This window comes from Cryptomeria japonica, chromosome 2 (genome assembly GCF_030272615.1).
Source record: "Cryptomeria japonica chromosome 2, Sugi_1.0, whole genome shotgun sequence".
Classification (NCBI taxonomy): Eukaryota; Viridiplantae; Streptophyta; class Pinopsida; order Cupressales; family Cupressaceae; genus Cryptomeria; species Cryptomeria japonica.
Window position 1 is genome coordinate 364,441,515 of NC_081406.1, and position 72,089 is coordinate 364,513,603.

A 72,089-nucleotide genomic window follows, 5' to 3' on the forward strand; every position below is an offset into this window, starting at 1 on the left:
TGAGCCGGGTTAGAAGAACTAGCTCCCTGGAGAGTGACTTTCTTCTGAGAATGGGTCAGAGCTCTTGTATATCATGATTCATTTGGTTTATCTTGAACTATAATCACATTGCAATATTCTGATTAGGAAGGATCAATCATGTTGATAATGTTGTCTTGGCTGGTGTAAGTGTAATTTACCTTGGCACCTCCTTTGGTCTTTGAGGAATCACCTTGTTCGTAAACAAGCAAAGGATCTTTAAATGCTTTATGTTCAGCATTGGTCGGATGATTCCCAACAACAACTTTACCAGCATCTATGAGATCTTGAATCTCATGTTTTAGCTTCATGCAATTGTTTATGTTATGACCTTTATTCTGATGGAAGTCATAGTATTCATTTTCTCTCCACCATCTTGGTTTGACTTCTGGATCATATGGTCTAGAGTTATCTGGTAGCATTATCAAATTGTTTGCCAACAGAGTTTTGAAAGCGGATTCATATGATTCTTCGAGAGGAGTAAAATCATGCTTAGGTTCGGAAAGCCAAGGCTTTTCTTTGAACCATTCTTTTGTTTTCTTTGGTGGATTTTTTGCTGCAGCCTCAATAGCTTTAAGTGCTTGTGTACCACTAGCCAAGTTGAATATTGTGGGCTTTGAGTTAGTTTTAATAGTGTCTACTACTCCATCATTAACAACATTCTTGTTGTTGTCTTTGCCAAATTTCCAATACTTGTTCTTCTCTTTAGAGCTAGATCGTGGCTGTGTTTCTTTCCAAGGTGAGATATCTCCTTTCTTTATGAGCACATATTCCATTTGAATGGAATTATCTACCATTTTGTTAAATGATGGGTGTACTTTCATTTGTATACTATATTTCAGTTCTAGGACCAAGTTGTTAACAAATATATCCATTTTCTCAGAATTTGGGATAGGTCGAGAATACCTCGAGAACATCTTTCTCTAGCATTGGAGGAAGGTAAGAAAAGGTTCCCCTATTTTCTGTTTAGTATTGCAAAGCTCGATCATAGTCACAGGATGTCGAATGTTGTATGAGTATTATTGTAAAAATAGTTGGATTAGTTCTTCAAATGTTTTTGTTCCTTTGGGTAGACTCGAGAATCATTCCATTGCTTGATCCCCTAAAATCCTTGGGAAAAGGCGCATGAGGTACGTTTGATCATGCATGAACTCCATACAGGCGGCACAAAACTCTCTGACATGATCTTGAGGATCTAAGGTACCATCATATTTGTCAAATTTTGGGATCTCAACTCGTGAAGGAAATGGATGCATGTATAGATTTTTGTCAAATGGAAAGGGACATTGTTTCCAGAGAATATTGTTTTGGGGACTTATCCTTATTCTTCAGTTCTGTGACCTCCATCTGTAAGGCTTGTAAATGTTTGTGTGCCATGAGTATAGGTGAATCTTCCTTTTTAGTAATGAGTGTCTAAACATCATATCCAATAGGAAGTTTGACACCTTATTTTGCTAGTTCTAAGAAATAGTCTTCCTTCTCTTGAGTCATGATAGCTTTCATCATTTTTCTAAAGTCTTTATCCTTTTGAAAGTCAAGAATCTCTTTTTTTGGAGGTTTAGTGTCTTCTTCAGCCTCACTTGATGAGGAATCATTATCGGTTTCGTGAATACTAGTGTTGTCCTTGTTCTTGTCATTGTGTTCCATCTCATGTTTAGAGGGAGATTCAGGTGCATCAAAAATTGGTCTGCCTAATGACGAAGGTATATCAGTCCGAGGGTCCTCTTCAAAAAATGGGTTATCTTGATATGAGAAGAATTGTCCTTTGCCTTTGGCTTCTTTCTTACGAGAACTCTTAGTTTGAATAGGCATTTTTATGGATTAGTGTGACCTAAAGTTGTTTTTAATGTAGAGGTCAAGATCAATTTTAGAGCTAGTTGTTCGGTTAACGTATTGTTTAAGAGAAACAACTGATATTTTAGTCTGGTTTCAAGAAAGATCTATCCTGTATAAGACATCTATCTAAGTCGATTCTAAGAGTAGTGTAAGATTCTGTCTGGTTTCAGGAAAGATCTATCCTGTATAAGACGTTATCTAAGTGACTGAGGTTTGATAGGTAGTTGATTGAACTAGCTGAAAGATGATCGACCAAATCATGCAACGCAAATGGCAGAGGTACACTATCTTGATCTGTTTATGCTTAGGATGATGATAACCAGTATTATATTCATTGTAGACTATTTTTAGGCAAGTTTGAATGTTTTGTACTAACAAAACCAGAGATTCATGTGACAGGACTTTCTAAACCGGATGATAATTTAGCAGTTATAGGATGACAATAGTTCTATTTCGTATGAGTTGCTGCCTAGTACCTTATGACATATGTGTATGTGCAGGATGACAAAAGATTTAGTGCAATTCTATTTTGTACGACATGGGATTTAGCTCTAGATGGTAGACTTCTAGGTTTCATATGACACAGGATATGGTACAGGACGACAAATCACAAGACTCGTACGACGCAGGATGTAATGTAGGATGATAAATATTCAATTTTGTATGACTATTCACAGGACAGAGACTAAAATTCTAAGTTTTTTCGATTGTTGAGTATGACAACTGAGTATGACCAATTGTGAGATGGACTGATTTTGGACTAGGATAGACTAGTTTTGAACAAAATTTTGACTTAGGATGGACAAGTTCTGACACAGATAGAGTTTTGACTTTGGATGGACAAGTTCTGAAATGGACATAGTTTTGACTTAGGATGGACTAGTTTTGACACAAACAGAGGATAGACAAGTTCTGACACAGACAAAGTTTTGACTTAGGATGGACAAGTTCTGACATAGACAAAGTTTTGACCTAGGATGGACTAGTTTTGACATGAACAGAGTTTTGACTTAGGATGAACTAGTTCGGACATGGATAGAGTTTTGACTTAGGATGGACTAGTTCTAACACGAACAAAGTTTCTAATCATTGAGTTGTCTCTTGTCTTCTCCAATTTTGGTATTTTAGTTTTTTTTGTTTCAGGGATGAAAACACAGAAAACATGGAGTATGAATAGTAACTTCAATCACAACATGAAAGCCCTAAGGAATTTGGTGAGAGAAGAAAACCTTTGCTTGTAGACTCAGGTACACACCCAATAGCTAATCAAAATATGGTCACTGAGTCTCACGTAATGGATTCTCAATGCCATATTATCCAACTCCAAACTCTAATGGGGGCACGAAATGACAAGTATCTTGGGAGAGTTACTATCTCTCTTGCACAAAGATTATCCCCCCTTTCAGAGGTGAACTGAGTAGCCTCTAATTTTAATTAGAACTAGTAAGGGATCCATTTGGCACGTCAAGGTATAAACTCAATTAAGAGGTCTCCCAGCCTTGAAAACCAAGGTTTAATATACCCAAAGGTACATAGGAGAACTATTCCCGAGCACTGTCGTTGACTTGATTTTCATCAAATCATGTTTATTTTATAGTGGGTTGGAGTACTTGGTAGTTGTTCCCACTTAGATTGTTCCCCTCACACTAGTCGTAATGGCTTTAAAAGTTTTGTTACTACTTATCAAATTGCCATTAGTTTTATGTCAAAGTTATACTATATACTCTAGTCGGTTATCTATTACCGAAATATTCAGTCAGTATGTACAGTCTAGTTGGTTATAGAAGAAAGCAGTCACAGAACGCAGTATACACTGAGCTGTCTACCAAGTATCTTTACATGTCTACCAATCAGCAAAGATGACACACCGAGTTGATTTACACTGAGTGAAACGTGTTACCAGATTCATTGAACCTGGACATGTATATGAAAACATGTTACAAGATTGAGGCACATCTAACCATTATCACATTGGAAATTGCACTTAAAGATTGTGTATGATTTTGAGGTTATCTAGCCAATGAAATATTTTGCATGGTTATTCATTCAACAAATCATATTTGTAAGATCAAAGCAATGAATTGGATCACCGTCATAAGAGATCTATTTATACAGCATGAATTAAGAGTTAAAGTATGTGTGCATGAGTGTAAGAAGACTATTACAAAGACACAGAGGTCACCGAGAAGGTTTTCAAAGAACAGTTGAAGAATAGAGTAAACATAAGGGTTTACCGAGTTACTATATGGGTTACCGAGGTATTCTATAAGAAAGGTAATCTATTCTAAGCACATAGAATCTGCTATAACATTCTAGATGTAAAGTTGCAGATATTTGTAATGATTTTATTGTAATATTATGAAGTTGTAAGAGAAACCTTTAACAGGGTAAAAGACTCTAATCAAGTCTATAAATTGTAAAGCCTCTAACTAGGTGCAACTTTTAGATGAAGTGTTGTAAAATCCTTTAGCAAGGTAGATCTAACAGATCTTGTTACTCCTAACAGGGTAAGCTATTAGAAATAGCTAAACATGTAGCTCTAACCAAGCACTCTTTATTATTGCAGTAGTGAAGTTGTGGGTGCCATCCCCACTGCAGTTTTTCTCTCTAACCAAGAGTTTCTGCATAATCAAAATATATGTGTTATGGAGTGAATCATGTATGATTATTATTTATTAGTTTTAGTTTTATATTATATTACTGCACTATTCAGTTTATGCGTAACAGTAAAGATATTGTTGAAGAAATGTTTTGAAGTACTGATTCACCCCTCCCCTCTCAGTACATTAGCTTTCCATATTGGGCCTAACAATTGGTATCAGAGCTTGAATCTTGGAAAAGGGTTTAACTGCCTAAAGAGAAAGATCTTATCAATGGAAGGCTATAAACAATCTCAGAGGATTGTGTATCTACAAGAAGAGTTGGATCATGCTAATCAAGTGATTGCAGACATGCAAAGGCAAATGCAAAAATCTCTGAAAGTGAGAAGAAGATTATTTGATGATTTGTAGGACTCTCAAGAGTTAGTGGAACAAATTGAGACATCATCTGAGAATAGTATATATGAAGAAACTGAAGAAATGATTGGAGTATTGAAAGAAAAAAACAAAGCACTGGCTAATCAACTAAAAGCAATGAAAAGAGAACATGAACACTTCAGCACACAGATGACTAAAAATCTTGATGCATTGAGAACAACTGAGGATAAAGTAAGAGATCTAGAAAGAGAGAAGCAACAACTTGAAGTCTTAGTATCTGATAAGAATGATGAAATAATAAGGTTGACTAGAATTCAACAAAACCTATCAGATCAACTAGGTTATGAACATCATGAAGCAATTCTGAAAAATGATGAGAATCAAGCATTGAAACTTGAAGTATCAAAGTTGACCGATGAACTTGAAATAGAGAACAAATCCAAAGAAACACTGGAGAAGAGCTATGAAGCATCAAAGATGTTGGATGAGCAACTAAATACAAGAAGACCCAACAAAGATGCAGGACTCAGTTCCAAAGGAAAAGACTCTACCAAGAAAGGAATTCATACTACCAAGAGAGGAGAATCATCAAATTAAGTTGGAAACAAGAATAACATCAAAAGAAAGAAGCCTATTTTCAACTACTGTGGAAATCAAGGTCACACTGCTGACATATGCTAAATCAGAAAAGGTAAGCAATCGAATGCCACTAAGTCCAATGGTTATTGTTACAATGGCAATAAATATGGTCACACATCTAATCAATGTAGGACAAAGTCTGTTAACAATTATTAGAAGGCAAAATTCAAAGGGTTTTGTAAAAACTGCAATAGATATGGACATAGTACCGAGAAGTGCTCATTTAGGCAAAAGAACTATATGTGGTATGCACATTGAGAAAATGCTAGAGGTTACCGAACTCACATAGATCCTTACTGACAATATTTTGCAGTACCATGGGATTACAATACAAGGATATGGTGTGAATGTTGTGGAAGATATGGACATATAAGTGCCAACTATTTTATAAGGTTTGGGATGTACAATCGAAGATCATGGAGAAATCATGGTATGGCATGTTTTCATTGTCACAAAGCTGGACACTTAGCTAGAGATTGCAGTGATCAACCTAGAAAAGACACCTGAAGAAATAAAAGAAAAATTAAAGATGATTTGGAAAAAGAAGGAAATTGTGTCAAATGAAGAAAGTAACTTACCTACCGAGTTAGGTGCACCTATTCCAAATTAATCGATAAAGGTATGAAGGGATTGCATTCTCTGAAGGTTAAAATCTTAACAGTTCCTATTCTATTATGTACTTAATTCAAAATTTGTATAGTCTATCAAAGTCTTTTAAAGCACTGTACAGGAAACTTGTCAAGTCGGTGAATACAGGAAGCCTGTCAAGTCGGTAAATGAAGGAAGTTTGGTTACTCAGCTAAAACAAAAAAGGAGAGTAAATCTGTTAAAGAGGAACCAAGTGCATTTAATATTTTTGACCTAACCTGCACGAAGCCCGATAAGGTATTTTGTGTACTTAAAAGCATTTTCACAGTCATTTACACTTACCAAGTTTTTGAGAGAATAGAGCAAGCGATTCAAAGGCGATCAAACCTCTGACAAAGCAAATTCAAGGTATTTACATCAAATCTCAACTCAAGCACATTCATTATTTATTTCAGAAACTCTACACATTTTTTTTATTCATTAAAAACATTAAGAATAAATTAGAGGCAATTGAGAAAGAGATCACCGATCTCTCAAATAAGTTGACCATCGAGCCAAATTCAGTTCAGAATTTTTATACAAAGTTACAACAGCTTATGGCTCAACAATTGGACTTAAGAAATGGTGAACATAAGATCCGGATGGACATAATGACCCTTTAGACATTATTTCTTCCTCATCTTTCATCAGTCCAAGAACAGATCAACCGAGCCACATACTTATCTACTACTCAAGAGGGAAGCACTCTAAATGGCTTAATATCACTATTGGCTGATGTTCAAGCATAAAATTCTTTAATGGACAGTGTAAAGAATGCACTCTCTATCACTCTCACCGACGCCCAGACCAAGTACAAATCCATTTTTGACCAGTTACCGCCCCCAAATGGAAATTAAGTTTTTTATGTTTGTCAAAAAGGGGGAGTGATACTAATACTATATTTGGGGAGTAATATGTTACAGTACTAGGAGAGTGATATAGTATTAATACAGTTTTGGGAGAATGATATAGTTTTCGGAATATAGCATACAGGGGGAGTATACCGAGCAGAATAAGCAGAGTATCCAAGAGTAGTGAACCGAGAAGTATACAAGACAGTAAGCACAGAACAAGAATAGTTCACCAAGCATGCAAAATCAGAGTTATGTACAATATATTGATAAGGGGAGTATATTCAATATATTATTATTAGATATTGTATATACTGTCAGCATAGTCAAATTTTGCAAGTATATAGATTATTGAGTTCTAACTTTGAAAGTAGTTTTTGTCAAACATCTCAACTAATGTCAAAAGGAGAGATTGTTACTACTTATCAAATTGCCATTAGTTCTATGTCAGAGTTATACTATATACTCTAGTCGGTTATCTATTACCGAAATATTCAGTCGGTATGTACAGTCTAGTCGGTTATAGAAGAAAGCAGTCACAGAACACAGTATACACCGAGCTGTCTACCAAGTATCTTTACATGTCTACCAAGTAGCAAAGATGACACACCGAGTTGATTTACACTGAGTCAAATGTGTTACTAGATTCATTGAACCTGGACATGTATATGAAAACATGTTACAAGATCAAGGCACATCTAACTGTTATCACATTGGAAATTGCACTTAAAGATTATGTATGATTATGAGGTTTTCTAACCAGTGAAATATTTTGCATGGTTATTCATTCAATAAATCGTATTTGTAAGATCGAAGCAATGAATTGGATCACCGTAATAAGAGATCTATTTATACAACATGAGTTAAGAGTTAAAGTGTGTGTGCATGAGTGTAAGAAGACTATTACAAAGACACAGAGGTCACCGAGAAGGTTTTCAGAGAATAGTCAAAGAACAGAGTAAACAGAAGGGTTTACCGAGTTACTATATGGGTTACTAAGGTATGCTATAAGCAAGGTAATCTATTCTGAGCACATAGAATCTGCTATAACATTCTAGATGTAAAGTTGCAGATATTTGTAATGATTTTATTGTAATATTGTGAAGTTGTAAGAGAAACCTTTAACAGGGTAAAAGACTCTAATCAAGTCTATAAATTGTAAAGCCTCTAAGCAGGTGCAACATTTAGATGAAGTGTTGTAAAATCCTTTAGCAAGGTAGATCTAACAGATCTTGTTACTCCTAACAGGGTAAGCTATTAGAAATAGCTAAACATTTATCTTTAACCGAGCACTCTTTATTATTGCAGTAGTGAAGTTGTGGGTTCCATCCCCACCACAGTTTTTCTCTCTAACCAAGAGTTTCTACGTAATCAAAATATATGTGTTATGGAGTGAATCATGTATGATTGTTATCTATTTGTTTTAGTTTTATATTATGTTACTGCACTATTCGGTTTATGCATAACAGTAAAGATATTGTTGAAGAAATGTTTTGAAGTACCGATTCACCCCTCCCCTCTTAGTACATTAGCTTTCCATATTGGGCCTAACAAGTTTTTCAACCCCTCGAGAGGGTAGGCCTGCTAAAGATGTACAAATCTCAAACAAAGAAAAAGCCTCAAGGGTCTAGATTTCTGATTGTCTAGAAAAAGAAAAGAGCATACTCTCTTACCTCTCAGAATCTTCTAAAAAGTGAAATACATATTTTTTCTTTAACCAGATAGCAAGTCAGGTTCCTAAAAATGAATTTAAAGAATACACGATGTTTAGTCGATTCTCCTCAAGCAACCTGCAAAGACAACGAATCAGTAGTCATATTGTCTTTATGCAACAAGTGTATTCTTTAACAAGCATTCTACAAAAAACTAATTAGGCTGTGAAAATTTTTGAGATAGACAAATAAACAACCAGGGTCATTCGTCAAAATAATCAATTTGAATAGGAAACCAAAATCATGAAATTTTCTTTTTTTGTCTTTTTAACCAGAAAAATACAGAGCCGTACGATAGAGTTTTAGCTTGTACGATACCTGGAGTTTGTCATTTCAGCCTATGAAAGTTGTCATATGAGATGACACAGAGGCTGTACGACCAAAAATCTAAAAAGTCAAAAAACCTGAAAAAATAACAAAAATAAAAAATTAATCTTGGAGGCCAAAAAAAATGTAGTATCCGGCCCCACGATGGGTGCTAGAGACGTGTGTGTGAAAAAGGGTCTGTAGCTATAAGCACAACACTTCAATTAAGTCATTACATGTATGGTTAGTAAATCAATAATCAATAAGTAATAAACCATAACAAAGTGACTAATTGCCTTCTAAAAGATGCAAGTATAAGATTGCTCTTAGATTTTTATAAGCAATACTAGTGACTAGACTACACCAAGATGAAGGATTTAATCTATATGATATTTAACTAGATGGATGCAAGATGGATGAATAATTCAAGCAATAACAGATTCAAGCAATATGGATTCAAGAAATAATGGATGCAAATAATTCTAAAAAAGCACAATGTATTCAATGACTCCAAAGCAAAAATCAGTGTAATAATAATACATCTCCAAGCGTGTTCTCAAAAATCTCTGGGGTGAATTGGAATGAAAGCTGAAGGATGAATTTATAGAGAATTACAAAAAAGTTCAATTTAGGATTAATTGAAAATAATTGAGAAATTGGGTTCAATTAACCTCGAGATAGATTCCAATTATAGCTTAATTAAAATGCATTCAAATAAGAAGTTCAAGTTGCATTAGAAAATAATAATAAATTAATTCCATGCATTTGTGATAAAAATAGACAATTCTTTGATTTATTCAAGAAAAGAGTCTTTTCAATGCAACTGAACTTCTTTTTCTGAAAAGCTTTGAGTTCCAATTTTAGAGAACAATTCAATTAATTGCTTTTATGATTCAAGTTCTAAATTTAGAAAAAGAAATAATATCTCAAGTTTGATTTCTCTCTCAATCCAATTCTTTTTATTTAATTTCAATTCAACTCTTGCTTTGTGATTAAATCCCCTTTTGTAATAAATTAATTCCTTTTGCATGATTAAATAGAAAATTTATTAATTAATTAAATATGCAAGGATATTTAATAAATTAAACTAGGATAATTGATCACATGATATTCTTGGAAATGATTCAATTAATTAAATAATATTTAATTAATATTGAGTAATTGATTTGCCATGTGATATTTGATGATTAAAGAATTAATAATGTGCTCAAGATTGATTTAATTGGCTTTGGTTAGGACCTTGGTGATATTGTCGAGATTAGGGGCCCATGGTTTAGGTGACCATTTTTAGGGTATTACATAACGAGGAGGTTGTTGAAAGGTTCCATAATTATAATTCCATGTGTTATGAGTTCCACTAGGTATTATGAAATAAGTGATATGTGAACCCATGTTTGACTGAGTTGTACTCGTTGTATTAGCAGAACCTAGGTTTGTATTCTGATGATTGTATGTAGATCTTATAAAATAGGAAACCAGAGGTTGATTTGCACGTGTTGTATGAGGAACTTGTTTTTGAATAGGTGTTGAGATACTTGACATTATCGGTATAGCCTATGTTGGTGCGCTAACATTTATTCTTGAGGATGATGCACTTGATTGAGAATATGCATTTGAAGTGACATTTGTTTGTATAGATGATGTTGGTGCATCCTAAGGAAAATTTGGGGTCATCATTTGCGTTTGTGTCATATGTGGTATTTGATTGCTATTTTGACCTAGAGTATTTCCTAGTGGTAAAATTGTTGTGATATCAAAATCTTCAGGTAATTTGGCCCCATTTTGTAATAACAATGAGAGATACTTGTCCCTATCATTATATATAAGAGCGTCTAAGATCATAAGGACATGTGGGTCCTACTGAATTTATTCAATCTCTTCGTGTGTTAAAATTTTGTTGTAGTTCATGTATTTTGGGCATTGCTTGAGAATTTGACTGTTGACTAGTTGATATGTCCATGTTCCAAGTTGGATTTATAGACAGGTTGTTGTTTGGGTCCATCTTACTTTTTGCCTTTTGTGACCTTGTGATGGGCATTTAAGAATTGTATATGAGGATGTTTTAGAACCTAATGCAAGATGAAAATAATGCAAGACTCTAGACTTAAATATGTAATATGCAACACTAGACCAAACTCTCTATTGAGCATTTTGACATGAGACTTGTTGAGTATTTCAAGATTTTTGCAATGCTAGTTTTTCAAGCTCTTCTCTTAGACATTCTGCAGTAATTTCTCTATCAATTATACGGGCAATTTTATACTCTATATTTAGTTTATACTCAAATCCTATATAATGAGGTGCATTTCTCTTTAATTGCCAGGCCAAGTTACCTAAATCGTCAATGATTTCTCGTTGACCACCATTTGGCACTAGATTAGGTTGCTCAAAGGGGAGAAAACCATCACCTGTGAGACCCATTAAGATGCATGCTATGAATTTATAGGATGATTATGTGATTGATGATGGACTAAGATAGACATATATGAAATCTAATAAGGAACAAATTTAAGGATGTATATGAGGACAATAATAAGGACGTAAATGAGGACTATGCAACTTCTAAGGACAATAATGAGGACATAAATGAGGACTATGCAACTTCTAAGGATGATAATAAGGACATAAATGAGGACTATGCAACTTCTAAGGATGATAATAATGATGTAAATGAGGACTATGCAACTTCTAAGGACGATAATAAGGACGTAAATGAAGACTTATGAGGACCATGCAAGGACTACCTATAGTCACAAGTATGTAAAATTTTGAGTTTGCAAGATTGTCTGATGATTCAAGATTAACTTTATTTCTAGTAATTATGTGCGTAGGACAAGTTTGTTGTTTTCCAAATCTGAGAACATTTGTTTGAAGATAGGTATAGCTGACTGAACTATGTTATGACAAACTCTGAGAATTCAAAGATATGTAAGATAGGGCTTGAAATAGCCCAAATACTGACTCAATACTAGTTTGGTACAGTGATACATATAAAAGCACAGAAGACAATATTAGGCTAGATATTGGAAACCATTCAAATGAGGCCCTTACAATAAAATATCGAAACCAAATGAACAAATAGAGAGTATAGCAGCATTGGCTCCACTCTACAGCACACACTTGTTGGGTATGCCAGTCTCTCTTACCCCAAAGATCCAAAGATCTTATCAGTAAGGGATTTTTGTATCATAATGCAAGGTATATGAAGGGTATCTATGGGGTACGATCCGCACTCCCAGAATCACTGAATGTAGGATTTGGGCTACTAAGTTGGTTCTTATTGTAAAATTCTGAGGGGTCCCGATATAAAAATGGATTCTCAAAGCAAGGTTGAGCTTATCGATGTAGGGAAGGCCTGCACATACATCAAATTCACTCAACACTCTAGCTGCCTGACCAGTATATTTATATAGCAGCTTGAAAAACTTGTTTGAGAGTATGTTGGGAGAGATGATGTCCCCAACGCATCCCAATTCAAAGTACCTCTGTGGGGTGATGGAATCCCCAATCAAAGATACCCCTTACTACTAAAATAAAAAAAAGGGTGTTGTTATCACCTTCTCTCTTTCTCCCAAGACCCTGAAGGCGAGTGGAAAGGTAGTTGATGTAATAGTAGGTCCACCCCAAACATGATAAAAGGTTATTTCCCTTTAAAATAAAATGAAGTGTGAGTTATTCTATTGAGAAGCCTAATTCACATTCATTTTAAGACCCAAACTTAGGTGTGAGATACACATGTTTTTGTCAATTTTAGAACACCAAACTAAAATGTGAAAGCATGCATGTCAATTTTAACCAAATTTATTTTAAGCCCCAAATTGAAGTGTGAAGGCATGCATGTCCATTTTAACCAAATTTATTTTAAGCCCCAAATTGAAGTGCGAAAGCATGCATGTCCATTTTAACTAGATTTATTTTAAGCCCAAAATGGAAATGTGATAACATGCATGTCCAATTTAACCAAAGTTGTTTTAAGCACCAAATTGAAATGTGAAAGCATGCATGTCAATTTTAACTAGATTTGTTTTAAGGACCAAATTGAAGTGTGAAAGCATTCATGTCAATTTTAAACCCAAAATCTAAAAGTGATTTAACCCTAAAGGATCCTGCAATCAAATTGTTAGTGGTGTCCAAAATAATTTGGAATGATCAAGCCTTCTCTGTAATTTTGCCACACGCTACAAACAAACAATTAGTAAGAGAAATAAAAAATGACAACACTAATTTTTATTTTTTTTATTTTTAAACCCCAAAATAAAATTATAAATAAGATACCCCTGATGAATTTCTGAGAGCTTTCCAAAAATGTTAGAATTTTAGAAAAAAAACATTAATTTGCACCTTGGAGACCAAATTTATGGAAAAACATGAATTTTTAAAGATCTAGCTTTACGTTAATTATTTGACATCAAAATCAAAAGAGTAAAGAAGATACCCCCTATGAAATTTTAAGAGCTTCCCAAAAATGTAAGAAATTTAGAAAAAATCTCTTATTTGTGCCCAGAATTTAGAATTTATTAAAAAAAATAAAATGATCATATCTTGGTCAAAATATATGATACAGTTCCTAATTGTTTACTTTATCCATGTCTCAATATCCTAAACGTGTTGTAAAAGAAATCTCATAGAAATTAGTTTATTTTGTTGAAAAATTAAAGATTTATGAAAATAATTGTAACTATCATATCTCACTCACAAATGATGATCTAAAGATTTTTTTTTTATTGAAGAGTCGTGAGATGGTCATTAACCTATAGTAAAAAAATTATGGATAAATTCGCCATAGTTTAGAATATATCATAAAATCTTTGAATAGCCTACAATCTTGCCTCGAACCTGATCTGCACAATGTTAGTCTTGAGATTTTTGAATAAAACACCAATTAAGATTAGATAACCTCTTAGAATATGAATTCAAGAAAGAGTAGTTGCAAGATCCGATACCTATACGTGCAGGAATACACAAAATTCCAAATCAGAGTGTTGTTGATTCACGTCGGGTTCACCAAAATGTCGCATGTAAAAATTCATCATGTATTCAAATTAAAAACAAGGGAAATCACGAATCCCTATTCAATTAAAGAATTTAAACAAACTCAATGAAAATAGATGCATATAGAATAATTCTAAACAATGTAGAACTCCCTATTGTGCATCATGGCTTCCATTGTTCTTCTCTTCTTTGTGGTATCATGGCTCTTAGATATTGCACTGGCAACTTGCAAATGACACAAAGATTTGAAGTTTGTGATTTAGAGGAATTGTGTAGGGATTGAAAATGGAGATTGAATGCTCAATTATAGATTATTGGAGAGGATTGATTGAAAGGTGGAACAAAATGATCAATAGGTGGAACTCAGGTGAGCTCACATGTTGATTGATAGTTGAACTATTGATTTGGAGGTGGAACAAAATAGATTGAATAGATGAATTGAGTTAACTGACTGAGAAAAAGTTGACTAAAAGATGAAAAAGAATGATTGGAGGAAATAAAGAGGAGGAGATAGTTAACTAATTGAAAGCTGATTGAGAGCTTTATTTAGAAAAGGCTAACTAAAAGATAGAAATAGAGATTAGAGAGATAATGATTGAATTAATTAATTTAGCATGTACTTTAACTTTGATTTTGATTTTCAATTTAATCTTTGCATGAGATTTTAATTCAAATATTGAATTTATTTTAATTCAATTTGGTATTTGAATATATTTAGAACTTCACTTTGATTTTTCAAATCATTCACATGTATTTGAAATTGGAAGAAATTAGAAGAAATTAGAAATTAGAATTTACAAGAATTATGAAATTAAATGAAATTAGAAGAATTAATTAGTTAATTAAATTATTTAAGGAAACTATTTAATTATTTAGAAATTGAATTTACTTAAATAATAAAGATTATATAATTTAAAGGATTAAAATCACAATTAATTAAATAATAATTATTTAATTAATACTTAGAAAAGGGTTAATGATTAATTGAATAGAGATAGAAATTGAAAATGAATTTATTTAAATAATAAAGATTATTTAAATTGGGGAATTAATCAGAATTAATCAAAATTAATTAAATAATAAATATTTAATCAATATTTAGGAAATGGTTAAATGATTAAATGATGATAGAATTAGAAATTAATTAATTAGTAAGATGATGAGGAAATATGAAACTAGAAGAATAGGATTAATTAACTTAATTAAAGAATTAAATAATTATTTAATAAATTAGGGGAATAATTAGTACATGATCAATGAGACATTTTTAGGTGTCTACAGACACAACTGCAAAATTGTTGCAATGCCAAAAGAAACCTTAGGCTCACTACTACCAGTACCAAACAAAATAAAAAAAATAACAACACTAATCAACCAATTCACATCGAAGATAGATATTCCTTTTATAATCAACTTCCTTCTATGTAATCCTTCTTATGATATTACATTACAACCATACTATATATATACCAATCTCCAAGATATATTATCCAAGTCGGCCAAGGAGATAATATTCCATAATTCAAAATAGGTCTTCACTAAGAATTCTCGCAGTGGAAAGTGTTGGATGTGTGCTACAAATATGTGCTTATGAGATATCTTTGAGTGTTTGAGAGATGTGTTGTCATTGATGCCAACATATTTTCTCTATCTAGTGCAATGATGCAGTGAAGTTCAGTTAGTTGGTTTATGTTGTATATTGATGATCAATGTTTGCAGATTAAAGGGTTTGTAGAGTGATATCTCTAGTTGATTTAGTGAAAGTTTCAGAGGTCTGCATGAAGTATTGAGTGAGTTATGAGTATCTATGTTGTGGCCAGTTTCTCTATCTTTTAGTATTGCTAGTGTTAAGTATTTTGACCTGCATTACTCCATATTGTAATATCCTGATTTATGGATTTGGAATTATGTTTGGGATGTTGATGTGTGTCTTCAATTTAAGTGGTTCATGGTTGGGAGCTTCGCCAAACATTTTTCCAAGTTGACAGTCAGTTCAGTTAATGTTTTTGAAGTTTGGTATGATGATAATGACGATTCTAGTCATTTGAATTGATGCGGATGTTGTTGTGGTATTTCATGATGCTTATGGATGTTTCTAGATCATGTGTTATTCATTTTGGTGGTTTGTATTGATCGGTGAGTGCGTTATTGATTATTTTCTTTGATTTGGTGGTGTTCTTCATGTTCTTGGCCAACATGATGCTTGTAGCATGTTGCGGATGTTTGATACATAAAGCTTGGAGGTGTTTCATATTTGAGGTGGAGATTTAGGTTTATTCTATGTCTCAACCGACATTGTTTTTGTTTGAATGTGATATTGTCACGTGCATGGTTATATTTTTGTAATTAGGTGATATGTGTTGAGCTGACCTTGATGATATTGATCCAAGGGCGATGTCATGTATAAGTAAATGTAACATCTTTGTAATTGAGTGTGTCATGGATGAGTGTGTGTGTGAATAATGTATTAATCATTTGGAAGAAGAGCAGAAGTGAGAAGAAGTGCAAGAAGGGGAAGTTATATGTGCTTAACTAGAACTATAACCAGGCATTGAGGATGTTATTTCTTAGTTCATGATTTTTTGGATGTGATCAGAATCTGTTTGTAAGGTAGTGAGCTTTCCCAGGGTTGTTGCCCTTTGTTGTTTTTGAGCAGTGAGATCTAAGTAGTGTGCTTGATTGCATGTGCATTACCCATTGTAATATTTTATATACTTCTAATAGGGTATCATCATATTGTGGGTAGGTTCCCATAGTGGTTTTTCCCTTGATTGGGTTTTCCCTGCATTAAAAGTCTTGGTGTTATGTGTGTTCATGTTGTGTTCTTGATTTATGCTTTCAATGCTAATTATTAGATCTAAGATTAAAGTAAGTTGCTGCAAGTTTTGGTGACAACTAATTCACCCCCCTCTCAGTTCTCTGCCGTATTTTCATCAATTGGTATCAGAGCTAGTTCCTCCAAAGAAGTTTAATAGCTTGAGGTGATCCAAGATGGCGACTTACAAGAAGGAGAGTCTGAGATTTGATGGAACATTTTTTTCTATTTGGAAGAACCGTATGGAGTGTCACTTGAGATGCATTGGCATAGATTATAGGAAAGTTACTAAAGATAAATATATTATTCCTACAAATGGTCCTTCAACTCTAGATAATATTAAGGAAGCAAAATATAATATCAGGGCTAACAAAGTATTGTTGAGTGCTATATCTAATTTGTAAATGTCAAATGTGATGGAATTGCAAACTACTCATGAGATTTGTTACAAGAAGTTGGAAACCCTATATGAAGGAGACAACTATGTGAAGATTGCTAAATTGCAAAGCCTGAGAGGAAAGTATGAGATGTTGAGGATGGGTGAAGCTGAGAACATTACTTCTTTTATCCAAAAGGTGAATGATCTTGTGTGAAATATCAGATGTGCCAGTGGAAAGTTGGAAGGCTAAAGTGCTTAGATTCTTACCTATATCCTACAAAAATAGAGTAGTAGCTATTAAGGAGATTCAGACTGTGACAGATGTGACTAGAGACATGTTGATTGGTAAGTTATCAACCTTTGAGCTGAGTGAATTTGGTGATTCTCTTCCTAAGGTAGAATATTGCATTCAAAGCCACTATTTTCGGAAAGGACAAGCAAATATTTGTTCTGAGTGAAAATTCTTCAAGGAGGATATCTAGATATGAGAAAGAGATGAGAGAAATTGATGAAGAGGAGTGAGAGCTTGAGGAGCTTGAAGTGGTGACTACCAGGAGATTACCTAAGGGAGCTAGTAAGTATGAAGGAAAGTTACCTCTTAAATGTTTTTCATGCAATAAGATAGGATATTTTTCTTCAAGGTGTTTGGAAATAGTTCCTAACAAAACCAACAAGCCTAAATTTTAGAAGACATGTTATTATGTTGTTGATGAAGGTGTGACAAATGATGAATTTGATAAAGGAAATTCAATTGATAATGAATGGATGTTTATTGCTATCAAGGAAGATGATCCAATTACTATTGATTCTTCTAGATGCATTAATGAGGAAAGAGCTTTAGCTACACAAGTTGAAGAAAAATATGAATGGGTGATTGATAGCAGATTCTCTCATCATATGATAGGTGATAAGAAAAAGTTTATGATCTTGGAAAAGTATGATGGTGGTGTTGTTGGGTTTTGAGATGACAAATCTAGTAGAATTCATGGTAGAGGATCTATCTCTCTTGATGGTAAGAATAATATTGATGATGTCTTGTATGTAAGAGGTCTAAAGCATAATCTTCTAAGTGTTGGATAGATGGTTGACAAGGGATACAATCCTCAATTCAAGAATGGGAAGTGTAGAATTTGTAGTAGTTCCGGAAAAGAGATTGCATCAGGTACAAAGACAAAAGGTAATATCTTTAACTTGAATGTTACTGGTAAAAGTTGTTTGATTGCTCAGATTGATGAAATTTGGTTATGGCATAGAAGGATGTGTCATGTAAATCTTGATAGAATGATTAAGATAAGTTCTACTTAGGGAGTAAGAGATCTTCCTAAATTGATGAAGCCTACTAACTCTATATGCAAAGAATGTCAATTGGGGAAGAAAACCAGAGTTTCTTTCAAAAGTAAAAATAATTTCTCTAATGATCTTGTGCATATTGATTTATGTGGTCCCTCTAGAGTCAGAAGTTTACAAGGAGAAACATATTTCATTTTGTTGATTGATGATTATTCAAGGATGATGTGGGTTACTTTATTAAGGGAAAATTTTGAAGCTTTAGAGAAATTCAATATTTTCAAAGCTATGGTTGAGATAGAGACATGATTGAAGCTGAAGTGTCTAAGATCTAACAGAGTTGGTGAATTTGTCTTTGGTGAGTTTAATACATTCTATGAAGAGCATGGGATAAAGAGACAATTATTTGCTCTAAGAACCCCTCAACAAAATGAAGTAGTGGAAAGGAAGAAAATAACCATTCAGAAAGCTTCTAGAACAATGATGATTGAAGGAAATGTTTCACATTTTTATTGGAGAGAAGTTGTGACAATTGTTGTTTACACTCTTAACTAGGTGCATATAAAAGGTGATACTGGTAAGACTCCTTATGGATTATGGTTTGGTCATACTACTACTGTTAAATATTTAAAAAAATTTGGAAGTAAATGCTATATCAAAAGGGATGGAGACTTAGGAAAGTTTGATGCTAGATGTGATGAAGAATTTTTTTTTGGTTAATCTACTAAAAGAAAGGCCTACTCATGCTATAATAAGAGATTGAGGAAGATAGTTGAGAGCGCTAATGTCAAAGTTGATGAAGGTATGGAGAGACAACCCAGATCTTCCAGATATGATTCCGATGATCTGATTGATAGCTCTGATAAAGGTAAGCAAGTTCAGACCCAAAACCAAGTTCAGATTGTTCCGATGAATCTAGAAAATCAAGGTGAAGGAAATAGTGCAAGTGCAGAAGAAAGAACAAAAGACTGAAAATAAAGAAAACCCTAAGACTCCCAGGTTTTGTAAGATAAAATCATTCAGAAAATCAGATTATAGGAGATAAAAATAAAGATGTTCAGACTAGGAGAAGAATTGTAGAAGATCAAGTTGAGTACTGTTTGATTTCTAAGATTGAACCTAAAGATGTGAGTGAAGCATATAAAGATGAACATTGGGTGAAAGCTATGGAAAAAGAATTGAATCGGATTGAAAAGAATAATACATGGGTTCTGGTACCCATACTGAAAGACAAAAATGTAATTGGAACTAAATGGGTTTTCTAGAATAAATTGAATAAGGAAGGTGAAGTTGTTAGGAACAAAGCTAGACTGTTTGCAAAGGATATTCTCAAATGGAAGGAATTTATTTTGAAGAGGCTTTTTCTCTGGTGGCAAGAATTGAAGCTGTAAGATTATTTCTTGCTTATGTTTCTTATAGGGATTTTAAAGTCTATCAGATGGATGCCAAGTTAGCATTTCTAAATGGTGAATTAGAAGAGGAAGTGTACATTGAACAATTGGATGGACTTCAATTGAGTAATGAAAAACACATGGTTTTGTTCTTGAGGAAAGCTTCGTATGGATTAAAGAAAGCCTCCAAAGTTTGGTATGCTAGATTGGATAAGTATTTGCTAAATCTAGGATTCAATAGAGGTACTATTGATAGTAATTTATATTTCAAGATTGATCATGATAACATTCTGCTTGTCAAGCTTTAGGCTTAGGAAAGTTCAATTCCCTCCCAGATTGTCTTAGTGAGCTTACCAAAGCTATTGGTAATGTAGAGGAGACTATCAACGCTAATTGTAATAGCTTTCTTAGCCTGGGGAATAGAGCAGGTGCCACTGAAAAAAGACTCTATGGAGTTGAGAACACACTCAAAAAATATGTGATAAAACTCATAAGATTATTAAGGATACCTCAGCTAGTATGAAGACCCTTATCACTAAGGTGGAGAATGACCATGGGGATAAGGCTATGGCGGGCATTATTGATGTTAGGGACGACACCCTAGATGATAAGGAGATAGGGCTTGGGAGAAGAACGTGGGCGAGAACTAAAAAGATACAAAGCCACATCAAGGAAATTGATAATATCAAGCAGGCAATTGATAATATGAGACAGGTGGAGTTGGAAGTTGCAGAAATGCTTCAGAACTTAACCTAAATTTGGGCTTCTGTCGGTCCTTTTTGGTTTTTGACTTGTTTTCTCTTATTTGTTGGTGTTTTATTCTTTAGTTGTCTTTTCTTAGTTTGCTTTTTTTAGTGTTTTTTTGTGCTTTGATGTAAATCTTTTGATCTTTTGGCTATAATAGGTTTCAGGGGCCCATCAAAACCTGTTTTCCCATATTAAAAAACATCCTACTTGTTGAAGTTTTTGTTGATGATATTATTTTTAGAGTGAATGATAGTTTGTGCAAATAATTTTCTAATGAAATACATAATGATTTTGAGATTTCTATGTTTGGAGAGATGAAATTCTTTTTGGGATTGCAAATTACTTAGTTAGATAAGGGTATCTTAGTAAAAGTATGTGAAGGAATTATTGAAGAAGTTTGGATTAGAGGATTTAAAGCTAGTTGGGACTCTTATGGTGACCAGATGTAAGTTGACTAAGGATGATGATTCCCCTAAAGAAAATAAGACCAGATACAGATCTATGATTGGTGGATTGTTATATTTTACCCAGACTAGACCTATCATGAATGTTGTTTTTCTTGTTGCTATATTTCAAGTTGATCCTTAGGAATCTCATGTCATTTCTATTAAAAGAATCTTTAGATATCTGAAAGGAACTATTGATTTTGGTTTAGGGTACCCTAAAGATAATGATTTTACTTTGAGTGCCTTTACTGATGCTAATTGGGTAGGAAACATTGATGACTGGAAGAGTACACTTGTTAGACACAATGCACCACGAAGAGGGGGAGGGGGTGAATCAGTGGTTCTCAAAATTTTCCCTTTAGCTATCCTATGTGAGCATGTTGGTTATTAGATCTAACTAAGAACATACTTACCGGTTAGTGAGGAGACTAACACAAATGCAAACATACATAAGGGGACATCACATAACACCAGCATATACGAGGAAAACCCAAGGTGGGAAAAGCCTTGATGAGCAATGTTGCTAGAGTCTACTGCTCCAATCTAGCCTCACAATGAAAAATATTACAATGTTTAGGGAACCAAAACAAGGAGCACTAACCCTTGATTTAGGGAACCAACCCCTAATTTAGGGCACCAACCCAAGGAGATACAACCCCTACCTAATTTATGGGCTAAAACCCAAAGGAGCTAAAACTCAGTGATCACAAGGAAAACATCAATACATAAGTGGTTATTCAGTTACAAGTGAATCTTGCAACCATTTCAAAATACCTTACCCCCTGCCAATGAGATGCCTTCTCTCCTACACTGACTCACTCTTCTATTGCTCTCTTTTGCTGCTTAACTGCCCTTAAACTCTACCGGTACACCTCTTCCACTCTTCTTCTCTACAGTATCTTTTCCTCATTTCTCTACATTTTACTAGCATTGAACCTTACTAGTCCATGGTTTGCCTTCTCCACAACTTGCTTCCCTCTTGCTCTGTCAGTATAACAACTATCGGTTCTTCTCTTCACTCTCTCTTTTGTCTTAGATACTTTCTGAGCACTTGGCTGATTTTCTCTCACATGAAGAAGTGACATACTTCACAGTAGCATAATATTATTCTATACAAAAGTAGCATAACTATGTCTTTGGTCTTCATATTTATATTTAGGTTTTCCTGCCATAGCATAATTCAAAATCTAGGTGGTTAGGGTTTCCCCACCATCCTTGAGGAAAACCAAATCCAATCAAATCTTACTCGATCTGATCTCCTTGGCAACCAATTATTCATCTTTGCCATTGTCGTGCCTTCTAGTACACATTTTCCAAATATAGGAAACATGATCCTTTACCTTGACCTGCATCTGTCGACCCATCATTAATGCTTCTGTTGTTTCCTTCTCAAGGTCTTCTAACAATCTGATCTTCTTGATTTGATCCGGGCACCAAAAAATCCTTGATTCTTCTCTGTTGTTTGTTCTTCCTCGAGCCACACACTTCTGACTTGACCCACAAATCATGGGATTTGTATTCAATGCACATCTAGAGAAATACATAACTCTACACAACACTTCACCAACCTCTACAAGCTTTCCACCTTGACTCTATGTAGCATCCACATCAACCAATTGTTAACTTGGCTCTTCGAGTTGGTTGAGATAGGATCACTTACCAACCTCTCTGCTAGTTCCTCTTTCCTGCCAGTTTACTAACCTTGTCGACATCTCACATTCTATCAGTTACCTCCTCATGTCTATCCTTTGCTAAACTACCAATGGAAAACCTAAACTGGTCTTCAGACATGATAGACCTAAGTATGCACATTCCCATCAAGTGGGAAGACTTCTGCATCCACACCTTGTCCAAATTACCAATAAACATACATACCGGTAAGCAGTTTTGATGACACAAGTCATCAACCTTCACTAGGCTCCTTCTTCAGTCAGACCATTCTTCCTCTTTCTACATCTTCTCAATTATGCCTATTCCTTGATCAGTTGTGATCATATCTCTATTGGTTTTTCAAAGTGATAAACACATCACACTTCATCTATACTAGCATCTCAATATGCTTTCTTTATTGGTCCACTGCATAACCCTGATCTCATGCACTTAAGGCAGGTCTTCAAATTGCCTATCTTTGACTCGTCTACCTTATCTCAAGGGACTATGATGCACATAATGCATAATAGGAGATAATCTCCACTTACCGATGGAGTGACACCATCTTATTTTTGCAATGTACTCATGGACTTCCCTAGTTGTGCAACATATCTTCAAACAGGCACATTCACTGTTAGTCATCTCTTCATATGCTGACTGCATCTTCATCATAAATAGCCTCTCAAACACCTTTCTTTCTCATCACACAAGTCAGGCACTAACTTGTGTACTGGTGACTCCTGAGGCCATCTTCCTTACCTTACCAGTGTTCTATAACACAAGGTGATATCGAAGACATCACATCATGTACTCCTCCATAGCAGTGTTGCACATACATCTCTTCTACCAATAGTCATCCCATACCGATTGACATTAATGAAAACACAATGCCAACACTAGTGGTGGTGGATTTTTCTTGGATAAAAGATTGGTTTCATGGTTGAGTAAGAAGCATAATTCGATTTTTTTATCTACTGTAGAGGAAGAGTACATTGTTGTTGCTAACAATTGTACTTAGGTTATATGGATAAAGCAGATGTTGAAGGATATCAGAGTTGTGTATGATGAGCCTATTACTATTTATAGTGATAATTCAAGTGATATTAACATTTCTAAGAATCTGATGTTGTATTCAAATACTAAGCATATATCTATCAAGTTTTATTTTTTGAGAGAGAAGGTAAATGAGAAATAAATCAGATTAGAATATGTATCCACAAAGGAACATATTGCAGATATTTTCATGAAGCCTTTTTTTAAGGATACTTTTGAGTATCTCAAAGGGAAGTTAGGGGTAATTGCCCCTCTTGATAATAACTAAGGTGCATTAGTATGCATCAGTTTGGTGCATTTCACAGTCATATATTGTGATCGATATTGATGGGTTGTTTACTACTCAAGGGGAGTAGTCAAATGTTTAGACTTGTGAGATTCTGTGTTTGCAAATGTGTCTTTTTCATTGATGTCAAAGGGGGAGAGATTCATGTGAAAAATTGTGTAATAATTTCTGTGGGTGAGAATATTTGTAGTAGGAGAGAGTTATTTGAGAGAGTTCTTGATTTCTTTAACATTGATTATTTTTCACATTATATGTTTCCATCAATGCGAAATGGGTAGATTGTTGGATTTATGAGGATATTGTTGGATGTGTGATGCAAATATGTGTCTATGAGATATCTTTGAGTGTTTAAGAGATGTGTTGTCATTGATGCCAACATATTTTCTCTATCTAGTATAGTGATGCAGTGGATTTCAATTAGTTGGTTTATGTTGTATATTGATGATCGGTGTTTGCAGATTAAAGGATTTGTAGAGTGATATCTCTAGTTGATTTAGTGCAAGTGTTAGAGGTCTACATGAAGTATTGAGTGAGTTATGAGTATCTATATTGTGGCCAATTTCTCTATTGTTCATTATTTTGATTTGCATTGTACCGCATTATAATATCTTGATTTGCAGATTTGGAATTATGTTTGGGATGTTGATGTGTTTCCTCAATTCAAGTGGTTCATGGTTTTGAGCTCCAGAAGTGATTTTTCTTGGTTGACAGTTAGTTTAGTTAATGTTTTTGAAGTTCAATATGATGACAATGATGATTCTAGTAATTTGAGTTGATGCAAATATTATTGTGGTAATTCATTATGCTTATGGATGTTTCTAGATCATGTCATATTCATGTTGATGGTCCAAATTGATCGGTGAGCATGTTATTGATGATTTTCTTTGATTTGGTGGTATTCTTCATGTTCTTGGCCGACATGATGCTTGTAGCATGTTGTGGACATTTGATACATAATTCTTGGAGGTGTTTCATATTTGAGGTGGTGATTTAGGTCCATGCTATGTCCTAGTTGATATTGTTTCGGTCCACATGTGATATTCTAGTGTGTGTGGTTATATTTTTGTAATTAGGTGATATGTGTTGAGCTGACCTTGATGATATTGATCCAAGGTTGATGCCATGTATAAATAAATATAACATGTTTGTAATTGAGTGTTTCATGGATGAGTGTGTGCAAATAATGTATTAATAATTCAAAAGAAGAGCATAAGTGAGAAGAAGTGTGAGAAGAGGAAGTTATATGTGCTTAATCAGAACTGTAACTAGGCATTGAGGATGTTATTTCTTAGTTCATGATTTTTTGGAAGTGATATGAATTTGTTTGTAAGGTTGTTGGCATAAATAATTATGTTGGCACATCTGATTCATCAGTTAGCATTGTCATTGATGACTAACACTTATCAGTGAATAAGGCCAAGCTCATAGCCAAGGAGGTGTGGTAAACCCCAAGGTTTACTCATGGCTGCAAACAGTATGGAGGGTTCAGTGCTTCCCAAATATGAATTATTGACACACTTAAGTAGTATGTTGGTAGAAGACTAATCGGTTGAAGGATAAATAGAGTAGCTGACTAGTCAGTCAAGTACCTGATAGGTGTTGAGATCAGTTTCTTAAAACTAGTAGATGAAATGATGATATGGTCATAAGAGGTGACTTAGATTGTAGTTTAGTAGTCTTATGCACAACTGAAACACTCAGGATAGATAGGTGATTAGTCTGATTGATAATCAGTGACTAGAGGCAAAAGATAAAGAGTTACATCAGCGAATAGGTGATACATGTTGAAGAATGATATCCACTGAGAATCTCAAAGTAGTGGCCGATAAGATGGATGTGATGGCCAAAGGTGAGTCAGTCATCATGAGATATCATCAAACAAACAGCTAGTGAAGTCTACAATAGTTAATGACTAGTTAAGGTGATATTTGTGTGGATTTTCTAGTTTGCATTAAAAAGACAGAACACGAACCAGAGGTTGGTGAAATTATGAGTTGCTAGCGAGATTCATGGAGAGCGCACAAAGAGAGTGTGAGAAGATTTGGAAAGATTTGAATTTCAAATATACTGAGTGTTAGGTGTTAACTCATTAAGGAACTAGTGGGTATGTGTTGGCAAAATATGGTATAAAGGTTTTTGGTGAAAACCAAAAAGATCGATCATAAAAATTGCAAAGTGCAATTTTGAAGATAGGTGATTCAGTAAGGTCAGAAGAGGGCAGAACTGCTAAGTGAATAGCAAAGTGGTGAAGAGAGTGTGCAGATATTTCATAATGTGAAGAGAAGAGAAAGAATGTAGAGCACCAGTAGAGTGTAGAGCAAGTGTAACCGGTGGTCAAACCTAAGAGCTTCATTTGGATCTGATTAAGATAAGAGTAGATATTACAATAGATAATTCTCTTTGTTGTTGTCTAATAACTACAACAGTAAAATCCCTCAGCCGAGTGGACTTTAATAGGTCCCTTTGTAAAATCCCTTAACTGGGTGACATCTAAAATGATGATCCTAAGTCCTTTAACAAGGCTACCTCTAACAGGGTAAAGGTTCTAATAAGCCATAAAGAAAATCCCTTAACCGGGAGGCACCTAGAAATGTCATTGTAGTCTCCCAACAAGGATAGCTCCTCACCAGGCATACTCCAGAAGAGTGCAGATTTTGTGAGTTTCTACTCACACCATGGTTTTCTCCTATTTGGGTTTCTTATTAATGCTACTTATACTAATAAGTGTTAAGTTTGAATAGAAGTTTTGATTAAGGTTAAATATGGAACAAACCAGTATAGTGTTGATTCACCCCTCCCCTCTCAGCACCGGTTGGGACTAACAATTGGTATCGGAGTCTTGGTCCTTAGATTTAGAAGAGCTTAATAGCTTAAGGAAAGATCCAAGATGATACAAAAGGAAGGCCCCAAGTTCTCTAAGGAGAACTACACATTATGGTGTGGTAGAATGAATCTCTACCTAAGAACCCTAGGAGATCAATACTGGAATCATGTAAGTATAGAGTACAATGAACCTATAGGGGTTCTCACTACATATCAAATCAAAGAGAAACAAGATAACATCACAATTATGGAGGTGATTGCTAGTACTCTATCTGATAATGAATATGTTGAGATTCAAGATCTGAAAAAAGCCTATGAGATGTGGAATAAACTAAAGACTATTTATGGAGGAGATCGTCATGTACAAAAGGCTAAGGTGAAGAGTTGGAGAGGTAAATATGATGAGATGGCAATGCAAGAAGGAGAGAATATAGAACAATACAAAAAAAGAATAAAGTATGTGGTAAGTTTCATTAGAAATCCTAGAGGAAAACTTGAGGAAGATGACATGGTCAGCAAAATTCTGAGAACCTTGCTACCATAATATGCCATAAGGGTTTCTACAATTCAGGAACTCGGATATTTTCAAATAGTTTATGTTACACTTGACTCCCTGATTGGTAAGTTGACTACCTTTGAAGTTTTGAAATGAGCAACTATGATAACAGTATGCCTAAGATTGATGTTGCCTTCAAATCTTCCATGACACTTGCACCAACAATGAGAAGAAAAGAAAACGTAAGTAGTTTTACTACAATAACTAGTCATTCTCATGAACATTGCAAGTTGTTATTTGAAGAACAAAAACAAGATGAGATTGAAGCTATAATAGCAAGAAGGTTGCCAAGAGGAAAAGGGAAGTACATAGGTAAACTACCCCTGAAGTGTTTCTCATGTAATAAAATAGGTCATATTGCATCCAGATGTCCTAACAATTATAGGAAGGATAACTTTAGAAGATACAAAGAGAAGAGAAAGAAGGAGTTCTATCTTGCAGAAGGAGTTATCGGTGAAGAATCAAAAGGATCTGATGGAGAAGGGATTGCATTTGTAGTGGTAAAGGAAGATATCATAGACAAAAGTGATATGACATTGATTTACAGTTCAAACCAATGTGGAGACTAGGTAATTGACAGTGGTTGCACTCACCACATGATTGGTGACAAGAACAAATTCCTTAGCATGGAGGATTGTGATGGAGGACTGGTGAGATTTGGCAATGATGCTCGCTATGCAGTAAAAGGTAAAGGATCTATTGCCCTAAATGATAAAACCAATTGTGAAGATGTTTACTGGGTACAAGGGCTAAAGTATAATCTATTAAGTGTTGCACAACTTAACAATATGGGTTACCGGTTGGAGTTTAATGAAGGAATATGCAAAATAAGTGATAAATTTGGAAGTCTGATTGCTACCTGTAAACAAACTAAAGGTAATATGTTCTACCTAGACACCACTATAGGAAGTTGCATAATGGAAAAGGTAGAAGATAGTTGGTTGTGGCATAAAAGATTGTGTCATGTTAATTTTGATAGCATAGAAAAGGTTAGTAAAATGAAGTTTTCCAAAGGTATGCCTGACATTATGAAATCTAAGAATGCTATGTTAAGATAACCAGAGAAAAAATGAGAGGGGGGGTGAATCAGTTGTTAATAGATTATATCAATTAATCCACTTTACAACCTTAAACTGGAGCATATAAACATTAAGTATTGAAATAGAAAAAACATATACCGGTAAGAAATGCAACTTAATAATAAAACAGATAATCAACACAATTCAACCATACCACATAACACCATGATTTGTACATGGAAAACCTAGAAAGGGAAAAACCACTGTGGGAAGCCTGCCCATAGTCAGATGATAATTTTGTAAAAAGTATGTGATACAATGAGGGGCCTACACATGTAGGAAGGCACACTTCCTAGAGAATACTGCTCATTACAAAAGAGTCTCACTAACTATAGAGAGGTAATAACCATCTCAAGATAAATGGACAATAATCTAGAATAATGAACTACCAGAGATAGCATCTACCATGCCTGATTACAGTTCAGGTTAATCTCAATACCAGAGACCTTTAACCTCTTCATTAATCCCAATTCGATCACCTATGATAGACCAAATCTCCTTTGCATATGATATTACATTCCACACCATGAACATATTTCCCATAATCTACAATGAGATCTTAAATCATTTTATACCAGCCTTAAGGCCTAAACCAATTAGGTCGGCCACCTACAAGATATTACAATAAGACCATTACATAAATCCATATTACAATGATATGCCATGTCGGCTAAATAACAAAACAACAATAACCAATTCATAGAACATCCCAAAACATCCTGATAACATGTAGAGTACACGTTAACATGATACTGGTCCATAACCTAGATAGGTACCAGACCTAATCTGGGTCCACCACATCAAAGAAATGTCTTCAAGCAGTTGAAGCATGATCAAAGAACATCTTCAGCATCCTAAAATCCATCTAGAAGCCACACCAACACCACTTATGCATCCTGTAAGGATTCCTCAGTGAAAGCTCTTCTAGTTAAACCTTAAACCAATGTTGGTATGGTTTTACAAGAGTGTGTGATAGCATCCGATCAACAAGTCAATACCAACTAACCAAAACATGCTCTAGAAGCATGTAACACATAAAATCAAACATAATCCATTGATCCAAACATGTTGGAAGTGTCCAACAGATAGTCTCTTCTACCGGTAACACTAGATCTTCTACTGGTAACCAAAATCTATCTACTAGTAACCAACCATAACAGCTAGTGTTGACATCAATGATAAAACATCAATGCAACATATAATAAATTCCTCCATAATTCCAACAATCTCCTCCTTTGGCATTGATGGCAACACTATATGTGAAAAACATCTAAGTACCAAAAAATGCCAAACAAGTCTCCCCCTATGGAAGACAACCAACAATCTCCTAAATAACTCTCCCCCTGTGAATGATATCTCTGTAAGGTTCTGAATTTATTTTTCACATCACTATCTCTCCCTTTTGACATCAATGTTAGAAATCTGGTAAAAATATCAAAGCACGAATGTAAACCTCTGAATCTCAAAGTTGACTACTCCCCCTAAGTAATAGCACCACTCATTAGTGCTGAAATGATTAGTATATCTAAAAATGCATGTCGGAATGATGACAAACTGTATCAATCAAGTCTCTGTCGGAGGGGTAGAAACCCCTAACCTATCTCTCAAATACTCAAATCATTCCTTAGACAATGGTTTAGTGAATATATCTGCAATTTGTTCTTTGGTGTTCACATAAACCAATTTGACTTTCTTTTCTTCTACCTTGTCCTTCAGAAAGTTATACTCTATTGATGTATGCTTAGTCTTAGAGTGAAATACTTGATTCTTAGACATGTCAATAGCTGTAGAGTTATCATAGTAGATAACTACCGGTTCACTACAATTTACCTTGATATCCTTTAACATTTGCTTCATCCACAAGACTTGAGTGCAATTAGTTGCTGCTACAACATATTCAACTTCTGCGGTAGATAAAGAAATGCATGATTATTTTTTGCTGATCCATGAAACCAATTTCTTTCCAAGAAAGAAAGCTCCACCAGAAGTGCTCTTCATATCGTCAGTATCTCCTAGCTAATTTGATTTAGTATATGCACATAAAGTGAAATCATAAAATCTAGAATACCATAAGCCATATTTTGTTGTTCCTTGCAAGTACCGAAATATCCTCTTTACTGCACATTCATGATTTTCGTTAGGATTACTTTGATATCTTGAAACAATACTTACTGCATTCATAATATCAGGTCTAGTCTAAGTTAAATATAATAGACCACCAATCATAGACTTATACCTTGTCGGATTTACCGGTGTAGAAGTATCCTTGATAGATTATTTCTCACTTGTCACCATAGGAGTACTTACCGGTTTAAAATTATCCATACCAAACTTCTTCAACAATTCCCTCAGATAATGAGTTTGACAGATAAAAATGCGTTTGCCAGTTTGAGTAATTTGCAAACCTAAGAAAAATCTCATCTCACCAATCATGGACATTTCAAATTCATTTTTCATATTATTAGAAAATTCCATGCACAATTTATCTTCACCTCCAAAAATGATATCATCAACAAATACTTCAATAATTATAATATCATCATCAATGATCTTATAATATAAATTACTATAAGTACTACCTTTAGTAAAATCAAGCTTCAAAAGATATTTATCCAACCTTGAATACCAATCTCTAGGAGCTTGTTTCAGTCCATATAAAGATTTCGTCAATCTGCAAACCATATCTTTAAAATTTGTCAGTGAAAATCCGTCAGGTTGTTTAATGTATACTTCTTCCTCAAGTTCACCATTCAAAAATGTACATTTAACATCCATTTGATAAACCTTATAGTTCTTATAAGTTGCATAGGCAAGAAATAGTCTAACAGCTTCAATTCTAGCTACAGGTGCAAATGTCTCACCATAATCAATTCCTTCCATTTGAGAATATCCTTACAAACCAATCTAGCCTTGTTTCTTAAAACTTGACCATCCTCATTTACTTTATTCCTAAAAACCAATTTAGTTCCAATAACATGTCATGAACCATATTTTCAATAATATGTTATTAGGGAAATAATGTAAGCTTTTTATTGTGAATAGAAATTGGAATGAGTATGAACGTTTATTTTGATGATAATGTAGATTGTATGCAAATGATAAGAAATGATTTGTGTACTTTACTCATGCAATATGCAATAAAATAGCTAGTATTATCTTTATTGGGGATCATCATTACTGATGAATAATTGAGTGCAAGTAATGCAGGAACATGTGAACAAAAATGAAGGTGAGAACAAGACTCAGGTAGAGTTGTCTTAGCTTATGACTTTGATAGACTAGAGGAATCTCACACACCACAATAGAAAAATTTGTTTGTGCATTTGTGACTTCATCGATCCATGAATTTAAATAAAACGGTTTGAGTAATTGGTAGTTGTTACATTGATTTCATCTCTAAAAGTGAAAATTAGTTGGATATTTAGAGTTAAGAAATATATCGAATTAACGTTCTTATTAAAGATGATTTAGTGTTCTAGCATAAGAGAATGCAACTATAATTTTATTTATGATTCACATGTTTACAATTATATGGAGTTCGTATGCATGAAATTTCGATAATTGTTTTATCATTTATGTTGTATTTTAAAGTTATTAAAATAATCTTGTCAATTCGAAATGATAGATTTATTAGTGCGCATGAATATATATTATCATATTTAAACCTTTTTACAAATAGAAATTGGACATTATATATATATATAATTAATTTATTAAATATCTTAATGTTTTAATTAGGTTTTCTTTTTAAAAATTTAATAATTCAATGCAATGTATATATATTATTAAATATAAAATTGTTTGTATTAACATGATTTATGCGATTAATATTATTGTTTATGCAAAGGTGGCGGGTTGATTATCGACTGCTAGAAGTCGATAGTCGACTTATCCTATCTACAGTCAACCCCTTCCACACATTGGCACATGACCTTTGGGGGAGGCGACTTGGCACGTAGTGCTCTTCAAACCTGTAGTTAACTCCTCCATCATAGTGATAGTTGTGAAGTTGCTCCATGATCCATGGCAAGAGGAGATCGACTCAGCTCACCATGACTGTAGAGAACAATAGTCAAAGTCCTAGAAACCATAGACGTGTCAACAAGGAAGTTAGATGAGAGGTAGGAAGATTGGTGACTATCTATCATGCATAGTTGGTTAAACTTAAATCTTGCTAAGTCTAGAAAAGGAATAGACATGGAGGAGATGAGTGAGAGACTTGTCAACCATAGAAGCTAGTTTGATTGCCAAATATGCAGTAAGTTGAGCTCTAATCTAAGGGAAAATTTAGTGTATAGCTAATGTGTCAAAGTCATGAGTAGGTCTAAGCCAAAGATGTTGTAGCTAATGTAGAGGGAAAATAGTATAAGTAGTAGTAAAGGCTTGAGAGAATATAAGGAGAAAGATAGGAAGAAGATCAGAAAAGAAGAACGACAGAAGATCGACAAAAGAAATACGAGAGTAAATTTTAGAAAAGAGATAGAAAGAAGAATAGAGAGGAAATAGAAGAGAGGAACAGTGGAAGAATCGACAGAGTATTGTGAACCATCATCCAAGGGAGAAGTAGGTAGATATAGAGGAAGAAAGCGAGATCTTCACCTTAAGCCAGTATCAAAGCATAAGAAGGTAGGATCTACTTCCATTTTTGGTCTATATTCATTTAGAAATGATAGTGAGAAAGTCATAAAATAGTGCAATGGTTAAGAGAATGGGATTTGATTAAGACTTTCCATGATTAGATTAAATTTGTTTTAATATTATTTTGAATAGACATAGAGGGGAATACATTATGAGGTACATGGGATCAAATAACGATGAAATGCATGATTAATTGTTAAAGAATGGTATTTAGTTCTTATGGGTTACAATAGCTAATCAGTTAAAGAACATGTACTCAATATAACTCATTTATATGAAAAGATTCATACTTGCACTACACCTTCTTTCATTTTAAATTTAGCTGATTTACTTTTTGATTTAGAAATGAGATTATGTTTTCTTATCAAATTTGCGTGATAGTTAATCAATGAAAGATTGTTTTCAAATATGTGTGAATGTTCTTCCATGAAATAATGTTTTATTTATGAATAAAAGTGATAGGAATGTTGTTAATTCTATTAGAGAAAAAGATTGTTTTCTTTATGAAATTGTATTCTTGATTTATATGAACCCAGCTAGATAGGCTTGTGTATGGGGAATGTTACCTTCTGGGACGGGTACCAAATACGGAATCCTAGAAAGAATAGTTTTCATTTCCAAACTATCTATTTTTTCTATGCATGGCATTATACTTGGCCGAGTAATCCAATTGAAAAAATCATTGAAATAGATAAAGTTATTTTATTTATCCTCTCTACCATATCCTTGATTGATCTTGCTTGTTTCTTATTAGAATTAGAAAAATGAAAATGCATATATCATCTAGGCATGCACTAGATTCCATCTTATCTTTTGAATTATTTTTCTAAGCAATTCGTACAGGGTCAGGTATTCTTGATTGACCAAAAATTTTAGGGAAGCGTAAGCTTCAAGGTTGGGCAGAAAAAGTGCTCGATTCTTATTCTTGTCTTCATTTGAAGGACTAAATTGAAGTGATTCAGATTGGAGATCAATGAACGCTCTCTTTTTCTTTTATGTTTTGATTATACTTTTGGCAATAAAAAGCCTAAACATGATATAAAGATATGTAATGAGATATTTATACATTTCATTGTTTATGAAAATTTCCTTATCTTCTATTGAAATCTATTATTGTTATTTTGATTTAACAAGCTTGGATTAAATTTTTGAATGAAATAGACTTATTATCTAATTTATTTAGTTTATTTATGAATAAAGAGTATATTATGTCTTATTTGGATCTAGAATAATTTACGTCTTTACATTTTGGTATCAAAGCTTAGGTTGTATAACACTAGAACCTATGAGTCACTTCACAAGTTGAACATTGAGAATAATAACTTTTTGCTGAAACTTACAGAGATGGTGCGAATGAAACAAACAACTCGCAAATCAGTAGTTGGGTATGCTCAATACCTAAGGGTCAAGAAGGATCCTATATCTCTTGTCAAGCCTATTGTTGATAATCATCCAAGTGGAGGATGGATAAGTGAGGAAGAAGACGTTCCTTCCATAGAGAAACAAGTTTTTGTTGAATCAAAAGAAAAAGAAATTGTTGAGATAGGAATAGTCCCTACTAAGTCCCTTGAGGATAAAATTGTCCCTATAGAGGAGGAGGAACCCGAGTTAGAATATTCTCCCATTAGGCCAGTTGTGATTAGCTCTGACGAGTCAGTGGGATATGTGCCACTCAATGTTGATGAGTCAAAAGGTTATACCCCACTAAGTTCTAGTGAGTCTAAAGGATATACTCCTTTAACTCCACCTGAAGAGTGATATATTTATGTAATGTCACTTATATCTATAAAAAAATAAAGATTCTATTTTATAATAAATTTGGGTTGAATGCCTTTTTGTATGATTCCTATGATAGTAAAATATTTACTATGGACCTTTGTTCACTTAACCATGTCGGATATCATAAAACTTGGATGCTATAGATGTGCAAATTATCTGACTATGTCATATATTAGTATTATATTGGCTTTTTCCTTGTAATAAATATGGATATTATTCTCTATGGCTATATTTGTAATGGTAGATTTATAGGAAGTTTTGATTAAGTAGAAGCTATGGATATCATAACCCTTGCAGATATTTCTTTCTTTTGTGTTAAGAAATATTAGCATTCCCTGATGTAGGAATTTTTGAATTACAATGGGTTCAAGGACCACAAGGGCTAGGTCAAGTAATAGGAATGTAATACTCGATCAAATCATTGATCTATTGACCCAAAATATTGCAAGAATGAATGGACTCAAACAAGAGGTTCAAAGGGTTGGTGAAGTTTGTAACGAAGCTCCTAGGGTTGAGGAACAACAAGATAACCAAGCAAGGATTGAAGTAGAATTGTCTAAGGACCTAAAAACAATAGCCCCACCAAAGCTTGATGAAAAGACTTTTGTTAATGGTGCAGAGGCATGGGTGATAGAGATGGAGAATTAATTTGATCTCCACAACATGTCCAATGAAACCAAAGTAGTATGGGCTGCTTACCAGCTTACTAGAGAAGCTACTACTTGGTGGGATAATGAAAAGTCTGAAAGGAAGTTGCAACCTAGAGATGTTACTTGGGAGTTATTTTTGCAATCCTTTAGGAAGAAGTGGATTCCTCAATTATTCTTTGATAAGAAGATGACTGAATTTTAGAACCTAACACAAGGTGGCATGATGGTGACCCAATACTGGGAGAAGTTTACCTACCTTCTTAAGTATGTTCCACTATATTAGATGGATGAACAATTTCGCATTCGAAAGTTCATCTTGGGTTTAAGAACTCAAATTGGAGAAAAAGTTGATATACATAATCCACTGACTATGGAGGAAGTATTTGAGAAAGCAATCAAGTAAGAGAAGAAGTTGCATCAATTGGCAAATCTCTGTAAAAATGTGAATACCAGATCAAGTTTTGGAAATAGGAATTTCTAGAAGAGTAACAACAACAAGCGACAAATAAGGAATCTGAAGAGAGGACCCAACACTCAAGAAGAAGGATGAGTGAATCAGGATGGTAATAAGAAAGTAAATAGTAACACCAATTATACCAACCACAATGCCCCATAGAACTTGGACAGAAGTAGGTCAAGTGCTCATTTAGGACCTAAGGATGGGTGTTGCAACTATGGAGGAAATCATTATGCCTCAAATTGTCCACATCATACCCCCACACAAAAAGGAGCAAGTCAGCAAGGAGCTTCACAAAACCAGATTCACACAGCGGTTGACAACCATCAGGCTGATTTTCAAGCTTCACCTATTTAGATGACGGGTAATCTTTTTGGGCAATCAGTTTCTATTTTAATAGATATAGGAGCTACTAAATATTTTATTGATCCTAAAGTAGTTTCTAGATTATCTATTAGACCTAGTTATATTTCAAATGCATGGATGGTCCAATATGGGAATCGAGTAGAACAAAGGGTAGATTCCTGTCTATTTTGTAGTGAACTAGAGCTTTCCAGTTTCCAAACTCAAGTTAATCTTTATGTGGCACTATTAGGATTGTATGATGTGATCTTAGGTATCAACTGGCTAAGTGGGCACAAAGCTGAAGTAAACTGAGGATAAGGTCATTAGTTGTATAGATGATTTTGGGAATTTAGTTAAAATTTCTGGGTCTCAAAAGCCTCTTTAATTGAGACATGTTTCAGCAATGCAACTCAAGAAAGCCCATAGGAAAGGATGTTCCATAATTGTTGTCATGGTAAGTGATATGGATAATGTTGAGAAAATCCCTAAGGATTATCCTATTCTTAGAGAGTTCCTGGATGTTTTTCTAGAAGACCTTACTAAGTTGCCACGAAAAAGAGAGTTTGATTTTTCTATAGAATTCTTACCTGGAATAGAGCCACAATCTAATACTCCATATAGAATGACAACAACAGAATTGTATGAGCAAGGCTCAATTACAATAATTACTTAGACAAGGTTTTATTAGACCTAGTGTATCCCCGAGGGGTGCACCAGTGATCTTTGTAAAGAAGAAGGATGACACTTTAAGGTTATATATAGATTATAGGATGTTGAACAAGGTGACTACCAAGAATAGATATCCTTTGCCAAGGATAGGTGAACTATTTGACCAAATGAAAGGTGGAATGGTATTTTCCTAGATCAATCTTTGATCAGGATACCATTAGTTAAGGATTAAGGATGAGGATATTCCTAAGACTGCATTCCGAACACACTATGGACACTATGAATTCACAGTTGTATCTTTTGGTTTAACCAATGCCCCAACAAAATTAATGAACTTCATGAACAATATTTTTAGAGAATACCTAGATGATTTTATTCTAATCTTCATTGATGACATTTTGATCTATTCTAAGAATGAAGAAGAACATAAGGATCACTTAAGGATAGTCTTATAGCGGTTAAGAGATCACAAGCTTTATGGGAAATTTTCTAAGTGTGTTTTCTTTCAGGAAAAGGTGCATTACTTAGGTCACGCTATAACTGTTGAAGGAATTTTAGATGATCCTACAAAGATAGAAGCAATAGTAGATTGGCAAACACCTCAGAATGTTTCTGAAGTCTGAATTTTTATGGGACTTGTAGGATATTACAAGAAGTATGTGGAAGGATTTTCTAGGATAGCAGCACCTATTACTTCACTTCAAAAAAAGGAAAAAAGGTTTGAATGGACTGAGAAGTATGAAGAGTTGTTTTAGCTCTTGAATTAGAAATTGAGAATAACACCAGTCTTGACTATACTAGATCCCAATGGACACTTTGTAGTGATTACAGATGCCTCAAGTGAAGGTGTGGGAGCAGTGTTAATGTAGGAGGGAAAGGTGGTTGCATTTGAATTGAGGAAGATGAAGCAATATGAATTAAATTATGCACTACATGACTTAGATCTTCTAGCTATTGTTCATGCATTACAAATGTGGAGGCATTACCTTTTAGGGAAGCCTTTTGAGCTAAAAACACATCATTTAGGACTTACACAACCTAACCTTAATGCAAGACAAAGGAGGTGGTTTGAATTCCTAAGTGAATATGATTTTGGTATTGAATATATCAAAGGGAAGGAAAATAGGGTAGCCAATTCTCTCAATAGAAGAAGACATATATCTGCTATGGTTACTACAAGAACAAATTTCAAGCAACAAGTGTTGCAGAATCTTTCAGAAGATGAGCATTACCTAAGGGTTAAGCAAGCCTTGAGGGAAGATTCTTTAGATCATCGCTATGATGGATATGATTTCGAACCTGATGATATTTTAAGGTACCAAGGAAGAATGTACATTCCTGAAGGAAGCGAGTTGAGAAAGTTAATATTACATGAGGTGCACAACACACCTTATTTAGGACATCTTAGAGTAACAAAGATGGTAGTTTACCTAAGATCTTTGTACTTTTTGCCTAAACTTAGAAGGGAGGTGATTGAGTATGTGTCACAATGTTTGGAATGTCAGCGAGTGAAAGCTGAGCATGTTCATCTAGCAGGACTTTTATTTCAACATGTTATACCAGAGTACAAGTGGCAAGTAATCAGTATGGATTTTATCCAAGGATTGCCAATGAGTAAATAAGCATGACACTATCTTAGTCGTGGTGGATAAGTTGACAAAAGTTGCACATTTCATACCTAGGAATCTCAAGGATGGATTGTTTGTTCTTGCCAAGAAATTTGTGCAAGATATGTTTTGGTTGCATGGTGTACCAGAGACCATAATTTCTGATAGGGATACCAGGATGACTTCTAGATTTTGGACAACATTAAATGCACCATTGGGAACTAGACTAAATTTTTGTTCAACATATCATCCTTAGACTGATGACCAAACAGAGAGGGTTAATCAAGTTGTGGAAGATCTTTTAAGAATGTATTGCATGGATCAACAGTACAAGTGGGAGGAGTATTTGCCTTTGGTTGAATTTGCATATAACAACTCTTTTCATGCATCTTTAGGGATGGCGCCTTTTGAAGCTCTTTGTGGGTGAATGTGTCACACACCTATCAGTTGGGATAGTCTGAAAGATAGGATCATCATTGGTCCTAATTTACTTAAGGAAATGGATGAGCAAATGATGTTGATCAAGAGTAGGTTGGAGGTAGCTGACAGACAAAAGAGTTTTGCTAACAGAAATAGGACTTTTAGACAATTTGCTGCAGGAGATAAAGTATTTTTGAGAGTCAAACCTCATAAGAGCTCTTTCTCATTTGGAAAATCATCAAAGTTGGCACCAAGATATGTGGGACCCTTTGACGTGCTGGAATTTATTAATCTAGTTGCTTATAGGTGATCTTTACCACCTTCTCTAGCTTGAATCCATAATGTGTTTCATGTTTCTTTTTTTAAACCTTATCATGTTGATGCATCACATATTCTTGATTGGTGATCTTTACAGGTACACGATCTAGGAGTGGTGCTAGTGGATCCCATCTGAATACTAGATTAGCATAGTGTGAAGCTACATAGTAGAGATTTCACTCAGTATAAGGTCCAGTGGGACCAATATTCTGAGGATAGTGCTACATGAGAGGATGCTGAGATGATTGATCGACATTTTCCTCATTTTCTTTCTTATAAAAGTAGTTTCTTATCATATGAGATACCTTGGAAACAATGATTTTGATTTTTATGATGTGAACTTGGATAGCATGTATGCTATTGTTATTAGTTATATTTGAAACTTGATGTATGTTAACATTTTATGAGATAGAATTGCTATGTGCTTATTGATGGATAATAAGACATCAAGATGATGTCTCTTCCAAGAGGGGAAGGATGTCACAAACCGTATTTTCAATAATATTTTATTAGGAAAATAATGTAGGCTTTTTCTTACAAATAGAAATTGGAATGTGTTGGCATTATGTGAATCGGTATGAGGATATAATGATATTGTATGTTGTCATTGATGTCAATATGCTGAAGAGGAGAGAACTAGTATAACATTGTGAATAGACATTTGTGCCAAAGTAAAGCGGTGTGTTTGCTTAAGGTGAACTGACATGTGGTTATGGGAACTAGCACATGGAAGCTTTGTATGACTATCGGTTGGTAGTCACAACTTCAGGGTTTCCGGTTGAAGTGTCTCAAGCCTGTGTGACTCAATCGATGACTTTGTGTGATGAGTTAGCATTGTAACGAAGAATAGATCATGGTGCCATGTCAGCCTTGTGCATGTGAAGGATCTTGCATGAAGGAGATTGTTCCTATCTACCTCGAGAATGTGTGAAGTCTGTAAACAATGATAATGTGTGATGGGTTATCATCTGCCATGAAATTGGTGGAAAATGAATGATGGAGAATGTCTTGAGATTGGATCAAGACTATTGCATTTAATGCAGTGTGCTCAACGGTCATGATTGAACCATTCAAATTCCTTAACCTAATAGGTTTAGGGTTTAGTGTCTATGCTACCGGCCTCTCTATTTTCCTATAAGGTCGATGTTATGTTTCTTTCTAGGGTTGTTGGAAAAAGTTGTGTGTGAGTATCCAAGTGAAGAGATACGTGATTCTTTCTAGACTAGAAGAGTGAAGTGATACCTATAGAGTGTAAGTGCAAAAAGTGAAGAGGAGCTAAAGTGGATCTGCATTGGCATTGAGTGCTATTACCAGATCATTGTAATACCTATTGATCTCTAACCACTTCAACAGTTAGGAAATCCCTTAAAAGTGTAACTTCAACCAGCTTGCTATAAATCTTTTAACAGGGTGACTCAAAACCATTGAGTTCTTGAAATCCTCTAACAAGGTAACCTTTAACAGGGTTTAACCCTTAACTAGGTATTCTAGCCATCCCTTAACTGGGTGATCCCTAACAGGATCGGTTCCTAACAGAACCTATTGTATTAGTCTTTAATCGGACAAGGCTCCTAATAGAGTAGACTTCTAAAGAGGTCAAAAACAAGCTTGTGGGTATTCATCCCCACCATGGTTTTCAGTATTTGGGTTTCCATGTGAAAAATATGTGTGTCATATGTGATGTCCTTTTCATGTGATGATATGTTATTTTCTATCAAGTGGTGAATCATGTTGATCTAGCTGTTTATATATATGTCTTTGATGATAGATTACCTGTTCATGCACTAGGATGAAATGGAAATGAAGTATTAGATTTTGTGAGAAGATAAGTGTCAACCAGTTTATGCTTGTCTCAGTTATTCACAGTTTTGCTGGTTGTACTTTGTTTAAGACTAGGGTTACTGTTTGTCTGTAAAAGCACAGTGTCTACTAACAAATCGGTTTAGGATTGTGGTTTTGTCTGTACGGATTCACCCCCCCCTCTCAGTACCAGTTTGGTACTATCCATTCATCATTGAGTTATCAGAATGAATATGAACATTTCTTTTGATGATAATGTAGTTTGTATGAAAATGGTAATAAATGATTTGTGTACTTTACTCATGCAATATGCAATTAGATGGCTAGTATTATCTTTAGTGGGGATCGTCATTACTGATGAATTATTGAGTGCAAGTAATGCACAAACATGTGAACAAAAATGAAGGTGAGAACAGGACTCAGGTAGAGTTGTCTTAGCTTATGACTTCGATATACTAGAGGAATCTCACACACCACAATAGAAAAGCTTGTTTGTGCATTTGTGACTTCGTCGATCCATGAATTTAAATAAAATGGTTTGAGTAATTGGTAGTCATTACATTGATTTCGTCTCTAAAAGTGAAAATTAGTTGGATATTTAGAGTTAAGAAATATATCGAATTAACGTTCTTATTAAAGATGATTTAGTGTTCTAGCATAAGAGAATGCAACTATAATTTTATTTATGATTCATGAGTTTACAATTATATGGAGTTCATATGCATGAAATTTCGATAATTGTTTTATCATTTATGTTGTATTTTAAAGTTATTAAAATAATCTCATCAATTCGAAATGATAGATTTATTAGTGCATGTGAATATATATTATCATATTTAAACCTTTTTACAAATAGAAATTGGACGTTAAATATATATAATTAATTTATTAAATATCTTAAATGTTTTAATTAGGTTTTCTTTTTAAACATTTAATAATTAAATGCAATGTACATATATTATTAAATATAAAATTGTTTGTATTAACATGATTTATGTGATTAATATTATTGTTTATGCAAAGGTGGCGGGTTGGTTATCGACTGCTAGAAGTTGATAGTCAACTTATCCTATCTGCAATCAACCCCTTCCACATGGTGGCACATGACCTTTGGGGGAGGCAACTTGGCACATAGTGCTCTTCAAACCTACAGTTAACTCCTTCTCCATCACGGTCATAGCTGGGAAGTCGCTCCATGATCCATGGCAAGAGGAGGTTGACTTGGCTCACCAAGACTATAGAGAACATCAGTCAAAGTCCTAGAAACTATAGACATGTCGACAAGGCAGTTAGATGAGAGGTAGGAAGATCAATGACTATCTATCATGCATAGTTGGTTAAAATGAACTCTTGCTAAGTCTAGGAAAGGAATAGACATGGAGGAGATGTGTGAGAGACTGATCAACCATAGAGGCCAGTTTGATTGCAAAATATGCAACAAGTTGAGTTCTAATCTAAGGGAAACTTTAGTGTATAGCTAAGGTGTCGAAGTCATGACTAGGTCTAAGCCAAAGATGTAGCAGCTAATATAGAGGGAAACTAGTATAACTAGTAGAAAAGGCTTGAGAGAATATACAGAGAAAGATAGGAAGAAGATCAGAAAGGAAGAACAATAAAAGATCTACAAAATAGGTTAGAGAGGAAATTTTAGAAAAGAGATGGCAAGAAGAATAGAGAGGAAATAGAAGAGAGGAATAGTGGAAGAATCGACAGAGTATTGTGAACCATCATCCAAGAGAGGAGTAGGAAGATATAGAGGAGGGAAGTGAGATCTTCACCTCAAGCGAGTATCAAAGCATAAGGAGGTAGGATCTACTTCCATTTTTGGTATATATGCATTTAGAAATGATAGTGAGAAAGTCATGAAATAGTGCAATGGTTATTAGAATGGGATTTGATTAAGACTTTCCATCATTAGATTAAATTTGTTTTAATATTCTTTTGAATAGACATAGAGGGGAATAAATTATGAGGTACATGAGATGAAATAACTATGAAATGCATGATTAATTTTTAAATAATGGTATTTATTGCCTATGGGTTACAATAGCTAATCATTTAAAGAAAGTGTACTCAATATAACTCATTTATATGAAAAGATTCATACTTGCGCTACACCTTCTTTCATTTTAAATTTAATGAGGTGGTTAGAGTAGTTAGGAATGAGTTGGAAATGGTTTATAAAACCTTTTTTGGTTGAAATCAAGAGGGTAGATCAGTTTGGAGGGGATTTGACAAAGATTATCCATCCAACCCTCAAACTGTCATGAGGTTTTAAGGAATTTGTGGCTGTCATAGATTTGTGGAGGTTCACATTTTGTGTGATTTTTATATGTAGATGTTATTTAAGTATAGATTAATGAAATATATTTTAGATTAATCCTTTCTTATGCATTTTTGTGGATTATTTGGCAAGATGTGTTTGTTTTTATAAAAATTGTCAAAACCCTGCCAAGGGTTACCCGTTTTGGGAAAAATGCTCATGACTTTTGATTTAACCATTGGATCTGGCTGAAAGTTGGAGATAACTTGTGTAACTCAGCAATTGGAAGCCTTACAAGAGATTTTATTTAGGATCAATATTTAAAAAGTTATTGATGACTATTTGTTTCAGTTCATGTTGAAAGACAGACTGGTGAAGGCAATAGCAGTCCGTTACAACATTTGGTGTGGTCACATTAGGAATAATAATGAATAAAGGATATATGTGTTGGAAAGGTCTCTAAATCCTCTTTCTATTTCTTTTTTTCTTAGTTAATTTGGTTTAGAATTGAATAATTTGTGATATTTTTGGTGAAAATAATTTTTAAGGGATGAAACCCTGAACTAGGGTATTCCATGGAAAATAAGAATTTGTTCTCTCATGTTATGGTGAATTTTATGATCTTAAATCTTGAATTAAGGTCTATAGAGATGTAATATAACCTTTAAAATTAGTTTGGAGTTGAGAAGATTGGTTGATCTTTTTTATATGCCTCTTGATTCAAGTTTAAAGTCTACCCTTAAATGAAGCTTCAAGGTTGGGTAGAAATAACGCCCAATTCTTATTCTCATCTTCATTTGAAGGACTAAATTGAAGCCACTCAGATTGGAGATCAACGTATGCTCTCTCTTTCTCTTATGTTTTGATTATACTTATGGCAATAAAAAGCCTAAACATTGTATAAAGATATGTAATGAGATATTTATACATTTCATTGTTTATGAAAATTTCCTTATCTTCTATTGAAATCTATTATTGTTATTTCGATTTAGCAAGATTGGATTAAATTTTTGAATGAAATAGACTTATTATCTGATTTATTTAGTTTATTTATGAATAAAGAGTATATTATGTCTTATTTGAATCTACAATAATTTACGTCTTTACATAACATTCTTATTTTTAGGTCGAGGAACTAAAGTGTAAGTCTCATTTGACATACCTCTTCATTTGCCAGTCTTCTTCTTGTCATAACTCTTGTGTTCCTATCTCCAATTATTTAATCTTCAAAATGATTTAATATTACATACCTTGGTGTCTTCTAAACTTCAAGTTCACTTCTCTGATCATCTGTCATAGTTAAATTTTCTGATTGGATCGGTGTAACAGTCTCAGTTTCATGTACCGATTGAGGAATTTCTAGTTCAATTATGATCATTTCCACTACCGGTTCCTTGTCATATGATATATATTGATTTTTGTATTTCTCATCCACTTTCACATTAGCGCTCTCCATAATTTTCTACAATCTTTTGTTATAACATCTATATGCTTTTCTTTGAATTGAATAACCAAGAAATATCCCTTCATTACATCTAGGATCAAACTTTCCAATTGAATCATCCCTTTTGATATAGAATTTGCTTCCAAAAAATTTGAAATATTTAATGGTAGGTGTATGTCTAAACCATAATTCATAAGGGGTCTTACCGGTTTCACCTTTGATGTGAACTCTGTTGAATGTGTAGACTGTTGTACTCACTGCTTCTCTCTAGTTGATGTGAGGCAATTTGGCTTCCATCATCATAGATCTTGTTGCATCCAAAATGGTTATGATTTGTCTTTCTACAACTCCATTCTACTAAGGAGTCCTAGGTGCAGATAACTATCTCACAATAATTGTTAAATTCATGAGAAGTGAACTCACCGCCTTGATCAAATCTTAGAAATTTGATTTTCCATCATGTTTCTGTTTTAACCTTTTCTTTGAAGATCTTGAATTTCTCAAAGGCTTCAGACTTCTACCTAAGAAAAATCATGGACATCATCCTAGAATAGTCATCAATTATCAACTCAAAATACCTATCACCTTGAAAGCTTCTATTCCTTGTAGGACCACATAAGTTAGTGTGAATCAAATCAAGCACATCATCAGATTTATCATGTATGCTCTTAAAAGAAGTTCTAACTTGATTTCCCAACTGACATTCCTTACATACTGGATTATGAGGCTTCATAATCATAGGTATATCTCTAACTACCTTAGTTGAACTAATTTTAAAAATATATTCAAAATTAACATGACACAACCTCTTATGCCATAACCAAGTCTCGTCAATATGAGAAATCAAACATGTCTTATTTCTAGTGTTCAAGTGAAAGATATTACCTCCAGTTTGAATACTGGTTGCAATCTCCAAACTAGTCTTGTTGATGATTTTGCATTTTCCATCTTTAATTTAAAGTTAGAAACCCTTGTCCACCAATTGACCAATACTCAAAATATTATGCTTTAAACCCTCTACATAATAGACATTATTAGTATTATGCTTGCCATCCAGATAAATAATACCTCTACCTTTGATCATATGTGCTTTGTCATCTCCAAATCCGACTTGACCACCACTGTATTCTTGCAAGGTCAAAAATTTTCTTTTATCTCCAGTCATATGATGTGAGCATCCACTATCAATTACCCATTCATCCTTATCTTCAACTTTTGCTACTACGGCCTTTTCTTCATTCTCTAAAGATGGTGTTGGTTCATCTTCCTTTAAAGCATAGAACACCCATTATCAGATCTAATAGCAAAGTCTACTACCGGTTCATCCTTAGAGTTATCACTTACTCCTTCCTCATCCGCTATGTAGCATTGTTTACTTTTCTTGAATCTATATGTTTTGGTTAGGCTTAAATAATTTCTTAACTCTTTCCTCAAATCTTGCATTCCTTTCAAGACATCTAGATGCAAAATGACCAATCTTATTACATGCAAAACATTTAAAAGGTGTTTTTCCTTCATACTTACTTCCTATCAGTCCTTTAGGTACTCTTCTAGAAAATAAGGCTTCAAGTTGCTCAAATTCTTCATCTTCTTTCCTCATATCTTCCAAATCCTTTGCATATAAGTATTTCCAATCACTTTTGCTGGTAGATAATGATGCATGAAAAGAAGGTTTAGATTTTGTAGCTCGAGAAGATCCAAAATTTTCAAGCTCAAAAGTAGATAATTTCCCAATTAGAATGTCTCTGTTAATTGAAGTGATTACCATTATTCTCAACTCATTAATTACAGTTGCCTTCATCTTGTAAGTCAGTGGAAGGGCTCTCAAGACTCTAGAAACTATTTCATCTTCACTCATAGATCCTCCACAACATTGATTTCCCATAACAATCTCATTTACTCTTTCCATAAACACAACAATTCTTTCATTATATTCCATCTTCAAATTTTCATATCTTACCCGGTAACCATCAAGTTTAGCAATTTTGACAATAGGATCACCTTCATTTAGAATTTTGAAGTTATCCCACATAACATTTTTTGATTATTTATCACTTAATCCCATGATTTGCTTACCAGTAAGTGCACACAAGAGGGCTCCTCTAGCTCTACGATCATTTTCAATATTCTTGTCTAGGTCTGCAAGAGTAGGATTGCCAGATGCCAGATCATAAGGTGTGTATCCTTTCTCAGTGATCTCCCAAACATCCTTGCCAAGACATCTAAGATGAGTCTCCATTTGAATTTTCCATATCCCATAATTTGTTCCATCAAGCTTAGGGCTTTCTCCTCTGAAAATAGTTGTTGGTGGATTTGATGTGTTAGCTACCATAGGATCTACCTCAAGCGGTTAAACTTTTGCAAAAGAGGACCAAAGATCTGATACCAATTGTTAGGATAACCGGTGAATAACTGAGAGAGGGGGGGGGTGAATCAATTTTTAACATTATATCAATTAATCCACTTTACAACCTTAAACCAGAGCATATAAACATTAAGTACCAAAATAGAAGAAATAGATACTGGTAAGCAATGCAACTTAACAATAAAGCAAATAATCAACACAATGCAACCATACAACATAACACCATGATTTGTATGTGGAAAACTGGAAAAAGAGAAAAACCATGGTGGAAAACCTACCACATGTAATACCCTAAAAAATGGTCATCTAAACCATGGGCTCCTAATCTTGGCAACATCACCAAGGTCCTAACCAAAGGCAATTAAATAAATCTTGAGCACACAATTAATTCTTTAATCATCAAATATCACATGGCAAAATTAATCAGCCAATATTAATTAAATATTTATTTAATTAATTAATTATTCCAAGTAAATCATTTTAAACAAATATCTTATTTATTTTAATTAAATATCTTTTGCATATTTAATAAAATAAATCAATTTGTCATCAAATCTTCAAAAAAGGAAATAAATCGAAAAGGAATTAATTGACAAAAAAGAATTAAAAATTGAGAAAAGAAATCAATTGGAGATAATCTTGAAAAACAAATTAAAAATTGATAAATAATTTCAAAGAAAGCAATTAAAATAATTAAATATTAAAATTGAATGAAATAGAGAATAAATCAAATTTTTCCTGATTTTATCTTAATTTTAGTTCAGTTACCTTTAAAACTGAGAAAAGCATCAATCACATCGATTCACCTGGATTGTGTTTCCTCTTGGAAAATCTTGACTACTCATCATCATTTGATCTCAACCTTTGGTTTTCAATCTGAATTTTCTATAAATTCAGGCTCTCATCTCTCATTCAAAAATCCTGGAGAATATATTGTTATTATGTTGTTTTTTGCTCTAGGTTCATTGAGAATTTGCATTGATATATTGCATATTAGTTATTTCATATTGTTTAAATCATTTACCTTAAATATTCATATATTTCTTAAATCATGTTAGATTAATCTTGCATCCATCTAGCTTAAATTCATGCTCATATAGATTAAAAATCCTTCATTTAGGTTTTGTCTAGTCACTGGATAGCTTAGCAATCTGAGAGCAATCTAAACTCGCATCTACTAGAAGGCAATGGGTCGCTTTGTTATGGTTTTATTATTCATTGATTATTGATTTACTAACCATGCATCTAATGACTTAATTGAAGTGTTGTGTATTCCAGATACAGATATAGGTCTACTTTTCACACACACATTTTTGGCACCCACCGTGGGGCAAAAAACTAATTTCGGCCTCAAAACAATTTTTTTTATCCTACAGGTTTCGTCCATACAATTTCTGTGAAATATCGTACGAGTAGTATCACTGCATCATACAAATCAGAAGATGGTGTTGTATGACATACTGTTGTAATTATCTGATTTTATCTTCTGTCATCCTATGCTCAATTCTGACTCGTATGATAAAAGTGTTTTGTCATTTCATTCTATGCTAATTATCGTACGATGTTGTATTTTGTTGGGTTAAAACAAATTTCACTTTTTAGGTTTTCTGTCCAATTTTGATTACATTGATGCTAACCCTCAATTGTGTTATGACTGCCTAATATTTTCATAGCCTAACAAGTTTCTTGCAGGATGCTTGTCAAAGAATATATCAATCAAACATATGCCTATCAAATAATAAAAACAACATGACTAGTGATACATTGTTTTTGCAGGTTGCCTAAAGAGAATCAATCAAACATCATGTATTCTTTAATTTTTAGGCACCTAACTTGCTATCTGGTTAATGAAAAAATCTATCTTTCGTGTTTTTAGAAAATGCTAAGAGGTAGGAGAGTATGCTCTTGTCTGTTTTTAGACAATCAAAAATCAAAACCCTCAAGGCATTTTTTGTTTGTTTGAGATTTGTACATCTTTAGCAGGCTTGCCCTCCCAAGGAGCTTAAAAACTCTTAAAGCCTTTACGACCGGTGTGAGGGGAACGACCTAAGTGGGAATGACTAAATGCCAAGTACTCCAACCCATTATAAAATAAACATGATTTGATGAAAATCAAGTCAACAGTAGTGCTCGGGAATAGCTCTCCTCAGTACCTTTGGGTATATTGAACCTTGGTTTTCAAGGTTGGGAGACCTCTTAATTGAGTTTATACCTCGACGTGCTGAATAGAACCCTTACTAGATCCAATTAAAATTAGAAGCTACCCAATTCACCTTCAAAAGGTTGATAATCTTTGTACAAGAGAGATAGTAACTCTCCCAAGACACTTGCCATATCATGCCCCCATTAGCATTTAGAGTCGGATAATACGACATTGAGAATCCATTGCGTGAGACTCAACAACCATATTCTGATTAGCTATTGGGTGTGTACCTAAGTCAGAAAGAAAATTTTTTCTTCTCTAAGACAACTTCCATAGGGTTTTCATGTTGTGATTGGAGTTAATATTCATAATACGTGCATTCTGTGTTTTCATCCCTCAAACTAAAACAAGAGAAAACAAATCAACAACTCAGTGATAAACTCTGTCCATGTCAGAACTAGTCTATCCTCATCAAAAATCAGTCCATCTCAAAATTGCTCATACTCAGTCGTCATACTTAGCTATTGAAAAACTTAGAATTTTTGTCTCTATCCTGTTAACAGTCATACACACCTGATCATTTGTTGTCCTACACCATATTCTGTGTCGTACAAGTCTTCTATTTTGTCATCCAAGCTAAATCCTATGTTGTACGAAAGAGAACTTCACTAAATCTTTTATCATTTTAGACATGTCCATTTGTCGTATAGTATTAGGCAGCAACTCGTATGAAACAAAACTGTTATTTTCCAGAAGTTGTTATACTATCATATGGTTTTAGAAATTGTGTCATATGATTCTTTGAGTTTATCAGTCCTGAACAGTCAAACCTACCTAAAATAGTCTACATCGAGCCTAAAACTGGTTATCTTCCTCCTGAGCATAAACAACCTTGATAGTGTACCCCTGTCATTGCATTGCAAGATTTTGTCGATCATCTCTCAGCTAGTTCAAACAACATCTCATCAAACCTAAGTTAACTTAGATAAAGTCTTACATAGGATAGATCATTCCTGAAACTAGATCAGATCTTAGTAACTTCTCTCAATCACTACATTAAATGAACTACTAGCTATAATTTGATCTTGACTTCTGCAACACATCTGGCTCTTGGTCCCGTCGGTTGTAAATGCCTATTCAAACCAGAAGCTCTTCTAATTTTTTTGACAAAAGTAAGAATCTCATGGATACCTTAGCTCCAATTCCCATGGCTACCTTGGCTCAAATGCTTCAAGATATCAAGGAAGAAATATATGACATGAAAATCCAACAAAATGAATCAATAACTCCATTTGAAAAACAAATGCATGATATCAAGAATGATAAACTTCAAGGAATGCTAAAACAATTATGTGATTTGACGATCAAATACCAGCAAATAATTGACAATGAAAGACAAAATCTCATACAAGATCACAAGACACATTCACCAAGATATAAAGACATTTCCTCCAAATATCCTCTAAATAGACAGTTTACACCTTTGGAGCAATCTATTGAGTCATCTTTGGAAGAGCTTCTTAAGAACAATCTTATCATATTGCCTAAAAAGACCACATGGGGATGTGCAGTTTTGAGTAGTTACTGTGCATATCATAGGCATAACAAACATAAGACTTCAATGTGTATGGAATTAAAACATAAGATTCAAGATCTAATTGATAATGGTGTCATTGAAATTGAAGATCCTAATGACTCACCAAAAGAAAAAGAAGGAACTATTTCTAAGCATAATCAAAATCATGAACCTATGTCTAGCAAGGCTCCATATGTGGCCTCCATCCCTTCCATAATGCCTCCATCTCCTAAAAATTCTCAAAAATATTTCATACTATCTCCTTCAAACAATGAAACTTCTCATGATTACCTTCAAGGGCTATCTCCTATGGAAATCCAAGTTGATGGCAATATCGATACAAGTTCCTCTAAAGATTTAAAAATCCTAGATCCTATGCCATCATGCATTCCAATTCCAATCATGCCCACTCCAGAAGGCCCTTTCCAAAATGCTTACCCATCATACCAAAATATGAACACCTTCCAAGAATCCTCCATGCATATAAAAAACACTACCTCTTCCTTAGAAATGGCTTCATGTCAAGAGGATAATCTAGAAAACGAAAGAATAAGTCATACCATAAATCAAGATCAAGACACCAAAACTCCTCAATCCCATCTAATGGTTGAAAAAGATCCCATTTCCCTAGAATCCCATGATGATCCCCTTATACCTTTCTATTTCTTCCAAGATGAACTCCTTCCATCTCAAGAGAAAATAATCCTTCCAAATCTCATTGCTAATCTACTTCCTAATCAGGATCATGATGCCTCTTCCACCTTTTCAAATGGTCCTATTCAAAATGAAGAGTCAAACACCCTTCCTACTCTATCCAATGGTCCTCTTCCATGTCAAGATCACAGTATCCCTTTATCTCCTTGTCATAATGCTCCATTTTCACCTCAAGGATCCATCATGCCTACAAATCCCTCTAGTGATCCTATCATTCCTTACATTCCACCTCCATCTCATAGTGGACTTGTGCCTTCTTTCCAAAGCAAAGTGTATCCTACCAGTCAAAATATTTATAAAGGTAAAGGGGTAAATCTCCACAAGAAATAACCCCTCCATATTAAAGAAAATGTTAAAGGTCATGGCCATAGGGAAATTTCTCAAGATGTTGGTATCTCTCATAAATCCTACATTTCTTGAGTTAAATCCAAATATACGCCTTTCCCTTCATCTCTTCCATCCATTCTAGGACTCTATATCCCTCCATTCCTTATGCAGGATCAACAAAGGTACACATCTTCGAGTACCTCCCATCCATCTAAAAGACCTCCATATCATTCCTATCCATCCACGCATCTCCCTCCAATCAAGTTGGATGCCAAGCATAAAAGTCAATCCACATGTATTCAAGGATCAACATGTCCCATCTAATCGACATGTCAAAACAAAGAAAAATATGATCCAAAAAGAAAAAGAAAAATAAAAATACAAAACGCCACAAAGGCCCACAAAGAAAGAAGCAAAGTCAAAAGTTATATGGGTTCCTAAAGAAGTTGTACAAGCAATGTGCTCTAAGGAACTACAAAAGCATGAAAAATCAAAAACCATGTGGATCCCTAGGCAGCTGCTTGAAGCACAACAGTCTAAAGAAAAATCAAAATTGGCATCCAAAATTGTTGTTCCTCCATCCAAACCTTCCGATTCTATTCCTCCATCACCTCGTTCATCCATTTTGGGTTCTTATGCCCCGAAATATGTAACCTTTCCTCCATCCAAATCTCAAAATCTGAGATTCACTTCTCCTCCATATGTCCACCAACCCTCAAGGCATGCGCCAATGTTGATCTTTCCAGCATTTCCATCTATCCATACATAATTCTTCCAACATCCCATCCATTATCCAACACCTCTTTTTCACCCTTCCATCCATCTTATTCAATCCTTTGCATAAATCCTTGCCCTAGTTTCATTTCATTATCCTGCCAACATCTTTGAGCATACCTTCATAGCCATGGTCTATTGCAACTCATATTCTAAGGGTACCATCCAAAGTAGTGAGACGTTGGGGTCCTTCTTCCATCCCCTATCATGCCTCCATTATTTTCCAAAAAAATTAATTAAAAAAATGATGAAAAATGAAAAAAAAATCAGAAAAAAAAGTAAAGAGAAATAAATTTGTCCTTGTGTGAAAACCACTTCTTGTGGTGCCCTAGGCAAGTACCATGATGAAAACCTGGCAAACAAGCATCATGCATAATCCATTATCCTTTTGCACTTTACATTGGGGGCAAGTTTCATCCATGTACATCCATCTATTATCTTTCTTCCTCCATTATCCTTCATCCTCCATTATCCCTCATTCGCTCTATCTACATTCATATCCCTTTTCCACCTTTGATCTTGACAAGGTTAAGGATCTTTACAAGTTTTGCATGTCCTATATATTTCACTGGATCCACACCCTTTATCTCTTATCCATTGCTCGCTTATATCCTTCATTACTCCCTTTTGATCTTGCTTATCATATCTACCTCATATCCAAATATATCCCTTGATCTTGATCAACACTATGGACAAAATACAAAAAACATGCTTTCCACAAACCTCTTGACATGGCCACTTCTTTGGACCATATGGCTTTGTTATGCTATATCCTTGCTTTACATCACTAAAATCATTTCTTTACATTGCTATATCTGGACCCTATGCTTGGATTAATGTTGTGAGATAGTCCTTGAAAGCATCCACCATCATTTGATTATCCATTCATGTACTCAAAATCCCTTTTGCCTTGCTAGACACTAGGGGCAAACATTAAGAAATCCTAAAAATTAGAAAATGTCCTGAAGAAATCCTAAAAATCAGAAAATGTCTTGAAGAAATCCTAAAAAATCAGAAAAAGTCCTGAAGAAATCCTAAGAATCATAAAATGTCCTGAAGAAATCCTAAAAATCAGAAAAAGTCCTGAAGAAAATCCTAAAAATTAGAAAAAGTCATAAAAAAAAGAAAAAAAATGAATCTCTGCCAAGTAGGTGAAAACCTGGCAAACAGGCACCTCTTGTACTCAAAATCTCCATCTATCAACACAACATTGGCATTCTCGCTTTCATACATTTTTGCTTTCGCTTGTACATATTTGAGTCACTTTTGTGACATCCTGGTTTGTTGGAACCCTTATGGCTTGAAACCGATCAATGTCCTAGTCTTAGGTAGTCGACATAGCACATTACATGTCCTAAGCAGTGTCAACCAAGTCAACTTTACGTCACTGAAACCTAGTCATTCACTCTGAGTCAGTCACCTGTCTCCTAACTACTGAAGAGTTTTATCACTAAGTAAACAAGCAAAACAAGACTACTAAAAATAATCATTGAATAGTTTGAGCTATGCATGAAAATTTTCTGTGTGTTGTCTTTTATATTGGTTTTCGATTATTATCCCTTTGAGTAACTTGAGGAAGTCTATTGTGACTAAGAGGAGAAAGGATTGGGGGCATAATATCTTTGTTTTTTTCTACTTGTAGGAATGATTCTGATGATCCGAAAACATCTAATCAGTTGGGTGTCTATGATAAGTGCCTTCACACTAAGCTGAAATCGCCGCACATACCTCGACTCCACTTATTTGTATACTACAGGGAGGTTCTCATCATTTCTTTGTCTGTTTTGAGGGAATTTCTTTATCATGCAATCCAGGTCCCTACAAAATTTGTCCAAGGATATGAACAGAAAAAGGGTCATTGTGGACAAGATAATTAATATTGCATATGAAAAGCAAGGAACTCTAATCTTCCTGATGTGGTTGTAAAACACTCAATGATGAAAATTAAGCTTTTCAAAATCTAGTGACTAGGTTTAGGTTGTATTTTGCATATCATCTTGTATCTCATTCTATATTGTGTGAATTTAGAGTGATTTTGGTATGGTAACAATGACCTCTTTATCTTCTAAATGAGAGTTTGAAGTATCATCATTTCTTAGCTAAGTGGTCTCTTTTCATCATTTCTTCGATCGAGTACTTGTGTATTGAGATGTTATCTACATACATAAGCATCCTATATAGATTCATACATTTCATTATTACTCATTTGCATTCATCTTATTGCATAAAAAAAATGAAAAATTTGCATTACTCATTACTCATTCACATTCATTTATTTGCATATAAAAAGAAAGCAAAATAGACATCCATGATCATTTGCATTACATACATCCCTACTGGAAAGACATGCATACATATAGAATAAAGCATATAGAAAGCATCTCAAAAAATGAATCAACACAAGTATGATGAAGTCAAATTGATCTGGTATATATATATCGTATAAAGTCTCAGAGTACAAAATGATGTCAAATGACATATACAAACTCCCATCGGAGAAAGAATCGTATGGCTACAAAAAAAAGGGTGCGTCTACAAAAAAATATCATTGCTACAAAAAGAAATATCTAGTTGGCACCCTCTCCCTCATCACTAGGTGGAGGAGGAGGAGCTTGATGCCTGGGATCCAGATGAGGTGCCTGCGCTCCCTCAGACCATGCCATATACTGTGAATAAGGGATGACCTGTTGTGCAACTAGAACTGCCATGCTATATGTCACAACATAGTAGGCTGCCCTACTAGCCTAATGCAAAACCTCCTGCTAAAGGGTGTCGTGCGCTGCTCTCATCACTGCGACCTAATAATTGTGCTCTGCTCTCAACTCAGCCAACTGACGATCTCACTCATCCCTCACCTCTGCAAGCTGTCGGTCTGGCTCCACCAACTGAGTCTAAGCCACTATCAACTATGACTATAGCTCTACTAAACGTGCCCTCATTGACCATCCAATGTATGTCCCCTGCTCTCTTTTAGGCTCTCCATCCCCATCTCCACCTCTAGCTCCACCCTTCTCCTCTCACCACTGATGGAGTTGTCTTGGAGCTGCTTGCTCCTCCTTAGCTTCACACAATCTCACACATATACCCCTAAGAGATCCACCCTCACCCCTCTTTTGTCCCACATCAGCTAGAACCCTGCTACTACTAGCACCAGGATCACCACCTATTTGCCTCGAAGCCTTAGCTCTCTATCCCTGTCCTTGCACAGGGGCATCATCCTCAACCTCCTCAATGTGAGGAGCCTACTCAGCTAGATCCATCAAATGAGGGAATGGATGCTGCTAGAAAAAGTCTCTATACTGGGGCAATACCCCTGCATCTGCAATATCACCCAAGTAATCCCATCTCAGTCTCTGTAGACCAGTCATCTCTTGCATGGCCAAGGTATAGGACAACTTTGATGACTAGCCCTTCCTCTCCTCATTAGCATATTGGGAATATGTTGTAAACTCCTGTGATACCCCCCTAAGGTCGGCCATACTGCCTCATCACCTGTGATACTACAAACTGCTCCACTATCATCTGTGATCTGCCAAGAAGAGGGCGAGTAACAAAAAGGTCCCTGTGTACCAGCCTCCAATCATCCCATGGCTCTAAGCCCCTATAAGGCCTCCATACCACGACTATCAGGTCATTTAACTACCATTGCCAAAAATTTGTCTTGCCCAGATGGGGCTATGTAATGCAACCGGCATACCTATATACAACCGACTACCCAGGTTCTCTGCTATCATCAACAATAGGCTGACAAACTAGGAGGTGCTCCCAAGCTCAAACCTGTAAGATAAAAACACTAGCGACTATGCTCTTTCCCTCCCTATACACTATCTCATGCATCTCGCGATACATGTGGGCCAAAATGCATGAACCCCAGCCAAGCCTCTGAGGGATCTCCATCAATCTCTCCAACATCCAGCCCCATCCACACTGAATTCCCTGCTGACCTCCATCCAACATTAGAAAACAACTGATAAAACCTACTAGGATGCAAGCCAGAGGAAACTCATCACTATACCTGGTCATCATGATGTCCCAACTAATGGAACGTGTCAAAATATTAGGATCCCTGAAGACATGCCTAACTGCCTATAATCTGGGAAGGTGTCCTGAATCATAATCCACCTTATCCCTAGCAAAAGGGATACAAAGGATCCTATATACATCCTCGGGAGTGATAGTCATCTCCCCAACTGATAAGTGAAAGGTATTATGCTCAGAATGGAATCACTCTACCAATGTTGTGAGCATACCGTGATTCACATGGATATCAGGTAATCTCAACAGATGTGTCAAGTTGCACAAGTCAATATGAGCCTACTCAACCTCTGATAGCTATCAAACTAAAGTCATGGTAGGTGGATAAAAACACCTGAAGAGCACATGAGGCAATCAAACCTGCAAAATAAATCAACGAAGTATCAGAAAACATTCCAAATTAGCCTACAAGAGAAGTAAAACATCATGCAAATCCAACTATGTCAATTGCAAAAACAAAATTTCAAGTTTAGACCTTCAAAACTGCTCACTATTTTCCAAATGACAAAACACAGAAGAGCAGAAACTCGTATGAGTCAAGATTGAGCCCTGTATGAAAAAAGACTCCCAAACAACAAAATAATAGACTTCACATGACAAAATGGACTTTTATGAAGGTTTTCGTATGACACAAGGGTGAGTCCCGAATGACAAAACTTATGGGGTTAAATGACAAAATAAAATTTAGTAATTTGTCGTACGAGACAGAATCATGTCTCGCACGACAAAATGATAAAACCTGACTCAACATGCCAAAAAACTTGAAAAATCAACAAAAAAATTCAAATTTGGAATCAATAGCAGGCTTAAGATAGATCACTTACTAGTGGCTCATTGTGTCGAGGTCGATTATGTCATCTTTGGCACTCGAATTGATGCTCACGAGTAGGGACCACCATTTTCTCACATAAGGCTTTTTGAATTTTAAAACCTTGGAGGGTTAAAATGAATTGAAAATGACACTTTTGTCCCATATATAGCCAAAAACCTAATTTTTCAACTTGCTCTGATGGTCATAAAAATTGTACCCTTAGCTAATTCACCCATTTTGACTCCATTTTTCAGGATCGAAATTGAAATTCGAGATCATTTTTCTAGTCAATTTCACAAAATTTGGACCACTTAGCTCTGTTTATCAAAAGCTCATTCTCTTCTTTAATTGCACTCAATCTCTCATGAATCAATGTTGAATCTCAATTTAATTTCTACAAATCAACTTTGCACTTAATTTCTTATCAATCAACGCAAAATTTTCAAAAATTCCTTGGAATCAATTTGTGCTCAAACAACATGTCATCACTAAAAATTGCCTATTATCATTATGTACCCTTGCTATCTTTCGATTTTGCTCCCGAGGGGGCATACTCGGGACCTTATGACCTCACATTCTTCAATTTCAAGAAAATTTTCAAATCTTTATCAAAAGTCGAGCAAAAAAATTTTCAACTAAAGAAAATCAATCAAATTCTTATTGCTAAGGGGCATCTCAGCTTCATTGCTTCACATCAAGTTGAGATCTCTCGATCGTCTGAATCAAATCAATCGCTAGGGGCATATTAGTTTTATTGCTTCATACCAAGCTGATATTTGTCTTCATCTGAATCAATCTCTTAACGTTAATCAGTTTCATCACTTTTCATCAAGCTGATTATTCGTTTAAACTCAATCAAGGGTTTAAAGAGTTTCTTCAATCACACTCAATCTAAGCAAGTGTTTAGTTTCATTGCATCGAATCAAGCTGGATAGTTTATCTTCGCTCATCGTATCTTTGATCAATCAAGTTCATGATTGATTTTTATCTTCACTCACTATGTCTAGATCGATCAAGTTCTAGATCAATCAAGTTCAAGTTCAGTATCTTTTGTTTTCTATAGTTCCTAAGTTCAATCAAGTTTGGGATCGGTATCGCTTTAATCAGACTTCATTCAGCTTTGTCACTTCGAATCAAGATAAACACCTCGCTCTTCATCTAGTTCGTGATCAATCAAGTTCAGAACTAGCATCTCATAGACATCAACTATTTTTTGAACCAACATGCTGCTTGCACATTAATTCAAAGAGGGGCAAATGCAATACCCTAAAAAAGGTCATCTAAACCGTGGGCCCCTAATCTCAGCAACATCACCGAGGTCCTAACCAAAGGCAATTAAATAAATCTTGAGCACACAATTAATTATTTAATCATCAAATGTCACATGGCAAAATTAATCAACCAATATTAATTAAATATTTATTTAATTAATTAATTATTCCAAGTAAATCATTTTAAACAATTATCTTATTTATTTAATTAAATATCTTTTGCATATTTAAATAATATAAATCAATTTGCCATCAAATCTTCAAAAAAGGAAATAAATCAAAAAAGAAATTAATTGACAAAAAAGAATTAAAATTGAGAAAAGAAATCAATTGGAGATAATCTTGAAAAACAAATTAAAAATTGATAAATAATCTCAAAGAAAGCAATTAAAACAATTAAATATTAAAATTGAATGAAATAGAGAATAAATCAGTTTTTTCCTAATTTTATCTCAATTTTAGTTCAATTACCTTTAAAACTGAGAAAAACATTCAAGCACATCAATTCACCTGGATTGTGTTTCCTCTTGGAAAATCTTGACCGCTCATCATCATTTGATCTCAGCCTTTGGTTTTCAATTTGAATTTTCTATAAATTCAGGCTCTCATCTCTCATTCAAAAATCCTGGAGAATATATTGTTATTATGTTGTTTCTGCTCTAGGTTCATTGAGAATTTGCATTGATATATTGTATATTAGTTATTTCATATTGTTTAAATCATTTATCTTAAATATATTGCTTAAATCATGTTAGATTAATCTTGCATCCATCTAGCTTAAATCCATGCTCATATAAATTAAAAATCCTTCATTTAGGTGTTGTCTAGTCACTGGATAGCTTAGCAATATGAGAGCAATCTAAACTTGCATCTACTAGAAGGCAACGGGTTGCTTTGTTATGGTTTTATTATTCGTTGATTATTGCTTTAATAACCATGCATCTAATGACTTAATTGAAGTGTTGTGTATTCTGGATATAGATACAGGTCCACTTTTCACACACACACTACAGTCAGACTATACTTCTGTAGAAAGTATGTGATACAATGAGGGGCCTGCACATGCAGGAAGGCACACTACCTAAAGTTTACTACTCATTACAAAGTAGTCTCACTAACTATAGAGAGGTAATAATCATCTCAAGATAAATGGACAACAATCCAAAATAATGAACTGCCAGAGATAACATCTACCATGCTTGATTATAGTCCCAGTTAAGGTCAATACCGAAGGCCTTTAACCTCTTCCTTAATCCCAAATCTATCACCTATGGTTGACCAAATTTCCTTCGCATATGATATTACACTCCACACCATGAACATATTCCCCATGATCTACAATGAGATCTTACATCATTTTATATCAACCCTAAGGCCTAAACCAATTAGGTCGGGCACCTAAAAGATATTACAATAAGATCATTACATAAATCCATATTACAATGATATGCCATGTTGGATTAAGACCAAAACAACAAAACCAATCCATAGAACATCTCAAAACATCTCGGTAACATGTAGAGTAAGCGTTAACATGATACTAGTCCATAACCTAGATAGGTATCGAACGTAATCTGGGTCCACCACATCAAACCAATATCTTCAAGTAGTTGAAGCATAATCAAAGAATATCTTTAGCATCTCGAAATCTATCTAGAAACCACACCAACACCACTTATGCATCTTGGCAAGATTCCTTAGTGAAATCTCTATTGGTTAAACCTTAAACCAATGTCAGTATGGGTTTACAAGAGTGTGTGATAGCATTCAATCACCAAATCAATACCAACTAACCAAAACATTCTCCAGAAGCATGTAACACATAAAATCAAACATACTCCATTGATCCAAACATGTCGAAAGTTTCCAACAGATAGTCTCATCTATTAGTAACACTAGATCTTCTACCAGTAACCAAAACCTATATGCCGGTAACCAACCATAAAAGCTAGTGTTGACATCAATGACAAAACATCAATGCAACATAATCAATTCCTCCATACTTCCAACATGCTATGTGGAAAGTTGACTAGATCTAGCTTCACTAGAAAATCTTATTCATCTAAGAATGTGTCGGACTTAGTGCATATAGATTTACATGGTCCTATGAGGACTAAGAGTTTCTATGGGGATTGGTACTTCATGTTATTTGTAGTTGATTTCTCAAGAATGATGTGGGTTATATTCTTGAAAGAAACGTCTAAAGCCTTTCAAATGTTCAAGGTCTTGAAGGCTCGAGTGCAAAGAGCAACCGGTAAGAGTCTGAAATGTTTGAGATCGAATAGAGGAGGAGAGTTTGTTGGTATTATGGATATGTTGCATTGGTTTTTTCATTGATGTTAACACTTATCCTTCTGGAGATCTTTGGTTGTGTTCATCGGCAGAATCAATGACTTATGCACAGTCACCAGTGTCTGGTTCACTGACAGGTTATATTGTTCACCGACACTGAGGATGACTTGTTATCATCTAGAGATCACTTGGTTATGTCGAAGATACAGTTTGGACACTTGGTTTGGGAGATTTGGTTATTGGTCTAATCGGGTTGACATATTTGTTGTTTACTGGAAAATGGGTCTAGGTTATGGACCAGCAAGTGTTACCTATTCCAGATCAGCATGACACATTATGGAGATGGTTTAATCAATTAATATTATTGTTGAGTTGACATGATGCATCACAACTTGACTTACTTGTAATAGATTTTATTATATTATTCTTAGTAAGCTGACCTACACATTTGGTCTTAGGTTTTGGTATGTATGTAAGATCTCAATTGTGAGATTGAGAAAATAGGAGATGAGATAAGGTATTATAAAGTTGTGATATTTGGTATATGAGAATATAAGTAGAGCTACTCATGCAGACATCATTTAAAGTTTCAAGGAAGGTTTGAAGGAGACTGTCAGAGCTTAACCAGTACTGAATCCAGGATTCGAGATGCTACTTTGAGCAGTACATTATTATTGGATTTAATCATCCAATTGTAGTCAGTGTGACTCTCATTTTTGTGATTGAGTAGTGACCTCTAGGCAGCTGGCCTATCTGTATGTGGAGACTCCATTTGTATACACATACTATCTGCAGTAGTATCATTCGATTGTGGGTAAGGTTTCCCACCATTGTTTTTCCCCTTACAGGGTTTCCACGTACAAATATCTGTGTTATGTGTTGTGGATATTGTCTCTCTTTCTGTTTCATGCATTAAGTTTCATCGATACTGTTATTAACTATTAATCTATTTACTGGCATTAAGTTTGGTTTACCGATATTAAGTATCAATTTTGGTTAAAGTACATTTGGGTTGAAATTAATAGACAACTGATTCACCCCCCCCCTCTCAGTTGCCTCTGTGTCCTAAAAATTGCTATCAGATCCTCATCCTCTTTTTGTGGAAGTTTAACAACTTGAGGAGATTCTATGGCAACTAACTATTTTAGGAAGGACAGTCCAAAACTTGATGGAAATAACTATGGTATATGGAAGATCATAATGGAGACTCATCTAAATTGCATTGGAAGAGACATATGGGATGTTACATAGAATGGTTATGTTGGTCCCACACTAAATCAACCTAATCCACCTGCATTGGGTAAGGATCAAGAGAATGATTGGAAAGAAAGAGAAGCACTTTTGAGGGCCTTGTCAAATCAGTAAATCATGGGATTATCAGACCGATCAACTTCAAAAGCTATTTGGGATAAATTCAAGATATTGAATGAAGGTGATTCCACTATCAAAATTGCAAAACTGGAATGCTTCCGGGTTAGGTATGAAAATTTCAAAATGGAAGAAGATGAAAGATTTTTTGCTTTTATGGAAAGAGTAAATGAAATTGTTTTGGGAATACAATTTTGTGGAGGTTCTTTGAGTGAAAATTAAATTGTTTCTAAAGTTCTAAGCGCATGGCCACCAGCATACAAAATGAAAGTAACTGCTATTAATGGGTTGAGAACCATGCCTAATACATCAGTGTCTAGAGATACCTTGGTTGGAAAACTTTCAGTATTTGAACTTGAGGAATTTGGTCCTGATGCTACAACTAAGACTTATTTTGTAATGCCCCACCAGGAACCCTAAAGGAAAACAACACAACTAGGCAACTAAAGGGTGAAATACTTTTTTTTTTGTTAAAGACTAAGTGCACTAACTAAAATCATTGCATGTTTAACAACACAGCGGAAGTCTACCATATGTTTTCCTAAGGGTAACCAATGAAGATTAATTTCATAGATTATATTAACACCACAGTTAAACCATTTAATTAGATAAATTGAAAACTTAAGTTTAAAACTACACATACATCCAAATTTGATAATAAAGAAATAAAAGTATTCCAATGTATCCAATTTCCATAAACCATTTAAACATAAGATCAAAAAAATAACATTCATTTCACTGACATAATATTACAATATCCATAAGTACATGCCTTCCAATAATACCACTGGTTACAAAGATACAATATCAAGGTTACATAAAAGTCTGATACAATGACCACAAGGTCTCAACTGAAAAATGATCTCAAACAAGAGTTGGTACATAAACCACGAACCAAGAAACACCAACGAAGCCTTTCCTTGCCTGAAGATGCAATCTAGAACATCTGATGGGAAGTGGAACTACCAACTGACCATGTGATCCCAAAATGGAACCACCCCACTGTGCTAGGAGATAGTAGAAAACCCTCAAGCAAGAAAAGTAAGACAAGTATGAAAGGACTACAAGACTCTGCAAACATCCATGTGACTCAACGCACAAAACACTAGTGACTCTAAGAAGAGAGTGTCATCACATAGCTTGATGGTTACCATGGTATAGCCTCCATAGGTCCCGACCCCCTTCCTTGGGTTTCTCCTAGTAACCTCTCCCGAACCTTCAGTTCCAACTAAGTCTCATGCGGACCCTACCAATCCTTTCGTGAAGACAAGGTGGTAAGTTTTTCATTCTAGGCCTTCTCATAAAATTATGAGCCCTGTACAAGCACTCACCTATGCACGAGGTACACTTATCTTAATTAATATTTATCTCTCTCTCCCCCCCAATATATTATTATGTTATCACTTTTTAACCAACTTTCGACGGGTTATCCTATCATCCACTTCGAGCATGGCCCCCACTTGAAAGCCACTCTCTCTCATAGGACACTAATAGGAAATATCTCTCTCTATGAGAACTCTATGATGAAATAGACAACCATAAACAATCCTGACAAAGCATAGGTGAAGGATACATAATCACTAACCCAAGATTGACCATTTGGACAAACACACACAATGGCTCACATCAATAAGGTTATATAACAACACCTAACCAAGGAGAAATAATAACATAGGACATAATGACAATTCAACCAGAATTGCAATGAAATTAAGCTTGACTGAAAACACCATTTACACAAGATCCTAATACATGCAATCTTTTCTTAAAATAGCCAAAAGCACAAATAACTTGCAATTAAAGATTTTCTAGACAATAAGAAAATACAACTATATTAATACAAAGAAATCAATTTTGTCGTTTATCCAATAAGGTTAAATCAATCACATAAAAATTAACCCCCTAATTATATGTTCATGATTAATTTACAAATAAACCCGATTAGATTTTATAAATAATCTAAATTAAATTCCAAATTAAAAATTATATATAATAATATAATATAATTACATAAATATATATATTCTATGAATATAATATTATATAATTTTATCACCTTAAAATATATAATAAAAAGAAGATTTAATTTTCAAATATCTTTCATTTCCAAAATAACATAATTAAAACCACAGAAAATACTATATATGTATTTATATAATATTATTATTATTATTATTTTTAATTAAATTATTATTATTTTTTAATTAATTTTTTTTTTATTAATTGTTTTTTTCGTTTTTTTTATTACAATAATCTAAAACAAGTAAATTTTCTTTTCACCCAAAATTTATTTCCAATCAAATTTATTTACAAGGAAATTAATTAATACATAATATCTCCAAAATAATATAATAAAATAATTTCCCTTAACTTTTAATAATACAATAAATTTAATTAATAATTAAATTTATTTTTATAATAACTAATAATATCATAGAGTTCCATGCACAATAAAAATCTTGGCAAAATTTGTCAAAATAACTTTTCCCAATTTTTTCAAAATTTAATCTACAAACACCCAGGTAATAACTTCTTTCCACAAACTAGAAATTAACCTCATGAATGGACTTTAGCCAAGAACAAGAAATAATCAGACAGGATTTTAGATTTGACAAACATCTTAACACACACATCATTCAGAAAGAAGAAAGAAATAAAATATTTTCTTAAAACAACAATCAAAAGAAGCCATCCAACCTGGTATAGCTTTCCTGGAAGAAATCTGTAGAAGAGCCCTAATCTTTTCAACAAGCTTTCAATAAATTTCTTCACCTAAATTCCTGACCTGTTTCCTGTCTATCTAAAACAATGACCTATTCCCCTTTTTAAACTAAAATTCTAGGTTCAATAGCTTTTTCTCAAAAACCTAAATTAAATTCCTTTGTTTTGGGAATACAATTTTGTGGAGGTTCTTTAAGTGAAGATTAAATTGTTTCTAAAGTTCTAAGGGCATGGCCACTGGCATACAAAATGAAAGTAACTACTATTAATGGGTTGAGAACCATGCCTAATACATCAGTGTCTAGAGATACCTTGGTTGGAAAACTTTCAGTATTTGACCTTGAGGAATTTGGTCTTGTTGCTACAACTAAGACTTATTTAGCTTTCAAAGCATCATCATCTGCATCATCTTCATCATCACCTAATAAATCTGATTGGAAAGCACTTTATGCAAGAGAACTTGAAGACATCAGGAGATAAAATGAGGAACTTGAAGAGCTTGAAGCACTATTTGCAAGGAAAATGCCTAAAGGTCCTATTGGAAGTAAGTATAAAGGTAAAGAACCTTTTAAATGTTTTCTGTAATAAAATTGGTCATATGCAATCTAGATGTCCGGATAGACATGCAAGATTAAGAGAAGAAGCTAAATAAACATATAAGTCTAACCCTGAATATCAGAGATACCGATTCAAGAAAATTAGAAAAAAATCTTGTTACTATGCTGATGAAGGAGTTACTGATGATTCTAATGAAGAACTCAGAGACAATGGATGGGCTTTTGTTGCAATAATAGAAGATCAACTGGCACCTGCTATTCCACCTATAGAGCAGGCCCTAGCAGCTAAAGTTGAAGAAAAGGATGAATGGATTATAGATTCTGGATGTTCACATCATATGACTGGTGACAAAAGTAAATTCTTATTTTTTCAAGAATATAAAGGAGGTCTAGTAAGATTTGGAGATGACAAAACTTGTTTGATCAGATGAAAAGGCACTATATCTTTTGATGGTAAGCACAATACTGACAATGTTTATTATGTTGAAGGTTTGAAGCACAATCTTTTTAGTGTTGGTCAATTAGTTGAAAAAGGATTTCAATTACAATTAAAGAATGGTAAATGCAAAATCATGAATAGAACTGGTTTGGAAATTGCAACCGGTAATCAGACTAGAGCTAATATATTTCATTTGAATAAAATTGAAAAGACATCCTTGATTGCACACATTGATGAAAGTTGGTTATGGCACAAAAGCCTTTGTCATGTAAATTTTGATTGCATTGTGAAGATTAGTTCATCTAAGGCAGTAAGGGGTTTACCTAAGATTGTAAAACCTCATAATCTAGTATGTAAGGAATGTCAAATGGGAACGCAAGTTAGAACAACTTTTAAGAGTATTTCTAAGAAAACAAATGATGTTCTTGATTTAATTCATACTGAGTTATGTGGTCTGGCAAGAACAAGAAGTCTATAGGGAGATAGATACTTTATGATAATCATTATTGATTATTCTAGAATGTGTTGGGTTACTTTTCTCATGAAGAAATCAAAAGCTTTTGGGAAATTCAAATTATTCAAGGCACTTGTAGAGAATGAAACCGACAAGAAAATTAAATGTTTAAGATCAGATCAAGGAGGTGAATTTGCATCTAAGGAGTTCAATACATTTTGTGAAGTGAATGGAATAAGAAGACAACTATTAGCACCTCAGACACCTTAGTAAAATGGAGTTTTTGAAAAGAAGAATAGAACTATTCTGGATGCAGCTAGAAGCATGATATAAAAAGAAAATCTACCTCATGTTTATTGGAGAGAAGCAGTGAATATAGTAGTTTACACTTTCAACAATGTTCACATAAAAGGTGAAACCAGTAAGACACCCTATGAACTATGGTTTGGTAATATTCCTACTCTTAAGTACTTAAGAGTATTTGGAAGCAAATGTTACATTAGGAGAGATGAGTATATTGGTAAATTTGATACTAGAAGTGATGAATGAATATTTCTTGGGTATTCATCTAAGACAAAAGAATATAGATGTTTTAATAAGAGTGCAGAAAATCATTCAGAGTGCAAATGTGAAGATTGATGAACATTTTAGAAGAGATTCAAGGTCTATGGATTATGAATTGGCAATTGAGATAATCACAAATGAATTATACCAAATGCACCAGTATAGAATGTTGATCCAATCACACCGACATCATCAGAGAATTCCACAGTGACTGAAGAACAACAGCAAGTGAACACACCTAGGTATGTAAGATTGAATCACTCTGAAAGTCAAATAATTTGGGAATAAGTAGCAAGGAGTTATGACAAGAGGAAAACTAGCAAATGAAGAGGTATTTTTAATTTCTCAATTTGAACAAACATCTGTCATTGAGGCATGTGAATATAAACATTGGATTAAGGCTATGGAAGATGAATTGGAACAAATTGAAAAGAACAACACATGGACATTGGTTCCCTAGCCTAAAAATAAAAATTAAATTAGAACTAAATAGGTATTCAGAAATAAACTTAATGAAGTTGGTAAGGTAATTAGAAACAAAGCAAGACTACTATGTAAGGTATATTCATAGAAAGAGGGAATTGATTACAATGAAACCTTTTTACTGGTAGCTAGAATTGAGGCAGTTAGATTATTTCTTGCACTTGTAACACACAAAAACTATAAAGTATATCAAATGGTGTTAGGATTCCCACAGATACTAAGAGGGGGGGTGAATCAGTATCTAACCAATGAGGTGAATTTCTTAACTTAAAACATACAGAACATATTATAATAGTGTACCGGTATGCAAGAAATAATTCAATAAACAAAAATGAAAGTAACCACATAAGAAACACACCATAACACAATGTTTTAACGAGGAAAATCGATGTGGCAAAAATCTCGGTGGGATTTGTGACCCACAATATTCACTTACTGGCCAATAAGAGAATATTACTGCTACAAGAGGGGCCTGCACATGCAGGAAGGCCAACTGCCTAGAGCTCACTGCTTAATGTGAAGTCTCACTGCTTTACAATAGCATCTATAATGCCAGATCCAATACCAGTTTCTGCTTTGTTCTTTACATAAAACCTTTAACCTATATATCGCATAATAGGTCTGCCTAATATCTTTTTCTTATCTCCTACAAAATGTCTACAATGATCTCTCTTATATATAAGAGTCATTTACAACTTTCCAAGTCGCCTTACAAAGTTTTTACAATAATAAGCAAAATATAATATATCAAAAATCCTGTCGGCCTCTATGCTGGTATGCTTCCTTTCTCTATGGTGCCAGTGGTTTGAGTGCCGGTGTAGAGTGTGATCTGTTGATGCCAGTGAACTATCTTGCTGGTGTAATGCCTTGCCAGTGCCATAGGATTGTAAGGTTGCCATCAATGACAAAACCTTCAATCACCTACAATGCCTCATTGGAGTGTGCATATGCCAACAATCTCCCCCTTTGGCATTGATGGCAACACATGAGAAAATTCAAAAGTGTATCCAAAACTTTAATCCAAAAATGTTTCCAAAAATATGTTACCAAAAATATAAGAACTCCCCCTGAGTAGATAAGTCTTTTGTCAATTTTTTTCTCATACTACTACTCCCCCTTTGGCATCAATGACAAAGGTTGTCGAGATGTCAGTAGAGTTGTAGTCTCAACCTTGTAACTGGGTAGTTACAATTTGAAATAGATCCACCAAAATCAAGTTTATACTCTCCATAAACTTCTTATTGTCTCTTATTGTTGTCTCTGTTCTTTTAGATATACTAGTGAGGTGCTACATATGCTCTGTCGGTGTTTTCTATCCCTATACAAGTGCCTCAGATATTTCCTTCCGCAATGATGCTAGATAGTCTAATCTTGGACTCAGTTTTAATCTCAAATTCTTTGCCTTATTTACTATTCTCTCCTTTTCTCTTTCTAACTTAAGTAACTCTTCCTCAAAATTTGTTATCCTTTGCTCAAAAACTGATAATGTATCAGGTGAGTTAACAAAATTATCAACAAGTTTATTGATTTCATCCTGTACCTTGCTCATTTTCTTATCTATGTCTCCTATCAAAAAGTTTGTCTTGCAAGTGTCTTTGTATAGAGTTTTGTATTCTTTCAATAAGTTACATAGTTTCGGTAGAAGTGTGTCAAATTCCCTAGTACACTTCTTTATCTGATCTTCAGAGAATTTTTGCTTTTCACTTTCTACCTTATTCTTCAAAGTCTCTTCCTTTATTTGCTCAGTAGTCATTGTGTTCTCAGTGATGTATTTACACAAAGTATCATGTTGTTTTAGAGAATCCTTATTGTCTATGTTACAGTTATGAGCAATTACCTTCAAAATTGGGATTGTGTCATCTATAGCTTTATAAGCCTGTGAACTACAATCTGTTATCCTTTTGATTGAATCTAAGAGTACTTCAGTTACATTTGTTGATTTGTGGCCTGCTGAGGAGGAACCAACATTCTGAATTCCGCCAGTGGAGGAAGTAACCAAGCTTGTTGTGACCTCTAGTAGGTCTGTTTTTGTTTGCATTTCCTTAAGCAATGGTTTGTGTACTTCTCTTATTGCCGGTTGTACTATTTCCTCATAATGTTGTTCTTGTACCTATTCCTATTCGAGAGCCTTTTGCTCTTTTTGTTTCTCTATCTGTTCTCCTCTATTATCATTTGTCAGTTTCTCTTATGTTTGATTAGTTTGCTCAGTTACCAGTGGCTAACTAGCCATGTCTGTCTTACTAGTTGTATCTTTATCTACCACAATGTTGATCTTTTGTGTATCAACATCTACTGTGTATAGTACTTCAGGATTAGGATTAGTATCCTTTATGTTCATACTCTCATCTGCCGGTTGATCTTCAGTAGTTTTTACTGGTGATGTAATTTGTGGTGGTGGGGATAAGTTATCTTTAACTTTGATACTCAGAGGTCCACCAGCCTTTCCTTTTCCTTTGTCTCTCTCCTTCTGATATACCTTTATTGGTTTGGGGTCCTGTATTCTTCCTATTTTTCTTTCTCAACAAGAAATATGTCCTATGCATTCTTTGTTTCTTCAGTTACCTCATTAACTCTTCCAACCATTAAAACAATATGCCGGTGTGCAGTAGAGAATACTGACCGGTTGGCTTCAGCAATCAAGTCATCTATCTCCTTAGGTGAGTTTACTGGATAAACAACAAGTAACTTTTCAATTTTCATTTTCTTATCAAGCTCTATAATAGCCTGTCTTCTTGCTTCCAATATTTTGAACAGTTCATCTGGTACTTCATTTACAACTTCCATCAGAAACTTCTTATACATGTCCATGTGCAAAATAACATTATTTTCCACTTGTTCTTTTTCATCTACTGTCAAAGTGTCATAGACCTTTCCTATGTTTTTTAGTTTCCCTTCCTCTGTAATTTCATTTAGCAATATGTCAAGAGGGGCCAAGTTTTGTTTTGTTCTCTTCTTCTTCTTGGGTGTCAGTTTCTTCTTTGGTGTAGTCTTTTTAAGCAAAGATCTTACTGCTTGTTGTCTCTGTCTAGTTCTCCTAGGTGAGGGTGTGGTTGTCGGTGAAGGATCTCTTTTCCTTACAACTCTTTTGAAAGCCGTAGGCATGTCACTCTCTGAAGAAGTTCCTACCAGTGATAGGTAATTCTCAGGCTATAGAGTTCCTAACTCATCCTCAGTGATACCTGTTTGCTTTAATACATCTACTTTAATAGCCTTTGCCTATCTAGAACCTCTTCTCACAACTGCCTCAACCTTTTTCACTCTCTTCTTAGATTGAATTTGTTTTTCTATGGTCTCAACACTACCAAATACTTCTTCCTTTGGTTCATTTGGTGCTTCTAGAAGTGCTTTAGCATAAGTCTCAATTATATGATCATCTGTCTCATAGCCCATCTCTGTTACCCAGATTGTTCTTGGGATGACTGCTTTCATCCAGATGTCATCCTTTTTTATTAAAATACATATATCATCCTTGTACTTGTCAACAATCTTCTGTGATAATCTGATTCTCTTCTTCATTTTGGTCTTAAGTTCTTGAAAGTATTCATGGATATTCTTTCCTTGTCTTCATCCATGTTGTTGAATAGTTTTGTCAATTGTTTTCCTACTAGTATATCAAATCCAAGTACTTTATAGCCTATACCGGGAACCTATTTGGTTATGTGTAGCATTAAGCATACAAGCAGATTTCCAAATCTAAAAGTTCCTTTCTTATCTTTCTTTATCTTGCATAAGTTGTCAATTAACTCATCTTTTAACCATTCACATATGTCAATTTTCACACTGTCTGTAACCATATCATAAGCACTTTTAATGCATAAACTTGAAACTGAGTTAAGTCTATTTGCATGAGTAGCTTTATACCCTAAAATCATGCTAACAAATCTCACATTTATATTTGTTACATCATTTACCCTCAAGGACCTTCTATCGGATGTTACACTAGTTAGTTTAGTTACGAGGTCATTGGAGACCTTTTTAGTCTTGTCTGGTCTTTTACCAGTGGACGGTAACCCTATGACAACTTTCACAACTTCCTTGGTAATTTTGTGAATTGCATCTAACTAGAAAAATTCACCATGTACCCTACTTAAGACTATCCTAATCACATCCTTGGGAAATTCAGGAATGCAAAGGATTTCAATAAATCCCAAGGTTTCAATAATTTTATGTTCTGGTTTTACATTTCCGAAATTATCACATATGACAGATTTATACATTGTTTTGATCTCTTCATCTCCCAATTCTTCTATGTTACAGTGAATGTAAATTATGGGGTCTTCAGCATAAACAACTCCTTTTGGTATTTGAGAGAAAGCACCTATACTTTCATCTTT